The sequence below is a fragment of the Pinus tabuliformis genome, chromosome 1_1, assembly GCF_031772625.1.
Source record: "Pinus tabuliformis cultivar Carrire ecotype Pingquan chromosome 1_1, CPIR1, whole genome shotgun sequence".
Lineage (NCBI taxonomy): Eukaryota > Viridiplantae > Streptophyta > Pinopsida > Pinales > Pinaceae > Pinus > Pinus tabuliformis.
The window spans coordinates 973,280,971-973,353,059 of record NC_142297.1 but is presented as its reverse complement, the minus strand read 5'-3'; the positions used below and the strand labels follow the sequence as shown (position 1 = coordinate 973,353,059).

The window sequence follows — 72,089 nt, the reverse complement described above, 5'->3', positions numbered from 1 at the left end:
TTGGTTATGAAACATTCACTGGGTATGTTCATTGTTTGAACTGCAACATCTAAGTGTGTCGTTTCTTCAACTAACTTGTCTTCTTCTTGAGTTTTGATATTCACTGGATCGGTATCTGTTATTTTGTCATCAACTTGAATTCCTACATTTGATGCTTCCTTATCGATAAGTTGTTCTACCTTGTTTTCTAATGACTTCTTATCCTCCTTAAGTTTCTTAATTTGAGTGAGTAGACTTTGATTATGGTTTCTCAGACGTAAAATTTCTTTGGTTTCCGACTCATCAATCTTATTTTCAGTGTTTTGGATTTTAATCTTTTCATCTTTTAGATCTCTAATTTGTTCTAATAAATTTTTATTAAGATTATTTAAACGCGAAGTTTCCTCTTCTTGTTCTGATAAGTGCTTCTTGAGTTCTTTTTTTGTGACCTTAGTCTTCTTCACTTGCGCTAGTAATTTTTCGACGTGGTCCTTGAGACGAGAAATTTCTTCATCATTTTCCATTATTTTTTGGTAATGCGTATCCACAAGATCTTGATGTTTGTGTTCTAACACTTTCTTGTTTTGTTGACTTTTGGCTATTTTTCCATTCTCTTGATATTTTAGCTGCACTTTCTCGGTACAATGATTACATTATTCTGTGGGAGTGATGATGGATGTTCAACTTGGAATAGGGATTCCCTTCTCTTTTTCTCCTCAGCATATTGTCGCTCAAGTATTCTGATTAATTGTTCTACATCTCTTTGGAATTGTTTTTGTTCATTACTTAGAGATTCCATATTTTTTCACTTCTTTTACCTTGTATGGATTTTTTTTTCACCTTTTTAATAGTTTTTTTTCTTTATTTTATTTTATTTTTTAATTATATATATATATATATATATATATATATATATATATATATCTATATATATATATATATAGATATAGATATTCTTTAATTTGAGTACTTTTTGCTAATCCTCTTCCTTAATAAACTCTTTACTTCACGAATAACTCCTCCTCTTATAATTATATATTGAGATTTATATTTCAAAATTATTTTACCTCTTAAATAATTTGTAATAGAGCTTCTCCTCCTTATATAGTTTTAGCCTTTTTCAATACCTCGAACAAAACAACACTGAGTACCTGTGGTATTCTTGGACGAAATCAAATAGTCATTACTCTGTTCAATATTATGGGCTAATACCATGGTATTGACCCTTGGTATTCTTTAATATTGAATTTCCCTGATTTTCCAACCCGTATGCACTTTTCCTCTTGGGAAAGTGCGTGCATACATATACGCTCTTTTTTTACAATGAACCTGCTTGTGTATTCTCTTTTTGTACAGTGAACTCCCGTATACAACTTAACATACCTGAAAACCTCCTTTTTCTTCAACTTCTTGATTCTGATCTATAGTCCTTTCTTCCATCGTCCTATACTTTTGTACCATTACTTTGTCCCTCTGAATAGACCTATTATTATGTGATTTTCCATTGTACATTACTTCTAAACTGATTCCTTTGAACTTCCTTGCATTTTGTCACATCTGTAAACACAACTTCCATGCATTCTGTCACATCTGATATCTCTCCTGTAGATTCATCTAGTTACCATATACAAGTGAGTTGTTCTACTACAAGTGGGTTGCCATCAAGTACAACACATGCATCATAATGCCAACAATACCTCCCTTTGGACTTGATGGCAACCATATTGGTGTTGATTACTTCAAGTTGTAGAAACTGTTAGATGTATCAAGCAATACCAAGATACTCTCCCCCTTTGAAATCAAGGGCAAAGGGTAGACAAAGATATTCTCTCCTTTTAAGATCAAGGGCAAAGGGCTGACCAAAATGAAGACTTCCATATATGAATAGCTGAATATGAAAATTGATCATGCTCCACCTAGGCACATGCTAAATTATCTGATTAAACTCCCCCTTTGTACATGCTGAGATGCACTAAACCATCCATGCTCCCCCCGAGCACATGCAGAGTCTGCAAAAATATTTTCCAAAAGAATAACATGACTCTATAAATAAACTATGTGAGTATGACCTTCCTATCACCAATGACTCATACATACATCAATCTCCCAACCAAGTGGGGATATACCAAATTTGACTCATCTACCCAACCAAGTGGGGATATACCAATAGTTTATACATGAATGATATATAGCAATTATTAAATCATCCTTCCCATGCATAGTGGGGGTACAAATTACATCATATGACTAAAAATGACTCATTAAAAGACTATGATAGGCAGAGATATATTATTACATCATGGTCCTTTATATGACCTTTACATGAAATGATATACATGACATTTATACCAAAGACCAAAGATCTAAACAAGACCATGATAGTCATCAGTGTTGGCTAGTTGAATTGTTTATTGATTAAACATTCAAGTACCACATTAATTGTCAACCTGGGAAAGTATTTTTATTGCAAAGGCTACCACGTACTGTATGTACTTACTCCTAAAAGCATTAAAAAGTTGAAGTATATGTAATCCTTACGCTAAGTTATCACTGTACTGATAAAATGAGAGTAATTAATTAAGATTACAAATCTGAAAAGCGAAATGATGGATGCTCTGTTGGCAGAGGATCAGGACCCTATCCTCTAGGTGAGGACGTTCAGCACCTGCCTCTGTAATCAGATTGCTAACACACACTGCACTCAAATTCACCGGTGAAATATCCTTGCACAACTTCAAGCAATGAATTAAACAGAGTACTAGCAAAGCGGGAATACCAGAGGTAATGCTACAAAATCCAAACAGAGTACCAGCGGAAAGAAACTATCACACACTTACACACTTTAACAGAAAAGTAAATGGGTGAATCTTGTGAGGAAGGTGGGCCCAGTCCCTCTCACAAGATTCCCCAGAACACGAAGATGAGATTAAATGCTCAGAACGATTCTTTATTCATCTGCCAAAAGATTCAAGTACAATAAAGTTCAGACTTGCTGATGTCTCTCAAAATCTCCCTTACAGATTACACATTAACCCCTTTCTAATGTAGATGTCTCCTATTTATAGAGGAGACATCTATTACAATAGATCATTACAGTTCATTCAGTCAACTCATTTGATCAAAAATAAAAGTTACAGATCGTTGTTACAACAGTATAACAATATATTCTTTCTTAAGTTCTGGCTGTTACACAGCTGGTAACTGTCTTCGACCATCTTCTTGGGATCTTCACATTCCTTTGCCGTTTCCCCATGTTGTCCTGATTTAAGCAGTGGTAACTGTGTTCTACCCGCTTTAGATAGCTGTAGATTGTGTCGTGTCAGCGTTCTTCAGATAGTAGCCGGTTGTTATTTCCAGCTATTGCAAAATAGCCTACTTTAGATGGTTGTTGTTGCTGACTGTAGAAACTGCGTAGTTGCTACTTCTGATGTTGCAGCAACTGCGTAGTTGCTGTTCCTGGTGTTGCAGCAACTGCGTAGTTGCTGTTTCTGGTGTCATAGCAACTATAACTTATAATTCCTGCAAGCTTAAGACAATTACTTGACAATTTAATCAGCTTTTCCAAGATAAATGTAAAGATACTCACGAATATGCAATGAACAATTAAACATATAGACATGCAGAAAGTTACTTCATACCTTGGGTGATTAAGTCATCATGTACTCAAAGCTTACAACTTATGACTGAAAAGGGTAACATTAAGGCAAACATATGAGGTCAAAATAGGTCAATTCTGAGTCCTAACATCCCCCCCAACTGAAGATATTGCATGTCCCCATGCAATGCCTACTCTGAGTCTGAGTCGGAGTACTGGGATGAACAATGTAGATTACTGAGACGAATCCACAGGCAGTCTGTATCTGCCTCCATGCTGCTGCTTCTTCCCTGCTGGACAATCCAAATTGTCCTTTATATTGTTCACCAGACAGCCATAAAAGTGGAAATCTAAATCTGTAACCTATCCAATTCTTAGCACAGTGCTGCATGCAATTAAAATAATGAGATACCCTTGAGAGTGCCACCTGCAGATTGTGCAGATAGGTATCTTATCCAGTGGGCATTCTCTGAGTGGATGTTTTTCTCTGCATTTGGAACAGAAAATTGCCAGAGCAGCTTCTGCTTCCGCCTGTTTCTTCTTAACCTGCAGAGCATCGATTTGTGAAGCAAAAGAACTTAGCATCTCAGTTTTAAATTCTTCCAATAAGTTACCTATTTCAGCTCTTGTTGCTCCTCCACTGGCTGACTTCTGAACTCTTGAATACACATTATCTCTGCTTTTTGATCTGCCTGTTGCTCCCCTTGAACATCTCATGCAGAGATTAATAATTTCATCAAAGGGTTCTTTGGAAATGTCCCCTTTTCCAAGCATGTTCAACATGTCCAGGCAGTCATCTCTTACCCCTTTCAGCAATATGGTCTTCAAAATATCTTTACTCATATTAGTATGATCAGACCGTTGCAGATTATACTGTAGTCTTTCCACGAAATCTTCCAAATTCTCGTCCTCTTTCTGAACCATTTTAAACAATTCTTCCTTCCTTTCTCTTGTCCGGCAGTAGTCTTGATATTTGGCCAGAAATCCCTCTTTCATCTGGTCCCAGGTGGTGATTGCCTGAGCTCCTAAGCTCATAAACCACCTCAACGCATTTCCTTTTAGTGTTGCTGGAAATAGTTTTAGCTTCTGATTAGGACTTATATAATCATAACTTCTACATAGTATGTCGAATTCAAAGAGGAATTCGTCCGGGTCTTCAGAGGATAACCCATGAAAGTTGGGTAATGCCGAGAGTGGAATGTTTTTCATGGGGGTTGTTCCTCTCGGGAGCTCCCCAATAGGGAATTCCAGGGTAGAGAGCGAGTTTTCCCCTCTTCCTTCTGTTTTGTTCTCCTCCATTAGTCTTCTTCCTGAATTGCTTGCTTTATCTTTTGTGTCTTCTGTTTCTTCAGGTTCTTCTACCGGTTCCTCAGTGTATTCTGGTACTCCCAGCTTCCTTTCAGGTCCTATTACCTCCTCTGTCTGTCGATCTGTTTGTGAGGAGTATTGGATCTGAGGTCTCCGGGAACTCGTCCTCTGTGATGTTTCGGCCTTTGAGATGATTTCGTCGATATAAGTCTTTCTTCCTCCTTTGCCGCCTGTGAAATTAGGTTTCTTGCGTCCTCTCATGCATCTGTTATTCTCAGAAAGAAATCATTAATGCTTTTAGAAATCTCTAGTTGCCTTCCCCGGCAACGGCGCCAAAATGTTGGCTAGTTGAATTGTTTATTGATTAAACATTCAAGTACCACATTAATTGTCAACCTGGGAAAGTATTTTTATTGCAAAGGCTACCGTGTACTGTATGTACTTACTCCTAAAAGCATTAAAAAGCTGTAGTATATGTAATCCTTACGCCAAGTTATCACTGTACTGATAAAATGAGAGTAATTAATTAAGATTACAAATCTGAAAAGCGAAATGATGGATGCTCTGTTGGTAGAGGATCAGGACCCTATCCTCCAGGTGAGGACGTTCAGCACCTGCCTCTGTAATCAGATTGCTAACACACACTGCACTCAAATTCACCGGTGAAATATCCTTGCACAACTTCAAGCAATGAATGAAACAGAGTACTAGCAAAGCGGAAATACCAGAGGTAATGCTACAGAATCCAAATAGAATACCAGCGGAAAGAAACTATCACACACTTACACACTTTAACAGAAAAGTAAATGGGTGAATCTTGTGAGGAAGGTGGGCCCAGTCCCTCTCACAAGATTCCCCAGAACACGAAGATGAGATTAAATGCTCAGAACGATTCTTTATTCATCTGCCAAAAGATTCAAGTACAATAAAGTTCAGACTTGCTGATGTCTCTCAAAATCTCCCTTACAGATTACACATTAACCCCTTTCTAATGTAGATGTCTCCTCTTTATAGAGGAGACATCTATTACAATAGATCATTACAGTTCATTCAGTCAACTCATTTGATCAAAAATAAAAGTTACAGATCGCTGTTACAACAATATAACAATATATTCTTTCTTAAGTTCTGGTTCTTACACAACTGGTAACTATCTTCGACCATCTTCTTGGGATCTTCACATTCCTTTGCCGTTTCCCCATGCTGTCCTGATTTAAGCAGTGGTAACTGTGTTCTACCCGCTTTAGATAGCTGTAGATCGTGCCGCGTCAGCGTTCTTCAGATAGTAGCCGGTTGTTATTTCCAGCTGTTGCAAAATAGCCTGCTTTAGATGGTTGCTGTTGCTGACTGTAGCAACTGCGTAGTTGCTGCTTCTGGTGTTGCAGCAACTGCGTAGTTGTTGTTCCTGGTGTTGCAGCAACTGCGTAGTTGCTGTTTCTGGTGTCACAGCAACTATAACTTATAATTCCTGCAGGCTTAAGACAATTACTTGACAATTTAATCAGCTTTTCCAAGATAAATATAAAGATACTCACGAATATGCAATGAACAATTAAACATATAGACATGCAGAAAGTTACTTCATACCTTGGGTGATTAAGTCATCATGTACTCAAAGCTTACAACTTATGACTGAAAAGGGTAACATTAAGGCAAAAATATGAGGTCAAAATAGGTCAATTCTGAGTCCTAACAATCAGCAACTATCATACACCATATATGATCTGCCCCATAAGCATCTGTCAGCAACATCCAGACCAACAACCTGTATATTGATCCAGGTGGATATTGGTGGCCACCCACCTATCCCATTTGGACCCCCACAACTGTCTCTTTCAGCTTTTTCAGTTTCCTAAATTGTAGCATAGTTTACTATTTTTAGTAGTTTTTCAGGTCCTGAACTTCCGGAGCCGTTTTGAGGCCCTAAACGACCTTTTTTTGGGAATCTGGGGCAACATGGGTCCATGAACCGATTTTGCCTCCCAAAGTGGTAGTACTCGGATAGATCTTTCTAACGAGCTATCATACGCGTCAAACAGAGATCGTATGCCAAAGTTACGACCCCGGGAAATTGATGTACCAATTTACCCAAACGGGGCCCACAATTTGGCATTTTATCTTCTCGGGTTAGGTTTCTAGATGTGAAGGGTTTTCCATTGTTTATCAACAATAAATAGGCCTTCGAGCCTCATTGTAACACAGTTTTAGAACAGTTCAAAGGCATGTAGCCGCCACATCTCTTCTCAGAGATAAGCTACCATCTCCCTAGTTGGTTTCTTTCCATTTCTGTTTGTAAGCATATTTTAGTATTTCACAGTAATGAAATGAAGTATTATTTCCACTGCATCTCAGTATTTATGGTTATCTCATCTCTGTATTTATGGTTATCTCTGTAATTTGTTGCGTTCTTGTCTAAATCTGGATCATATATGTCCATCATCAATTCCCAAGATATGAAAATTTAGATATCATCAACCTATGAAAAAGTATGCCGCATATAGATATCAACTCATCCTCTTGATCTCATCAATATTAACTTGTTTTGTTTCCTTAGTAGAAAGAGCCTTATCATAATCTTCCATGAATCAACTAAGCATATGTCATATCTCCAAGCAGTAACACAAAATCATTCACATCATATCATATGTATGTGAAAACATTGTAGTCATCATCTATGATCATAACTTCATCATCAAGAACTGCATGATTTTTGCACAAGAGCCCTCAATATATCAACCATGTATCATCACTAGGAAACATCCCACATCTGATAAGCATCAACCATGATAATCAACATATGTGAGTATCAAACCTATCATCATAAAGTAAGAAGTCATCATCATTATGTGACTAAGTAAGCCATGTCTCCAAATAGATATGTCTTCATGAAACCTGCAATATCACCATTCTCTTGGCCAACCAACATTATTTGTCAATATGCAACTTAAGTAATCATCCATGTATCCAACATAATATGTATCCATCGTAGAGATAGCAATATGTATCTAACTTCTCATCAATGTGAAAGGAAAACTATGAGCTCACTGTCATTTGTCAAACATTCTTGATACTGTCAAGAGAAACAATCCTCAACCAATATATCATGCGAGAGCCAAGAACTATGGGAATCTTGTACTATAGGACCTTATGCATCTTTGAATGCATGATGATAGCAGCATAAAATAAATGAGTGACTCTTATCATCATGAAGTTGTGTACTCAAGCTTTGTTCGTATCCTCTTCCTTATGAAGATCACTTTGTAAGAAACATACAATATGTACTATATGCATCATCAAAATAGTCATCCATAAATATGATAAGAATAACAACTATGTAACCCCAAGCAATACGAGTATCATCTGAAATTTTATCATAGGCAACTTATGACAAGGGAAAATTTTAAGATCCACCCTAAATTTAGATGTATAATAAATGGGCGAATCCCCATGATACATAGGAAAAATGGGAGGCGATTTTATCACTAATATAATATATATATATATATATATATATATATATATATATATATATATTCCAAATCTCTCACCAGATTATATTATCTTGTAAAGTCATGGTGAATCTTTCACTGAATTATAAAATCTTGTAAGATCTTGGAAAATCTTTCACTGAATAATAAAACATTAGTCTTGGCGAATGTTTTGTTAAAGTATGAAACCATATATGATAAAAATAAAACATATTCATTAAACTGTAATATACTAACATACATGTTTGGAAAAAAAAAACATAATTTTCACTTCCTACAAACAATGTTGCAAGTTTTAGTGGCCATGTTTGTCATGGTAGGAGAGATTAATGTTTTCTCTACCACTTTTGTCAAGCTACCACTTTTGCCAAGCTATCAAATTTCTTTCTTATTCCATAGACTCCAACCGCAAGATAAAAAAAAAACACATCATGTTTGTTTACCCCAACACGCCAACAAGTAGCAAGCCCCAACTATATAATATAATGAAGTAGTAGGTATCCCAAAGGCCTGAAGGGGATCTGATGGAAAGAAGTGACCGTTGTCAAAAGCCTTCCAATCAATAGATAAATATATAAATGTAGATTTATTATTATTTTAATTGGAAATCTTCAATTAAATAATAAAATTTAATTACGTCTCTCCCAATCTAAATTTCTTATTAGCATAATTCACTACCTTCATATCATTTTTAACAGTGTTGTAACATGTGGATTAATTTCCTTTTTGGTGCACAATCTCCGCATTTTAGGACAATATGGTGCAGTGACCCAACCCCTACGGATCATTATTGCAAACTAAGAATAGCAGAGAAGATGAAAGGTTGTACAAACCAACATATTTTTCAAACAACTAACCCGAGATCAATACCTTAACTTTTTCATGAAGATATCATATTGAGAATGTCTGAAAAATGGTGGGAAATCTGGGCAACGACTATCTCTCTTCAAACCAATATCAATGGAGATATCGGTATTTTTTTACTAAATTTTGTGAAGTGACTAAATGTATCTTTAACTATTCACCTTAAGATTTTTTTTACAATATAATTTCCTAGGTCTGTTTAATATCTTCATTATCATAAAAACCAACCTGTATCCATATTAACTCCACATCTACCACTCTTAGAGGGATGAAATCTATTTATCCCTCCCAGCACTTGGTAGACCCAGAATTAAGATGGATCTAAGCTGATAGAATTTCCTCTTTAAATAGTCTATGCTCACATGAATACCATGGTATTACCATGGGTCAATACCATGGGTTATCATAAACATGGAGCTTAAAAACTACTATTAGTAATTTATAAAAATTAATAAAATTAATAATTGATTTTTATTTTATTTTATTTTTATTTTAACCAAGTTAAAATGTTTAAGTGACATTAAATTACAAGATCCATTTTTACTCTTGATCTACCAAGCCCCAAGAGGGATCAAATATTTTTTCACTCTATGTTAGTTTGCATATCACGATATTTGATCCAGAGTAAAGATGGATGTATGCTAGTTTAATTCCCCCTTTAAATAGGTTGCATTCCATGTGAATACCATCGGTCAATACCATGTGCCATCTTTATTTTTATTAATACTAATATTAGGGTTAATAATATTTTTTTCATGGTATTAATAATAATTTGGCCCATAGGCTTCACCTAAATATAACACATTTTTTGAGTGTTCGTAAATATAAGGTGGCTTATGGGGTAAATAAAAAAAATGTTTTATTTATTTACCGTACCTCTTGTTGATTTATATTTTTATTAATTTACCATACCTTTTTTATAAATATGGTATTTTGCCCATAGGATTCAATTAAATAAAACCTCTTTTTGAGCCTTCTTAAATAGAAAGAGGATTATGGACTAAATATAGAAAGAGGTTTTATTTATTTACCATACTTATAGTTTATTTATATTTATATTTATTTACCATAACTTTGAAGTATAAAAAGAGGTTTTATTTATTTACCATACCTCTTGTTTATTTATATTTTTATTATTTTACCATACCTCTTTTATAAATATGGTATTTGGCCCATAGGATTCACTTAAATGAAACCTCGTTTTTGAGGTTTCTTAAATAGAAAGAGGGTTATGCACTAAATATAAAAAGAGGTTTTATTTATTTACCATACCTCCAATGTATTTATATTTTTATTTATAACTATCATAAATACATTTTCTTGAAAATGAGGGCGAATGGAAGATTGTAACTCCTAATTTCAAGGGATAAATTTATGTTTTTTACCCTCTCCCTTAAAATAAGGTGGGCTAAACTCCATACCTAATTTTTTTATAAAATAAATTTGAGGCGATTTGTAACAATGTGCTATGATACAAAATATTCACCTAATAAAAATATAAAACCCCTTAATTTAGCCCAAGGGCGAAAATTCGGCCCTAAAATTTTCCATGCTTATGACTGCAGAATAGCATGATGTATCATTTAAACACTTCAACGACATAAGAATCCTCACCATTGATAAGAATCATTATGTATAAAAGACTTCTAAACATAATGCCAACAATGCATTATTAGAAGCATCAAATATTCTCCCTGTAAACTTGTGCCAATTGTTCACTATCAGATCTGATCATTGCATATATCAGTAGGAGTCATCAAGGCATCGTCATCAATCATATATACAACAAGTCATCAACAAAGCACTTCTAAATAACATCCACAGACTGTAGTCATCAATCATCAAGACAGAAAAGATAATTGACAATTGTCTGAACCATATGAGATCACTTTTCTGAGTCTGTCACACTGCTTCTTCATCAAACCAATATATACACAACTGTGTAGCTTTGAACTAGCGTATATACGCGACTTGTCTTCATACTATGAGCGTATGATAATTGGAACACTGAAATTTTGTACTTCCAGTTCCTTTTGAGTCTGTTCTGACTATACCTGGTCCTAGAACTTTTGTTGAAGCATCAGTTCCAAGAATATCATTACCATGATGGTTCTTCATTAGAGACTCCATGTTTCTCTTGTCTCCACTATCATCTTTGTCTTTGAATGAGCAGAGAGCAAGATCACACCTTATCTAATCTTCCTTTTCTTGATTCTCGATGGATTCATATTTTTCAGATTTTCTGATATAAAGCTGCTTATTTGATTGCTTTCCATATTGTCTATGACGATCCATAGACTTGTTCCTGCATTCTTTTGCTATATGCCCAAACTTGTTACAAGCATAACATATTATATGTTTCATATTCCTTCTAAAGAAATCAATCGCTTTGTGACCAAATTAATTTGCATGAAAAGAAATATCCCTTGAAGTACCTGGAAGCTATTGATCTTTCTGTTTGATGGTTATTAGCTTGGACCATTCTACTTTTGCATCTGTAGGAATTTACAGGGTAAGTTCCACAGAAAGAATACCAAAAGGACACCGCTCACAACCAGATCTCAAATCAATACACCAGTATTTTTGACGTGGTTAAAACCCTCAGAGTGCAAGGAGGGAAACAGTCCACGGCCTGTCCCAACGTGGGTACTACAGGCAATTTATTAATCAAAGAATGAAAATTTACATAAGCTTCTCTCATGCACGGATTACCCGAACAATGACCCTCCATGCGCTTTAAATAGAACTCATGGACCAATCGGGTGTCAAGCCACGGATCAAGTGTCGGTAATACCGAGGTGAGAGTGAACCGTCGGATCACTACATATCGTGACCGTCGGATTATAAGTTACAAAATGTACAACGGTAAAGAAACACACTTTACCTAACTCTAACCTAACTCTATGCTAGACCAAGTTGAACTTAACTATATCCTATGTGTCAGAATATCCTAACATCCCCCCTTAAGAACAACTTGGGATAGGATTGAAGGATTTACAAATATGACACAATAGGAGAAGGAAGGAGGCACTAGAGCCTATCCCCCCTTAGTGACAACTTCCTGAACTCCAAGCATATATCGAAGTTTAGTGAACTTCGCCTCTGTGAGAGCCTTTGTGAAGATGTCTGCAACCTGATCATCTGTTGGACAATATTGCACTTCAAGAACATGGTCATGAATGAGCTTTCTGATGAAGTGCATGTGTAGTTCAATGTGTTTGCTGCACTGATGCTGGACTGGATCTTTGCATAGCTGAATGGCACTTTGATTATCACACCAAAGTGTGGTTGGATGCTGCTGCTCAAAGCCAAACTCTGATAGGATCTGACGAAGCCACAAGGCTTCCTTACTAGCTTCCACGGCACCACGATACTCTGCTTCTGCTGACGAAAGAGAAATGGCAGCCTGTTTCTTACAAGCCCATGTAATAGGTCCTGAACCAAGAGTGAAGACATAACCGGCAGTAGACTTCCGATCATCAAGGTCACCAGCCCAATCAGAATCAATGAAACCAACTAACAGAGGAGCTGCTTTGGCACTGTAATGAATCCCAAACTGTACTGTACCTCGAACATAACGAAGTATTCTTTTAGCTGCTTTCCAATGACTTTCACGGGGGTTTTGCATAAAACGAGCAACAAGGCCAACATCAAAGGAAAGATCAGGACGAGTATGGGTTAAATACAAGAGTTTTCCGACAAGTTGACGGTATAAGGTAGCATCAACTTCAGGAGAAGTACAAGAGACTGAAAGTTTGACTCCAGACTGAAAGGGAGAAGGGGCTGGCTTACAGTCTTCCATGTGAAAATGACGAAGAATATCACAAGCATACTTGGACTGGGAAAGGAAAATACCCTCTTGGGATTGCAAGACTTGAAGACCGAGAAAATAGTGTAAGTGTCCTAAGTCTGTCATTTCAAATTTCTTTTTAAGGCTGGACTTCACATGGTTTATAAGGTTGGGATCACTACCAGTAAGAATAAGATCATCAACATAAAGAACAAGGATGATAAGAGAGTTGCCCACTTTCTTGGTGTAGACAGTATTGTCAGAATGACACCTAGAAAAGCCAGATTCTAAAAGAAAGCTATCCATTTTGGCATACCAAGCCCGAGGAGCTTGCTTGAGGCCATAAAGGGATTTCTTAAGTCGACAAACGAGGCTGGAGTCTGTTTGTATGAAGCCAATGGGTTGTTCCATATAGATTTCTTCCTGCAAGTCCCCATGCAAGAAGGCAGATTTAACATCCATTTGATGGACTTCCCATTTTAAAGAGGCAGCAAGGGAAAGAACAAGGCGGATAGAGTTCATTTTGGCAACTGGAGAGAAGGTTTTAGTGTAGTCAATGCCTTCAACCTGTGAAAAGCCCTTAGCAACTAGACGAGCTTTATGTTTATCAACTTTCCCATCTGGTCCATACTTGGTTCTGTAAACCCATTTGCATCTAACAAGTTTGCGTCCCTTTGGTAGAGGAACAAGATCCCATGTATCATTTGTCATCAATGAATGATATTCTTCATTCATAGCTGCTTCCCAATGTGGATGGCCTGAAGCTTCTGCAAAAGTGTCAGGATCATGATTTACTGGAGCTTGAGCCAGTAAAGAAGAGGCTCTTTCAAACTGAGAACGTGTACGTCGCTGATCTGTAGGATCACCGGCAAGATCACCTGCTGCATCCCGAGTAGCACGGACCCATCTTGGAAGTTGAGGATCCTGAGAAGGTGGGGGAGGATTATCATCCTCGCTTTCATCATCAGAAGAAGAAATGTTTTCAAAGATAGAAGAGATAGGAAGAGGTGGCACATCCGCCGGACTAGGCTCGCAGGCCGATTTATTTTCATCAAATTTTACATCTCTTCTAATGATAACATTTTTGGACTTAAATGGAATAAGTCTAACCTTTTACATCTTCAGAATATCCAACAAAAGTACATTTCTCACTCTTAGGTTCTAAAGCTTTATGCTTTTCATCTGGAATATGGGCCCATGCTTCACTTCCAAACACACGAAAGTGACTTACATCTGGTTTAATGGAACTCCAAGCTTCTTCTGGAGTGATATTCTCTAGAACCTTAGTAGGAGTGCGATTGATTATATAATTTGCACAATTAATTGCTTCGGCCCAAAAACTAAGACTGAGTCCTTTAGATTGCAGCATACAATTAGCCATTTCCTTTAAGGTGCGATTTTTCCTTTCAGCTACACCATTTTGTTGTGGAGTGTATGGAACAGTATGTTGCATTTGAATTCCATTTTCGGTGCAAAAGTTGATGAATGCGTTTTTAACATATTCTCCACCATTATCAGTTCTTAGCTTAAGAATTTGATGTCCAGATTGTTTTTCAACAAATGCTTTGAAGGCCAAAAAAGTGGTAAATACTTCGCTCTTGAGTTTTAAGAAGTATACCCAAGTGCGTCTGGAGAAATCATCAATGAAAGTTAAGAAGTACTTGCAGCCAGAGAATGAAGCAACAGGAAGAGGACCACATAAATCACTGTGCACAAGCTGTAAAGGGGCTGAGGCGTGCCAAGAGGCACGTTTGTCAAAACTGTCCCGATGATGTTTTCCGAGTACACATCCGGAACAAACACCATCTTTGCAAGATACCATAGGAAGACCTGTCACCATATTTTCTTTACATAGATGCTGAAGGGAGCGATAGTTTAAGTGACCAAACCGCTCATGCCAAAGTTTGCTCACTTCATCATTATGAGCAACAAATACTGAGGGAAGATGGGATGACCCAAAGTTGTGAAACTTATACAACCTTTTGGAATCATCAGCAAGACCAGTAGCTAGAATCTGTTTAGGATCTTTTAGATCCTTGATTACAACATCATGAGGTGAAAATTCAACAATTTTACCTTCACCTGAATGAGTTATCTGATAGACAGATAGAAGGTTGCAGGATAAGTTTGGAACACATAATACATCATTGAACTGACCATTGTCTAGATGAACAGTTCCAGTCCCTACAACATTAAGAGATCTATCATCACCAATATATATATTTTTGGTGTTACAATCATTTAAAGAAGAAAACATGGCTTGGTTTTTGGCCATGTGACAAGAGGCTCCAGAATCAATGAGCCACTCATGAGAATGAGAAGAAGAAGAAGATACATTTAATGCATAACCAGACTGAGATGATTGACGATGACATGCAGAAAGTGCCGTTCCGGAAGTTGAAGTTGAAGTAGGCTCCAGATGGATGTTATGTTTCTTCATTGCGGCTTCCAAGGCTTCCATCTTCTTAAAGCATTTAGATTCTAAGTGGCCATCTCGATTACAAAAGTTACAATGTCTATCAGTCTTCTTCCATTTGTTTTTATTGGTCTTATCATTTTGCTGAAATGATCTTTCATTTTGAGGCTGAGATGGTTTAGGACCATTCTTTTGAGGATATGACTTCTTAGGATTCTTTGAATTTGGGTGCTGCTGGGCGGCTAACGCTTTCGTGGAAGAGTTTCCAAGATTAAGAAGACCAAGGTGTAAGAGTTTTTCTTGTTCTCTTATTAAGGAATCACAAAAGGAGTCAAAGGAAGGGGCCTTGTAGTCTTGTCCTTGACAAATGAAAGCTTCCCTTGTAGAATGGAAAGTGGAAACAAATACAGAGTAGGCTGGTCCTAACTTAGTAAGGATGGAATAAATAAGGTTACCATCATCTTTCTTAACTTTAACACCTTCCAAGAGATATCTAAGGGTCTTGAATTTGGACAAGAAATCTTCAATGCAAGAAAAATTATTAGGATCCAAAGTAAGCAGCTCATTTTCAAGTTGATGGGATCTAATTTCATTTTTAATCCCAAAAACTTTAGCAAGTTTTTCTAATGCTTCATGAGGAGTCTCAAGTCCTGCAATGTGGAATCTAAGATCAGGAGAAATAGACATCCCTATCAAACCACGTGCTTGATCTTGTCTATTTTCCCATTTTGCTGCCTTGTCTTCATCTGTTGGTTTCTTCTCTTGGTTTGTGGCTATTCTGAAGAGACCTTTACTTCTAAGTAAATCTTCCATGTATTCTACCCATTGGAAGTAGTTAGTGCTGTCAAGAATGACTTGGCATGGACTTTCCATTTTTTTTAAAAACTGAAGCTGAAGATGCTAAAAGTAAGTGTACCAACGGATAGATCTCGAAAAAATAGGCGGTTTTAAAAAAAACGGCTCTGAAAAAGGCTTCCGGATGAAGAAGTTATGGCTTTTTGAAAAAAAACTTGTTGACGTTGCTGGCAAAGTGCGCGAATGTGCGGGAATGAAAAAATCCGCCCCCACAAAATGGAGACTTGAACCCAAGACCTCTACTCTCTAAAAATAGCTTTGAACCAATTGATCTATACAAAAAATTTGAGAGAGAGAGAGAGAGAGAGAGAGAGAGAGAGGGGGGGGGGGGTGCCTCGGTTTGCGTGCTTGCCTTGAGAAAGCTCTTTTTCCCTACAAAACACAAAACACAAAACCCAACACGAATATGCAAAGAAAAACGAACCTTGCGGCTCGAAGTTAGCTTTAGCCAAAAAACTAGAAATTTAAAAAAAAAATCTCAAGGTTAGCTTTAGCCGAAAAACTAAATATTTTTCTCAATGTTTCTGATTTTCCGAGATCACACTAAGGTGCAGGGAAAAGAGCATACGCATGAGAAAAATCCTTCCTTTCTGTTTCTGATTTGCCCAGATCGCACAGAGTCGCAGGGCAAAGAGCATACGCAGAAATGAAAGGTATAGATCCGGTTAAAAAAAAAGGCTAAATAAACTGAGACCAAAATAAGCAGAGAGAAATTAACAGTAAACTGCAAAAAAAAACACTATATACCTCCCGATCTGAAAAATGACGCAGCTAGAGCTACCGGAAACCTTTTCGCATGAAACGAAAGGGGTTCCTCACTGGAACAGATGCTCCGAACGCAACAGAGCAGTCCTCTTGGCCCGAAAGTAGTCAGAAACAACAGATCTAGGAAACGACAGCCGCATGCAGTTCTACCGGCTTCAGATTTGGATCACCAACGGACGCGGCCCTCAAATAGCTCTGATACCATGTAGGAATTTACAGGGTAAGTTCCACAGAAAGAATACCAAAAGGACACCGCTCACAACCAGATCTCAAATCAATACACCAGTATTTTTGACGTGGTTAAAACCCTCAGAGTGCAAGGAGGGAAACAGTCCACGGCCTGTCCCAACGTGGGTACTACAGGCAATTTATTAATCAAAGAATGAAAATTTACATAAGCTTCTCTCATGCACGGATTACCCGAACAATGACCCTCCATGCGCTTTAAATAGAACTCATGGACCAATCGGGTCTCAAGCCACGGATCAAGTGTCGGTAATACCGAGGTGAGAGTGAACCGTCGGATCACTACATATCGTGACCGTCGGATTATAAGTTACAAAATGTACAACGGTAAAGAAACACACTTTACCTAACTCTATGCTAGACCAAGTTGAACTTAACTATATCCTATGTGTCGGAATATCCTAACAGCATCTTGTTGCAACATGTCCAAAATTATGACATATAAAACATTCAACATTATCCATCAGAGGAAAGAATCAATTAACACTTCCATAGTTAGGAGTAAATGATTTTCTTTGAAGACTTTCTTTACTTGGTTGTTGATGGGGTTGACCTCTTATCTCCTTGTTGAGCATTTCAGATTTTTCACTAGAGTTCCTTCTTTCAGTTTGTGAGCTAGATTCACACTTAACAATTTCATGAAAATCAAGACCAGATTTGATGGCACGAGACCTTTGACTACTAAGAATATCATCTAAAATCTTAATACTATCTTGGAATTGTAAAAGTTTATCCTTTTCTTCTAATTTACTTTTTAGGATATTTACCTCAACCCGATATTTCTCTTCCTTTCCAAGATACTACTTCTTCACGATTTCTTCAAATTTTCTTCCTTCTTCCAATTGTTGCCTTAATTCGAGAACTTAATTTTCTTGTTCTTCAAATGGTTGAAGTAGTTCTTCATTCTTCTTATATGAATTTTTAAAATCTTCCTTTAGATAAATTCTTCAAGACCTTCACAGTAACTGGTTTTCTCTATAAGTTCCTTGGTTGTTGTGTCCTTTTCATTCAATTCATTTCTCAATGATGTCACTTCATCCTGCAATCTTTGACTTTGATCTTCCTTTTCTTTATATTGCTTCTTTATTTTTTTTCCTTCTTTCAACTGAGCTTTTAACCTGGTAACTTCTTCTTTGTAGGCGCATTCCCTTTTATCAATTACATATTTTTGATCTATAATTATGTTTGTGAGCTTTTTAAATTATGTGTCTATTATATTTCCTTCTCTTTCACCCATAAGATAAAATTCAATTGTTTCGTTGTCACATCCATTATCTTCAAATGAACAGAGAAATGTATCACCAGAGGAAAACAAATTCGTACCTGATAGTTTTTTTTCTTGTTCATCTTCATTCTGAGGTGATTCTAAATCTGAAGAGTTGCTTCCACATAATAGCCAAACGTCTCTCCCACTGTTACCGTTCCTTTGAGATGTCTTATTCTTTTGAGGTGCTTTCTTCTTTTGCTTCTTTCCCATTGATACTATGGATCTCCTTCAAGCGATTAAGCTTCTGCCAAAGGACCTGCTCTGATACCAATTGTTGGGAATAATACTGAGAGGGAGGGGTGAATCAGTATTTACAACTCAATAACTTTTTCCATTTCGTAAACAAACTTGTATATGCTACTTCAGTGAATGGAACTCACATGTGCACGCAATTGTTATTAAGGAAACCAACGTATATATGATTCAGTTAATTAATCATATGTTTATCTTTAATCAGTGCATCAGAACTTTATTAAACACTATACAGTAACTATGCGCAGTAATAACAGAATAAACCATCACACATAAGCAACACACATGAACAGTAAGATTTAAGGTGGAAACCCAATATGGGAGAAAAACTCCCTACTATTGTTGTCTCTATCTTCTTTTAATATAAATAATAATTTGTTTACAATCTTGTACTGATGCAAACTCATACCAGTACGCAGGCACCCACCTGCAGAAGCTGTTGATCTAAAGGTGATCTGAGGTTGTTATTGATGTCAACCAAAGCAGCACCAAGGATGACCCTGAACTTCCATGGCACATTGGGCATGATCATTCATGGTTTCTCATGCCATAACCATTATAGGAATACTATACTCAAAAATATATTTCTATCGATCTTGATTCGCTATATTTTTGGAGATATGATCCGTGGAAGTTAGGGTTTTTGCAGGCTCTCGAATTTCATCTCAAAGAGGTGACCTTGGAAAAATTGTCATAACTCTCTCTATGAGAAGCAGATTGGAATTCTAAAGTGGCGAAAGTGCATCGAGTGTAGTTTTCCATGTATCAATTTTAGAGCCAAAGGAGGAAACAGTGACACGTGGCACACCGTACAAGTTTGCTCTGTTGAACTAGTCCATAATTAGGTCATTGCGATATATTGGGCATAAATTTGTCTTGAAGAATCCAAATCGGGTCAAACCCATGGCCTTGGAAAGAAGACTCAAAGGGATACTATAGGACTAAAGATCACATATTGGGGATCTGAAATCACAGAGATACATCAGATTCAATATCATGCTCCTAGAAAGCAAGAAGAAATCTAGATCAAGTGTTGTCAAAGGGTGCAAAGGACCAGACTTTCTAGGGCAACAAAGAGCAAGGTGCAGCAAAATGATGCAGCACAGGTAATCTCCAAGAAAGTATCTTTTGTATATGCATGTTCATATCTTAATTACATTAGGTTCTTTGTATTCTAATTTTTTGTTTTTGTTTAGCACTGACATATGCTCTCCAAGATGAGGTAAGTTTTGCTATTATCATGTCATGGGTATTTCCTTGAATATTTTTTGCAGGTATTATATATTCATCAAGAGAAGACTCAATGCATAATCTAATGTTCTAAAGAGTGAGAAATGGTAGCATGACAAGAGCAGCAATCAAGGTGCAAAAGAAGAGCAAGAAGTTCACCACATGAACTCTTCAAGTGGATAGCACTGCATATAGTCATTGTAAAAGTATCATTGTACAAAGTCATTGTAAAAGCATCAGTGTAAGAGTTGTACACGTGTATATCTACCAAGAATTGAAGAGGAAGTGTCGGGAGGTCTAAGACCATCATTAGGTGGTTGTGTCATAGTTGGGGTTAGGGTCTAGTGTGTCTTCTTCTTATACATCATTCTATATCATTGTAAAGTGGAACATTTTCCCTAGTACTGGACTCCATTCTTCTTTTATTCTTCTATAGGGTGGTAGGCTGGTGCTAGATTGGTGCATGAATTTACTATCAGGTTCAAGCCTATGAAAACTTCAGTGTGGTATGGTGGTGCTAGGGTGAGTTGTAGCTCTTTAGGTGTTGGGGCATCTACTCAGTTGACTATTGAAGAATCTCAGGTGTTGGAGTGTCCATCCAGTGGGAGATGGAGAAGAATGCTTTTCTAGATTATAGGAAGTTGGAGCTTTATTTTCAATTGGAGATGAATATTAAAGAATTATCAGAAAAAAATTTAGGTGGCTTTTATCTCGGAGGGGGTTTCCACCTTAAAAACTATGTGCATTTGTATTCCTTTTGTTTACTGCTATCATTGTAAAAACACTGATAATAATTGAAGACTAACTAATGCTATGATAGATTAATAATAATACTAGTTGAAAGGAATACTGATTCACCCCCCCTCTCAGTTTTTAACAATTCGTACCAGAGCTTGATTCCTTCAATAGAAGCTTAACAACTGGAAGGAGATCATGGAGCATACCAAGAATGGTATACCTCTATTCAATGAAAATAATTATGCACTCTGGAAAGGAAGAATGGAGGTCTATATCTTGGTGCAAGCTTATGAAGTATGGGACACTATTCAAAATGGATTACACCAATCGCGAATGAACAAGGTAAGAAGAATTTTGTAAATGATGCAAAAGCGAAGAATATTATTATTAGTGGACTTATTGAATCCGCTTATCATAAGGTGTTGGGTTGCAAAACCGCCAAAAATGTATGGGACAAGCTTGAGAATATATATGCACGTGACTCAAATGTCAAAGATAGCTCATCATCCGATGAAGATAGTGACAGTGAAGAAGAAGCCAATGAGAGAGTATTTTTTATGTCCAAGCACAATAAACAAGAGGTATCAAACCACGAACAAAAAGGGTTGACCATAGAAGAATTTTCTAAGGAAGCAATCAAGCTTATAAAAGAGCTCAAGGATGAGAAGGTCTATTCCAATACTCTTGAACAACAAGTTCAAAGTCTCAAAATTGAAGTTCAAGAACACAAATGTATTGAAGAGTCACTTCAAAATAAGTTGGAAGAGAGCAACCAAGAAAGGAAGCATTTGAAGTCGAAGTAGTCTCACTGCATAAGGAAGTGAAGAAGGGAAAAATTGTCCAAAACTATGCCAAAATTTCAAGAGTGTTGGAATAATTCAATAATACAGTGGCACGCGACCTCAAGAGAGAATTCCAACAAAGGCAATAAGAACTTGACACAACATTTGCAAAGATTAGTAGGATCACACAATAGATGCAATAAGAAGAAATTGAAAGGAAGGAATCTCATCAAAGATACATATCCATTGTTGACCAAAAGCAAAAGGAATTAGAAAAATCTTCAATAGGAATAAGCAGGCTCATGATTGAAAATGAGAAGCAGAAGGAACAGATACAAGTTCTCAACAGAGAAGTAGAGAAGACCACTCTTCTCAAGCTATAAGTTGAGGAGGCAGAAAAAAGAAGGAAGATCTTGAAAAGACGGTTTCAAGAAGATCTTGCTCAAAATAAAGAAGAACATGATGCAACCCATCATGATATCAACAAACTCAAGGGATCACAAAAAGAACACTTACAAGATAAGACAAATGAAGAAGAAAAAATGAAGGCAATTAAAGATGGTAAAGCTCCAGTTGATGAAGGTACAAACTTCATAGCTTCGCAGGATGATTCTAAGAAGGAATTTGATCAAAGTGAAAAGCCAAAGAATAATGTTGCAACTCCAAATAACAAGACCAAAGAAATCAAGAACAAAGGACCACAACAAACTACAACACTGCCTCCAAAGAAGAATGAAAAATGTTCCAGGAATGTTCGTTTATTTAATGGTTATTGATTTTTATGTGCTAACTATGGACATATGGCTAGGGATTGTGAAGTTTTCGACAGGTACAATCATTTTCTGCAAAACGCTAGAAGCAAATTTGAAGGATCATGAGACAGGTTCCATGATGATTTTGTCAGAAGAGAATACGTGCTATATGGGCCAAATATTGAATGTTTCAAATGCCATAACTATGGCCATAGCACTCACGGTTGCAGATATCAGATGGAATCGCCTATGGAGAACATTGAATGCTTCAAGTGTAATAACTATGGACATATGGCTCGAGATTGCAGGAATAAGAAGGTCTAGAAAAGGAAACATGTATAGGAATCTAGATTTGTTAATCATCCTTTGCAGGATGCTTTTAAGGGATTTTTTCACGGATTCAACTTGCCCATTGTCCTGAGGATAATACTGAGATGAATGCTCCTGCCGGAAACCTAACTTGAGAGCCAATTCAGACATCAGTTTATTTTGGAAATGACTTCCATGATCAATGACAATCACTTTAGGGATACGAAACCGGGAAATAACTTGATTGAAGAGAATCAAGGCCACTATTTCACTGTCATTCTTAAAATTAGGCATGGCCTCAACCCACTTCGTAAAGTAATCTACGGCCACAATGATATACTTGTGATTTCCTGTCGAAGGTGGATTACAAGTAGTAAAATAAATTCCCCACTTCGTGAAAGGACCGACTGTGATAACAGGGAAAATGGAGCTGGATGTGCACACATTTTTTGAGTATAGACCTAACAAGGATGGCATATTTTGACCTCTTCAATATAATCTTTGAAGATCGAAGACCAAAAGTAGCTTGCTTGCAAAACATTTTGTGCTGTTGCAAGCCCATATAGCTGACTGCCATAAGCTCCACTGTGGAAATCATTAAGAACTCACTCCGCTTCTTCCAAGGTTAAACAATGCCTATGGATTAAATCAATCCCACGACGATATAATGTGTCACCTAATTATTAGCGAGGTGACACAACTTTATACTCTCATCTTTGGAAAACATGGGTGGAAACTTCGATGTATGGAGATATATAATGATATCCCCATACCAAGGATATTGTGAAGAAATAAGAAATAAATGTTCATCAGGAAATTTTTCTTCGTGAATAATTTCTTCCTCATAAGGCAGATCTGATATCAACTCTGCAAATACTAAATATTTCTTAGATTTGTTCAACATCAATTCGAGATCGAATTTTTGCAAAATGTCAACCCATCTATTATATTTTCCCCCAATCACTTGCCTATTGAGAACAAATTGAAATGGACTGACAACTGCTAAGACGAACGTTTTCGAAGCAGAATGTAATGTTGAAGCCATTGGAAAGCATGGATAGCTGCCAAGGCTAATTTCTCAATGGGAGAATAGTGTATTTCAGGGCCTACCAAGCCTCAACTTAGATAGTAGATTACATGCTCACATAAGGCATCATCTTCCTGAACCAAAACCATACCAATGGTTGATTCTGCTATAGCGAGATACAATAGGAAATCTCTGCTATAATCATGTGGAGTCAATAATGAAGCATAGGTTAATTCATTTTTCAAAGAATCAAAAGATCTTTGCGCAAAATAATCCAATACAAACGGGGCCCCTTTCTTAAGCAAATGCATAAATCCTTTTGTGATCTCGGCATAATTGGCTATAAATCTCCTCAAGAAATTTTCTTTTCCTTGGAGACTTTGAAGTTGACGTATGGAAGATGGGGGAGGCAACTAAAGTATTGCCTCAACCTTGAAGGGATCAACATGAATCCCCTCTGTTGACACGATGAATCCCAACAACCGACCATTTGTGACTGTGAAAACGTACTTATTCAGATTCAATCAGATTTTATAAAAATGACACCACTCAAAGATCAACCGAAGATGTTTAGGATGATCAATTCTCTTTCGAGAATGAGTAGCTAAATCATCCAAATATGTTTAAGAGAAGATCTTTGGCAAAAATCACAAGATAAATCATTTGTCGACGCGTTTCGAACCAACCAGTGTGGTTCAACTTGTCCTGACGATGAACCATACTGGTTGGTTCGAAACGCGTCGACAAATGATTTATCTTGTGATTTTCGCCGAAGATCTTCTCTTAAACTTGATATGGATCATAGAAGCCTCAATTCAACCATCCAAATATGCTTCGATAATGTGCTTGATGTCGTGACAAGCATAAGACATGGCCCACTGAAAAGTGGCTCCAACATTTTTGAGGCCAAAATGCATATTCTTGTATGCAAACGTACCCCAAGGACAAATAAAGGTTGCCTTGTGCTGATCTTCTGGACGGATAGTAATTTGATTGTAACCACGGAATCCATCCATGAACGCAAAAATTTAATTACCTGCACATTCATCAATAATTTTATCAATAAAGGGTGTGGGGTAATTATCTTTTGGACAAGCCTTATTTAGGTCCCTAAAGTCAATACATACTCAAACATTCCCTGCTTTTTGTCTACGGGTACTAGATTAAAGACCCACTCAGTTAAAGGAACGAGGTATATGAAACCTGCCTTTAGCATCTTTTCGACTTCAGCTTTGATAGTTGCTGCTTTTCTAGGATTAACCAGTGGAAGTTTTTGACGAATAGGTTTATCATTTTTTTATGCCTTGATCTCATGTTGTACTATAGATGGATCTATTCTAGGTATTTCCTCATAACACCAAGCGAACACATCATGAAACTCTTTGAAGAGATCAGTATAAGTTTGAATTTCTTCAGGGGAATAATCAACTCAAATGAATACATTTTTTATTATGTTAGGATTCTTAGAGATGTTCACCAGTACCGTTTATGAGATTTTTGGCAGAAAATTGTGCTGGGGCCAAAGGGTTTAAAAATGTATGAACATCACTAGTAGAAAGACTGGACAAACTTGACTCAATTTCTTGCAAATGAGGGAGGAAACATGAACGATGATGTAGATCATCCCATGGTCTATCAACACCCATCATTGCTTCTAGAATTGATTCTTCAGATGGTAAGACTGTATCTAAGAAATCCTGAGCTGAAGTTGAATCGAGGGTCAAGGCCAAAGCCACATCTCCATCTAACTCCTCTAGTGAGAAAGGAGTAGGATGGGAGTCTGCAGAGCCAAAAATAGACCGATAGGAAATTTTTGCTGTAGACATAGGACATGTCATTCCACTTACCCACCCTCCCTCTAATGTGGTGGTAGATGAGGGTAAAGGCCAAGGGTCGAAAAATAATGAGTTTGAAAGAACTCTCTTCGAGAAGGTCCCTTGGAGGATGAGATAGCATTGATTTTAGCTGAGGGAGCAGGAAGATCAAAAATACCCATTAAAGAAGAGTACATCCCAACTCCTAAATTCTCAATGGGTTGCCTAGGATTGTCCACTAATGGAACAGTAGACACAGAGGATGTGTGGGAGTCACCCGGAGAATAATCCATCTGATCAACTTTTACAATCCTCCCCTCATGAGGAAACAAATGATGTAAAATAATTATGAAACTATTGCATCCATCATAAATTGAATTCATGCCTAAGAGGAGGTTGTAATCCAGATTCACATCAACTATTTCTACCTCAATATTTACCACCTTTCCCCCAACACATATGGGGAAGGCTGGAATAATCGCGTGCGGCCTATGAGAATGTACATCAAATGTCATCAATAGAGTTGGTGAAGGAACAACTTGGGGCGATACAATGGCTTTCCAACATGACGTGGACATCACACATGAGGAAGTTCCCTCATTGATAATGGTTCGAAAGATATTGGTCTTTCGATATATAGACTTTATCTAGAAAGCCATATGATGGGGGAGTCTCTTTTTGACATTTGACATATCAAAAGTAAGCACAAGAGAATTTTTGGATCTACTGCTCCGATTGTCGAGAGTAATGCACTCCTCTAAGCGTGGCACAATTGGAGTACGTCTAATGTTGACATAGCACAAGAACTTTGAGCCAGATCTTCTACAATCGAGTACTTATGGGTTTCCCTAGCATTAGGGTTAATGGTCGAGCTCTTTGCGGAGTCTTTTGGCATCTGAGGTATAGACTCAACAGAAGGCCTCTCAATATGGAGTGGCTCTGAGGCATCAGAAGCAAACTTAGCCTTAGATGGTTCTGATTCACCGTAATCATGTGATCACGTAGTGACGTCGATATTCGAGCTCATCATGTCGACATTTGACGAATTATCCCCTTCCTGATTGCCCCTAGCAGTGGTACCAATACTAGAGTTTTCGCGAGCAAGTAATTGTTGCCCTTGGGGAAAAGGGTTAGTGAGGATGACTTGGGAGCTAGAGGATCCCTGTTGCACTAACAAGTGCTGAGTGTCTTGGATCTTATGGCAGAGATGAGTCAAATGATCCCCATTGCATAACTTGCATGGAAACTTTACTTTTTTCTTGGACTCCTTCATACCTCCTCCGCATCATTGTCGGGTTTGTTTGCATTGCCCTTCCCATCCTGGATGTTTTTCCTACCTCGTCCTTTCTTCTTCCCATTGGATTTTTGGTTTCCTTCTGGGTTAGAATCTTGGATGATGTTTATAGACATCGGTTGGGAAGGTGTAGATACAGACGACAATTCCTACATAGAAGAAGCAGTTTGTAAAGACAACTGCTGCAATTGATTAAGTAGGGTAGCCGTGTTGGCATCAATTGATTCGACTAGCCCGTCAGCATGGGGACCTGGCTTCGGTTTTGCTATATCCACCTTAGATCTAGGAGCGTCAGGTAGAATTTTTTAAAGAATCCCAGACTGAGAATATATAAGTTCCAACTATTGGGCTCTGAAAATAGCCTGCTCTTCGGTGAAAACATCGGAGAGAGACAAGTCCTTAGATATCTCAGGTTGTAACAATTTAAGAAACCATTCAAGAAGGAATTATTATAGAATATCGATTTTAATGAGCCTCTTCCTTCTCCTCCATTCCTGGATATGATCTGAAATGTGAGTTGCCTGATGCTGTTGGAAATCAGCCAGAAGCTCAATTCTAGTATCATATGAGATAGGCAATTAAAAATGGTTCAAAAGGATAGTAGCCAAATCGCCGAAATAAGTGAAGGTACCCTTGGCAGTTCTATGTACCACTTATCCGCATTTCCAATTAGGGTACATTGCAATAATCTCAACCTAATTGAATTTACTATTAGGGAGTTTGACAAACACCATAAGTGGAAAGTGGTTATGTGGTCACCCGGATCTTCACCAGTCTTCCCCTCAAATTTTGGTATATTTGAGGGAAGTTTGGTTGGGACAGGAGGCCAAAACAGGTTATACCTAATCGGATCATTAGTCAATTTAGAGAGATCTTACAAGTTTAACATTGCCAGAAAAGGGACTCATGGCGGACCTTGAGGATTCCACCCGGTGTGGGCGGAACTCCCAACATTCTGAAAAGAATGGCTTGGATTTGTGAAGGCACCAGGTTGCCTCAAGTAACTTGTAGACCCAATTGAACCATAAGGAGCCCCGTGTGGTCTAGAAAAAACTGGAGTTTGACCAACTCCTACCAAAAAACCTCTATAACTAGTAAAGTTGATCTAGGTCTGGGTGTGACAAAGTACCCTTCCAAGACCTTTTACTTTCGTGATGTGTTAAATTGAATTTTTAAAATAACATAAATGAATACATATGCATACTGTAAAGAAGAGGAACATGTCAATCATCAACACATGAAAACATAATTCGTTGATAACGAAGTTTGTTCAGGAGGGACTATGTCTCCGGGCCCCGGTGTCAAGATGGTGTAGGCCACTGCATTAAGTGTTGTCAATAGTGATGATGTACATAAGAGGTGATTTCACTATCATACAAGGAAAATGCCCTCACGCAGGAGTGGCTCCAAGAGATTTTCTACTACAAGAACTCTCAGTCAAAAAGAACTCCTATCAGTATGACACAAACTCATGCATGATGAGCATCCCGTCAACATGGCATAAAAGGGATCTCAATGCAAACATACATGGTGACAACATGAGTATCCCATCAACATAACGACAAAGGGATCTCAAATAAAACATGATGAATCATGACAACAAGTATATCACACAAATGATTCCGCATTACATCAAGCAGGAATCATGAGACAAGTAAGAAACAAGATCCCACATCAAACATCAAACATGGATCTGTGTAGCACAATGCATAGTAAAAGAAGTACGTGAACATACTGCATATAACTCATATCCAGGGGCCATCTGAAGAAAAGGATGTCAAGCTGTTGAAGTTGTTCGTACCATCGATCTCACGCATCGAATCGCATGGAAATGACTACTCGCTCATGAATGCTGACACCTGCACTCTACTTAGAAAAGTGTCCGAAAAATGAAATGAGCAAATGGAAAATCTGAATGCACCATCATATTTGTGGCATCAAATAGTGAAAAATCAACTGTCAAAATTTCTGAATTCTGAGAAAGTGGAAATCTGGGGCTCAAGGAATCTTTTAGATTCCATAAATATTCCCTCCTCCGAGTCCTCTGAAACTCTATTGCTCAGATAAGGAAATTGACTATGCCATCGGGTTCGTGTCACCAAGAGGTGTAAGATCGACATAAAATTTGTCCAATTTGGACACTCCAAAAATTTCACCCTCTTGGAATTTTTGCTCCTTCATGGTTCCACTTGCATTAAAAATTAATTAAAAATTATGCATCTCGGTTTCCGCACCCACTCTTGGTTCCTCCATGCTGCCTCCTCTGCACTGATGAAATGTTGGGTTTATATCATTTTTTGGGCAGAGGTATCAATGAAATTAGTTTGGTGGGATGTTTAGAATTCCGCATTAGGTGGAGGAGGTTAGGTGGTCAAACCCCACCTCCTCCTTGTTTAACCTTCTTTTGTTTTATGAAACCATATTAAGGTATTTTGGGGGTCGGGTACACATTGGGCAGCCCACCCCATACCCTCTGTAACCCCTTGCGTTGACGCGTTCACTATTTAAGGTTGGGGGCATTTATTTTGGGGGGTCGTTGGTTTTGGAGTTCACCGTGGGGCCGCCACGTGGGTGGGGTTGGTTGACCCACGGGCCGTGGGTTCAACTCCCACTAGCTCCGACCTTTTAACAATGGTAAGGTTTGGGTGTGGGCCGATTCCACCGGAGGTGGCCCACACCCCTCATATTAAATTTAATATGGCTATGTTTGTTGGGTTCAGGGGCCGACGGGGGCCATGGCCCATCGGCCAAATTTAAATACATTTTGGAATTTTGGTTTGGGGATGGTGGGGGTGATGGCTCACCACCTCATGATTATTAATTTTTTATTTTTACTTTTATTTAATATAAGGCCATCTTTAAATATTCGGATTTTAGGCCGAAGGAGACAAATTAATCTAGTCGCAAATTCGCCCAGAATCTAGCCTAGGTTGGCCGGAATTCGGTGGATGGATTTTGTCCAAATTATGGCCTCCTTAAGCCTCCCCAGTCACCAAAGTCAAACTGAACTTTGATTTCTCCTAACTTTCGCATACGGACTCAGTTTGATGAACCGTTCACACCACCGCGATTAGGACGACGAGTTTAAGCTCTGGTCATGGCTCGAAAGCATTATGATCACTTTGATGTTTGAGATTTCATAAGCCCTATTTGCCTTATGTGTGTCTCTGGAGCCACCTGGATCAATCCTCCCCACTAAGGAGCTTTTGGTCCTCCAAAATCATGAAAAACAATATGCAACTTTTATGTACCTTGTCTGCATCTCAAGTGTCCTGAAAAGGTCTCGCTTCCATCTCCTTCACCTTTGTTCTTCAGAGCCTTAAGTGATGAGCCAACACCTGCAACCTATAGTACATTGTTTTGCAAATTACATGATTGAATTTCATGACCAGCTAATGACCCAAGCATCCCACACTTGCCATGAGTTTATAACACGTACTTGGTGGTCAAGTTTACATCAAGATGGACACTATACCCCAGCTACAAAAACAAGGCCAACATATCATTGTTGCTTCAACAAGTGATGCAAAAAACTTCATCACTGCAACACATGATTTACAAATATAAGGCCAAACACTATTTTTTCTTTCGACAAGTGATGGAAACATGACATCACTTTCACAGTTTATCATGCTACTCAAAATAATACCAGACATCATTGTTGTTGAACAAGTGATGGAAAAAACATCATCACTTTTTAATTTTAAAATGCAATAACTGATTTACAAAAGCACGGCCATGACAAGTTAACATATCGAGAAACCATTTTTCACTCATCAATGTGAATGGGTCACCTCCCTATGGTGGTTTTTCTTGTCGAACAATTGTTTCACCTGGTTCAAGAACCGACGCTTTGTCTTAAAGGCGCCGCTCTGGATGGAGCCTCCAACATGTGGCTCTTTGATGGCCACTTCTGTCGCAATGACTGCAATACATCTTCTTCCTCCAAATGTACTTAACATGTTTCTTTACCTGTTGTTGAGAGGGTCTTTCACGATTCATCCTTTTGTGTGCTACCATTCTTTTCCAACATTTAGAAAATGTATGGTTATGTAATCCACAAAAGGTACATGTTTTTCGGTGCCATGTTTTATGTTCATCATTAACAACATGATTATAATCGAAATGAACATTCGAATGTCGAAAGTGGTTATACCTTTCCTTTTTGTCTCTGGTGTAAGTATGGCGATGAGAGCTTGTCTCACCTCTCTCCTTGTAATGGAAACTACCATGGGATGATGGGGATGTGTTCCCATCATTCTCTTTCGTCGACAATTTCAATGATGTCTCGGAAACATATGACATGTTCGAGCATTCTCGTTTGCTGTATCCCAAGTCTGCAAATTGAGGTCTTTGCACAACCTCCATTGGTTGAGTTATGCCTTGGTTATTAGCACTAAGTTATTCCTCCTCCTTGTACCTCATCCTGGTAAGGAGCCTCATGTTTGTCCTTGTAATTGGGATCTCCACATATCCAACAAAAATCATACTATGTGAAGACGAAACCGAAAGGAAATCAACATCTTTTACCTCCTTTGTTGATTTGGAAAGAACTAATGAGGGCTTCTCATCATTTATTGTTGGTGGTTCGCTAGCTGTCTCAGAACATTCCCCAACTCCCTTTCTGACATAACCAAGTCCTGTTCGATAGGGTAATTCCTCCACTTTGATGGGGTTGACAATGCCTTGGCCATTAACGCCAAAGCCTTTTCCTTCATATACCATTTTCTTCAACAGTTTGGAGCCAATTCCTATGGTATGATTTTCAAAAATAGCAAAATCATCATCAAGACACATACATGAATTCAGAGAACTACTTTTTACCTCACATGGGTCACGCTGGAGCTTTTCCAAGGCCTCGTCCTTTGCTTGCAGCTGTTGTAGGAAACTATGTTTTTCCTTTTTCTCTTCATGTAGACACATCTTCAATTGAGCATTCTCTATTTGAATATTATGTTTGTCGTGCTTCAATTCTTCTAGGGCCTCTTTCGTGGCTTCCAACTAAATCTGCAATCGCTCCTTTTACTCTGTCTCTTTTTGTAGAGTTTCATACATTATTTCCACCCTTTGGGAAATTTTTAGCATGGTCTCGTACATTGCTTTTTCATCCTCTGTCACTGCATGTTCCATTGTTCATGCTTGCAATTCACATCCACGCAAAGACCACTCTAATACCTCTTGATCCAGGTCCGGGTGTGACAAAGGACCCTTCCAAGACCTTTTAATTTCATGATGTGTTAAATTGCATTTTTAAAAGAACATAAATGAATGCATCCACAAACTGTAAAGAAGAGGAACATGTCAATCATCAACACATGAAAACATAAGTCGTTGATAATGGAGTTTGTCCAGGATGGACTACATCTCTGGGCCCCGGTGTCAATCTGGTGTAGGCCACTACATTAAGTGTTGTTAATAGTGATGATGTACATAAGAGGTAATGTCGTTATCATACAAGGAAAATTCCCTCACGCAGGAGTGGCTCCAAGAGATGTTCCACTACAAGAACTCTCAGTCAAAAAGGACTCCTATCAGTATGACACAAAATCATGCATGATGAGCATCCCGCCAACATGGCATAAAATGGATCTCAATGCAAACATACATGGCGACAACATGAGTATCCCATCAACATAACGACAAAGGGATCTCAAATAAAACATGACGAATCATGACAACAAGTACATCAAAAAAATGATTCTGCATTACATCAAGCAGGAATCATGAGACAAGTAAGAAACAAGATTCCACATCAAACATCAAACATGGATCTGTGCAGCACAATGCATATTAGAAGAAGTACATGAACATACTGCATATACCTCACATCCAAGGGCCATTTGAAGAAAAGGATGTCAAGCTGCCGAAGTTGCTCGTACCATCGATCTCACACATCAAATCACATGGAAATGACTACTCGCTCATGAATGTTGACACGTGCACTCCACTTAGAAAAGTGGCTGAAAAATGAAATGAGCAAATGGAAAATCTGAATACACCATTAGATTTTTTACGTCGAATACTGCAAAATTGACTGTCAAATTTCTGAATTCTGAGAAAGTGGAAATCTGGGGCTCAAGGAATCTTTTAGATTCCCCCTAGATTCCTTAAAGATTCCCTCATCTGATTCCTCTACAAATCTGCTGCTCAGATCAGGAAACTGACTGCACCATCGGGTTTGTGTTGCCAAGAGGTGTAATATTGACATAAAATTTGTCCAATTTGAACACTGCAAAAATTTCACCCTCCTGGAAAGTTTGCTCCTTCATGGTTCCACCTACATTAAAAATTAATTAAAAATTATACATCTCAGTTTCTGTGCCCGCTCCTGGTTCCTCCATGCTACCTCCTCTGCACTGATGAAATGTTGGGTTTATATAATTTTTCAGGTGGAGGTATCAATGAAATTAGTTTGGTGGGTTGTTTAGAATTCTACATTAGGTGGACGAGGTCGGGTGGTCAAACCCCACATCCTCCATGTTTAGCCTTTTTTTTTTTATGAAATTGCATTAAGGTATTTTGGGGGTCGGGTCCGCATTGGGCGGCCCACCCCATACCCTTCATAACCCCTTGAGCTGTCGTGTTAACTATTTAAGGTTGGGCGCATTTATTTGGGGGGGTCGTTGGTTTTGGTGTTCACCATGGGGCCACCATGTGGGTGGGGCAGGCTGACTCGCCGGCCGTGGGTTCAACTCCCACTAGCTTCGGCCTTTTAACAATGGTAAGGTTTGGGTGTGGGCCAGGTCCACCGAAGGTGGATCGCGCCATCCCATATTAAATTTAATATGATTATGTTTGTTGGGTTTGGGGGCTGACAGGGGTCATGGCCCGTCAGCAAAATTTAAATACATTTTGGCATTTTTGTTGGGGGGGTGGCGAGGGTGGTGGCCTGCCACCTCATAATTATTAATTTTTTTTTTTTAATATAAGGCCATCTTCAAATATTTGAATTTTAGGCCGAAGGAGACAAATTAATCAGGCTACAAATTCACCCGAAATCTGGCCCAGGTTGGTTGGAATCCGGTGGCTGGATTTTGTCCAAATTGTGGCCTCCTTAAGCCTGCCCAGTCACCAAAGTCAACCTCAACTTTGACTGCTCCTAACTTTCGCATATGGACTCGGTTTAACGAACCGCTCACACCACCATGACCAGGACGACGAGATCTATGCTTTGGCCCTAGTTCAATAGCATTCTGGTCATTTTGATTTTTGAGCTTTCATAATCCTTCTTTGTGCTATGTATGTCTCTAGAGCCACCTGGATCAAAAGTTTCCTCCTAGAGAAGTGTTAAAAGGAGTAGAGAGCACTTGGTAAGGATTCCATGCATTAGCATAGGGAGAAAAGTTCTGGAAAGAACTGACAGAAGAATACGGCATATTCCCTTGTTAGCCGAAATAAGATTGATTCCTGGCTCCTAACCCACTAACTACAGGGTTTGTCCAACTTTGAAACGGATTATAACTTTGACCTATAGAGGAAAAAGGCATTGATCCCAAAGTTGGTTTGGAATGTGGTATATGACCACCCCTAAACGGGAAACCATGAAAATAAGCTGATCCACTTGCCATGGATGTGGAGGCAGCTAATGGAATACTTAACAGAACTAAAGGAATCGCATTGGTTGACATTCCAAAAGGGAAAAAACCAATGCCAGAGGCAACATCTTGAGAACTTCCACTCGAAGATGGAATGGAAGTAGAACCAAATATAGCAGTGCTAGGAGTAATGGAAGGTATAGAAATGGTTCCTCCTCCTTGTACGGATACTGGAGTTTTCATACTCGTAGAACTTGTCGTGGATGCCATGCTTCCAGCAGTGGTCATCGAAGGAAAAGTTTAATATAAATTGGGCTCGAAGGCCTGTTGGTTGGAGTTCTGACATATAATACAATGTTTGGATGATCGGGAGGAAGAGGAGAATTAGGAGTCGTAGTAGACTTAGGAAGCTCTTCAACCTCAATATTGTCTTCCACCTGGAAGAGGACTCGAGAAAGAACTGGAGTGTTCCTCTCTAACTCTCTACTTGTGCCAAGTCTATCTTGTTAATCAATAGCTCCAACCAGAGGATCAATCTCCAACCTGCCTACTGCCAGTGGTTGAAAACTGATGGCAGGATTACTCCTACACCTTCGAGGAGAAGGCTCATGACTCATAGGTGATATCCCGCGAAGTCTCCTGGACCGACGAGTCATTCAATTAGCCACTTTGAATTATTTTAAAGAGATATACTTAAAGATTCAAAAAATTGTAAATCTAGGCCAACTAGGAGAGAATTTCACTCTCTAAAAGTCCCTAAAGATACAAGCAATCAAATAACTTTCAAGTATTTCTGCTCTAGGTGATTAGGACCGGACAACAAAATACAAGAAACTCAAAATCAAGGGCCTTCTGAAAATAGTCTGGGGTAATTACGCCCCAGGCCTAGTGGCGAACGTATCAGAAACAGTTACGCTGACCTCCTGACAACAACCTTTTCCAGTGCAAGCACCCAAGCTTTGCAAGGGTACCCTCCAGAAGTATTGTTGAACGTGATGCAACATATACTTAGGTGCCACAGGATTCCCCTCTACAGCCACCTATGTGATCCCTAGGATAGTCAACTATGGATACCAACTCGTAGCAAAGTCGGTTGAAACAATCGTGAGACAGGATCCAACAAGTAGGAGAAGGGGTCTCTCTTTTCCTTGTCTTCACTCTCACTCGTGCTTAACTCCCAGTCACGGATCTTTCTCGGTCTTTCTAACGATATTAGGTCTCACTCTTTATTCAACTTCTACGTTTTGTAATTTAAGCGGCCTTAGAGAGTTAACTCTCCACTCACCTATTCCAAGGCCCTAATGAACCTAAACTTGTGTTTTTTAATGACAACAATAAAAGTTCTAGTTCATTTTATTAAATCAATTGATTTTATATATTTGTTCTTTAAGTTAGGGGGAATTACGAGAGTGAAACTGATGATGTTTTATGATGCAAAAGAAACCAATAGAAAACTAACTATATGAACGCAGTTATTTTCTTCGATGAAGAGCGATTTCTACTTGGGTTCTACGAAACCCTATATATAAACAAAATATTTTTCTTTTCTTTTATGAAACAATCCACACACGCCCAAAATCTAAAAAGACTAAGAATGCTTAAGAGGCAAACTAACCTAATGCAAGTCAAAATGATGATGCAACACCCTAAACAACACTCATAAGCAAATGTGGTTCTTTATAGAGACAATAAGCCCACTTGAAAATGAAGAGGGCAAAAAATGAAAAACAAATCTCTCTCCAAAGCAAGCAGAACGAATTGCAAAAGATCACAATTCGCTTCTCAACAACAAAACAAAAGAAACTATAAACCAAAATCTTGGAAAAAGAAAAAGAAAAGCGATATTTTTGGGTTTTTTCTTTTAAGGAAATAAAAGCAACTTTTTGAGGTCACAAAAGTACTACTAAAATTCGAAAGATCAAGAAATAAGCACAAGGAGTCTTTAAATCTTGCAAGTTATAAAAATCATGAATAAATGAAACTTGAAATAAGAAAGACTACAAACTTGCACAAATAGATCCAAACAACAGTAAAAGATTTCGACAAACTGACAAAATTTCAAGAAAGAAATACTTTCAAACTTGCCAAAAAGACTCTCAAAAAAGCACAAAAAGCAACAAGGCCATAAAACAAGGAAAATCAAAGCAAGGGATCTTGAAATCTAGGCTGAAAATGAAATAAAAATAAATTTCTTGTTCTGGAAAACCAGAAAATCCATGAAATTCAAAACAAAGCCTTGAACCCAAGACATAAACTACAAACTTGCTTAAGAAGCAATCCTAGGCCAATCAAGACTTTTGAGCGAGAAGGAGATTTTGAAAAAGAAAGTTTGCAGGAAAACTTAGTTCTCGAGACAGCAAATGACCATACAACAACATAAATCACCATGCAATAACCCTAACTGGGCAAAAAGATTTCAAAAAAAATTCAAAAATTGTATACGCGATTGTGTAAAGACACATAAGCGTGCACACGCGTTTCTAATACAAGAAACTCGCATATACGCGAGTCTACTTGAAGAAACCTACATGTATACGTGACTGTAACCTAACAAAACAACATATACAAAGCTCAATTAGGAAAAAACAAAAATCAAATTCTTATCAAGAATATCATACTTGATGCTTGGGACACTAATGGATCAAACAACACTGTAAAAGCAAGAAATCAAGAAATTGTACTCTAATTGAGAACAAACAACCCAAACTAGGAATAAAAATAATGTTATCCCCAGTGGAGTCGCCCATTCTGTTGCGGGTGAGACCACCCTATGGTCTTGGGTTGAGAACCCCAACGGAGTGGAGGGAAAACCACAACAAGAAATATTTAGGCAATCAACCTAAATGCTTCTTCTACTAAATCGTGCAAGAGTGTCCTTACTCGGAAGTCCTACGTTTGAGTAGATCCCGCAGGGTGCAAACCCTCAGCTTCTCTTGATGTCTTCGAAACCTGAAAATTATTCAAATGAAACATATACAGTAGTAGAAATGTAAAGCATGTTCATGATATTAACTTTAAATCATATAAATGAATGAACAATTATGCATCAATGTAAGATTCATAAATGAATTACAATAGAAATCGATGCATAAACACATTTAATATCGGAAACAGAACAACATTCCTTTATTGAAGTTAGCTACAAGTAAAGTGGAGAAATACGACCAGAGTCCTTCTCCGGCTCTAAATGGAACCATCCTCTGAATCCGTCCTTTCCCGGCCTCAACAATCTTCCTCCATCACCAATACAAGGATATCTCAAGAAAGATGAAGGATATCTCCAACAAGGAAACAAGGGTTTCCTGAAGCTTTAGGGAGTGTAAGAGGCACAATGATTTCATCAGACTCGATCAAGGATAATCTCACTACAGTATCAATATCTCATGTCTTCTCCTTTAAGGCCTTCCCATGTAGGTTTATTTAGACTTCTCCAAATTAGTTTTTTTAGTTGGGAAACAGTTGGGCCACGGGCAATGGGAGGTGAGTAACAGGTAAAAACTGTGAACTCCGCCTGAAATTAAGGAATTTTTTTTTAAGTGTTTTAACATATGTACACGGGTTGGTTATATGATGACCCGCATGTACACACTTCTATTGCAGGGAAAGGTAGCGTATAGGGAATAAAACAATGTTTTTAAGATTTTGGACCAAGTCTGGAAGGAAGGGTTTCGTTAGGCCATAATCAGAGCATCAGATCTACCAAGAGTGGTAAATGGTGCTATAAAAATAACGACTAGTAGCTGAGGTAGACAGTGAACAGATGCAGGATCGGGAAATGGCTCAACAGATTGAGTGATTGATTAAGCAAATAGACATGGAGTTAGATTAGGAGCCAGAGAATGAAGACATTGACCTCATGGCGAGAGCACCCGAGATCACCTATCAGTCTCCGCCACCTCCAGTGTTAGAACCAACCATTAGTGCACAAGGATATGTTGTCCTCCTTGACGATGATCTGGTCATGGATGTGCACAATCCATCATTTGACGAGTTGCAGAAGAGGATTGTATAGATGCAAAGGAAGAATTTTCCAGATGATCACGAATCACTTGCATTCATGAAGGAAAGGGTGATAGTGTCAGACGCCAGGAAGCATCCAGTCACCCTTGCTGAAGCCACCTTGGCCTATGCCAGAGTAACAAGCTCCAATGTCAAGTACTTGTTGGCCGAGAAGGAACAACTAGAAAACACTTATAAGCGATCAGGAAAGAGGTAAAACAATCTCGAGAGCAGAGCACAGTTTCTGCAATGGTAGAGATGAGGAAAGTGATACTCGTTGTAGTATCAACACTTGAGAGCACCATGTGGAAACCTTGTGTTGAATTTGGCACCGTGTAGAAAGCAGTTGTCCATGTGCATGGCTTATAGCAGTGGAGCAAGGAGATTGTCCAAACTCTAAGGAACATACATGTTCTCATCACCCATGTGCAGGAATGGACAATGAGGTAATGGAGCCTTGCTTCACTTGCCAAAGATGATGAAGCCATAGGTAGAGATGGACAAAGAAAAGATCTGGATGCAGATCGAGAACTATGAGCATCTTTCCCTGATCATTAGCAGCATACAAGCTTCATATGCATGGTTGTATAAGAGTTTGGATGTCATGGTGAGGATGTAAAGGATCTCATCAATTGGTTCCCTCACCCAAGCCATTGAGAAGAACCAAGTCCGGCTGGAGGTCGACATGTACATGGAACAGTTCATGCGAGAGGCCACCGACGATGACTTGCAGCTAAGTGCAAAAAACATGCAAAGGTACATTGGTGGTCCCACTATACTCAAGGCAATGTTGTACATGCTTCACGATGAGTTCGTCAAAGATTCCAAGACCATATACCCACGTGCTATGGAGGAAAGAGTATGCTAGAAGAAGGACACTATCAAGCAGTATGGGGACACCATAGCGCAGTACCAAGCTTGGAATCAATATGCCACTAAGAGTCATCAAGTGGAGGTTGCCAAGTTGTTCTTTACCCAAACTCCGGAGTCATAGTGTTTTGTCATGTTAGGTTGTCTCTAGCCCATTTTGTCCCACATGGGTATATGTGGAAAATGTATATTATTATAAATATGTTGTAATTGAAATTCCAAGTGTCATTAGTGGAATGTGAACAGTCACTATGTAATGTAATGAGTTATTTGTAAAGGAATTTGAAGACTCATGAGGGTAGTCAAAGAGTCACAAAGGGGATTTTCAAGGGTCACCCCACCCTTTGCTATAAATAGAACCTCATAACTCATAGAAGGGGTTTTTAGGAACCAAGATTTTGGCTAGGTTTAGGCTTAGAGAAGGTTTGGGAGTCTTGTGATGAGCCTTGGCTTCTCCACATTGTAGAGAGTGTACACTTCTTTGGAGGAGCAGGCGGTGTTCACTGTAATGTTCCACTATTAGGACTAGTGGTTGTCAATGGTGTATGTATGGATGGAACTTTCACTTAATAATATAACAGATCCAACACATTTTCATGCATATGTTGTTATTATAGTTCAAATATTCTGGTTACTTTAGAAATGTATGTTGTTTAACTTATGCATTTGTATGCAATTGTTAAAATCATGTTGAAGGTATGTTGTTGGATTAACCCATATCTTTGCTTTGTGGGCTATTTCACTTCGATCATGTGATGTCATTCTGCTCATGTGATTCTTTTAGGCTGCGTATTATTACAGGTTTCTAAGGGACACACTTCATTTTCCCCTCCATGCGTTAGAACCCCCATGCATCTCACTTGAATCGTTGCAAGGTCACACACTTGCTTCCGACCAAAGTCATTATACTTACTCCAAACAGTCTGAGGTCTAGTTGGGATTTCTTACCGGGGAGATATCCCTCTCCAAAGCATTAGGAACACTTCCTCTAGTAGAAGATTTCAAATTCTTACTAGATTTGGAAGAGTTTCAGGAAGTACACTAACTAGTTCAGTGTTGGTGGTCATCCTTAGGCCACGCCTCTATACCAACATTTCAAAGAGCACATTCATCTGAGTGTTTCCATGCATTTTTGCACTTTTTTGTATTATAGCTCTCTTCTTGGACTCGCACATACCCCTTTAGATTAAGGGGGATAATGTTGGACACCTAATCCGCTAAGGGTTATGATGAGGAAGTTGAACAGTTAAATGGAGTCCAAGAGACCTTGGAAGATGAATCCAAGAGTCACTCCAATGTATTATAACTGTATATCATGTGAATAATATATGCATCTAATGCTTATCTTTCATATTGATCTTCGCCATGGTTGTGTTTAATAGAACCATAGACAAAGGACATAACATAATACCCTAAGGCCCCCCAAAATAAATACCAATACACATATGACTCAGCAAGGTGTCACCCTACATGAACTAGGAAGGTTCAGGTTGCCACAATGTTCAAGGCGCATAATATGGCCAAAATATAGAGATAAAATGTTGGAGAATTAAACCATTTTGACATAGAGAGAAACGAGGGGCTAAAAGGAAGAAGAGTAGTTTCACAAGCCACTAAAAAATAAAGGGCATTGAAGCACAAAAGACAAAAAAAAACACGCGTATAGTAAATGAGAGAACCTGAAAATAATTACCTCACAAACAAATACAAGAAAATACAAATTAGTGAATGTGAGGAAAGCTAGTACCCTAAGCCGTGACCCAAGGTAGGTAGAGACAACTGAGATTCAAGAATCGGGAGTTGAGAAATGTCCTCTTCAAATTCGTTTTTTAGATACCATTGTGTTCATGAAGTTCCTACATGCAAAATGTAATGGATTCCAATCCTTATATAGGGTCACCATCGAAAAGCTCAAATAGGTAAATTAAGCTCCTAGGTTCATGGGGAAACATAACTTGCATGCAATTGTGTGACTTTGTCATTGTTGCTCCAGACACATGCAACCCCACAGTGTAAAAAAAATACAATATCACTCCATATCTTTGCTAATTTACAATGGACAACAAACTCCATTGGTAAAAGAAGATGGAAAATTAATCCCACCCACGGGAGGGGTGAAAACTAGTCCAGGAATAAATGCCAAAGACCTCCAAAGAATAAAGTAAGACAAAAAGGTTTTGAAAAATAAACCATCACAATAAATAATATAAATCCTTACACGCTACGTGCATGGGAGGAGCTAGCCACATCACGCCCTTTTAATTGTAATGGGAGAAGGCGTCGTGACAGGTGCCCGTTCTAACTTCGGTTAACACCTACCTATCTTCTACGCCACTTGTGTGCTCGTTCATCACTTGGGGCCACCTACATGCTCTCGTTCATCAACCAGATAAAAAGGAATTTAGGAAAAAGTATAATAATATAATATTATTGATAATTTTAATAAGAAATAATATATAAAAAAAAATTTCCAAGGAAAAAGCGTAATTTTGATTAGTAAATTAACAAAATTACATGTTGTACTGGCTAAAAGCAGCAGCATCATGTCAGTGACCAGATGATAAGCAGAGACGAGCAGAAAAAACAAGATAATGTACATGGTGGGGGGAGCTATGCTTTCCGCCCCTTCTTTTTTTCAACCTTGTGCCATTCCCCTTGGGATGGCAACGAAGAGACCAGAGCTAGATGGAGTCCGCATCCATTTCGGTGTTGTCCTTGTCAGAGTCTGAGGTATTTGGTGTATGGAGACGCTTGATCCCACTGATGTCCCCCTCGTCTGGGAGAAAGTCGGCCTATACCCTGTGGTTCTTTACAACTGATCGGTCTTGTGGAGATCCCCCTTGTGAATCAGCTTCCATTGGAATCTAACTTTCCTCTTGTGGGGAAGTTTCCTCCAGGGTTTCATCATCCTCATCTTCAGGTTCAAGTGGGGGGTATTGCCATCCTTTGGGTTTTTTCCGTAGGCTCTTTTTCCTTCTTGTATCCTTTTTGGCTTATGGGCACAAGTTGTGTATATGCCTTGTTTGTCTACAACTCCTACATCTGAAGGTTTTGTTCTCGTAGTCCAAACTCTGTGTCCAAATTTGCTTGTTGTGGATTAAACAAATGTTGTCTGGAAGGCCTTTCCTGAGGTCAACCTCAACGCATATTCGTGCATAGGTGAAAATCCTTTCCTTTATTCTTTAGGAGTCCTTTTTTATGAACTATCCAAGGGTATTGCAAATACCAGCCAGAACTCTATCCTCCTAGAAATGAAGAGGGTGGTTGTGCATTCGGACCCAAACTGGCATCCTCGAGATGACCATGGTGTTTGCGTTGAACTCTAGCAACCAGGGAGTGGTGAACAGGTCGGTTGAACCCCCAAACCATGGTCCTTCCTGTAGAATTTTGTCTCTAGCTTCTGGGGATGGAAATTTAACAACAAAGAAACCTTTGGAGCAGAAGTGGATATCGCATTCTAATGACCAGTTTGTTAAAATCTAGTGGAAGAGCTCTACTGGTTTGGGTCAGAAGCAGTTAAATCGACAAATAATAGCTAGAGATTCAAAGGAGGCGCATTGCTCATCAGATTCTGGCATATCAATGTTTAATTCAGGGTTGTTGTTCAGTTGCTCCACTATATAGGGGTTGGGACCATTTCCTGTCTGTTTGGATGGTTCAAGGGCTGTCTTTTTCCCTTGTAGGATGTTCTTGAAAGATAGATTCTCATGTGCTTGCTTCTTTTTTGAACGTGAGCTTGTCTGTGTGCCCCCTCTCAGCCCTGTTCTACCCTTGGTTGTAGCCTCCCCACACAATCTCAGGTTAAGAATAACGGTGGAGTTAGCTCGTATTTGATACTCCTTCAGGGGATGGTGGTCCTGTAGAATTTTTCTTTCGAACATCAAGACCTATGAGTGGTGAGGGTATCTGTATTTCCCCATGATGCTTTGCTTCAGGTTAAGAACTTTGTCTGTGTTATAGACCCAGAGCAAACCAAAGGCCCCTGCACGAGTTTTTTTTAAAATTTGAAAGCAGTTTGGGCTTACCTGGTTCCCATAAGCCATTTGTGTCTTCTGGAGCAAGGAGAGAGCTTCCCCTTTGAAGGCTACGGGTGTCTGCGATGCAGGGGGAGAGTTGTTCGTCTCCAAAGCTCGGTCTGAACAGAGCGTGATGGGCTTAACAGCTCGCGAGTAAACCGAAACCCCGGGGTTGCTCGTGGAGTGGCCGCCTGCCGATACTGTGTTCATAGGTGCGATGTTCGCTTGGAGGGTGTAGGAGCCGGCTTCCCAGCCTCCGGTCCCTGAGGACTGGGGGAGTGACCTACCGGAGTCGATATTCTGCACCCAGAATCCTCTATGGGCTTTCCAAAACTCTCCTTGCAGCCTGTCGTGGGTAGGTGAACCCCAAGCCCGACAGACAATAGAGTCGCTGAGCAAAACCCCAGCGGAGTATACTTCCTATGTTCGAAACCTGCCGAAAAAAGTTTGCTGCCTCTGTCGCCTGGGAGCCGTGGTCTGCTGGGTCGGCATGCAGATATACCAGGAAAAGCTTGAGGGGCGTTCTATGAGGTGGCCATAGGGAGAGTCTGCCACATAGTCCCATCCTTGCCTTTGCCGCCATGAGTGGGGGTCTTCAAGCCTTCCCTTCAAGCCCTCCAAGGAGTCGAGGTGGGTGGCGGAAACTAGGAAACTCTTTAAGCTGAGAAACCCTAGCTCCAATTTTTTCCTGTCATTAAAATTTTGTTGTTGACACTTTGTTAAAGCTATCTTTGGAGGGTAGAATGAGATTGGAATCAATCTTCAAATAATATAAAAATATTAGAGCCATAATATCTACTTATTTTCCAAAATAGTAATATTTTCTTTTGTAAATTTTTATATAATTTTATAAGATTCATTGAAAATATAATAAAACCTATTTTCATTTTTTTAATTTAATTGGAAAAAAAATATATTTTGAGTTATTATTAAATCTTAATAGATAATAATAATATAATAAATTTGTTATATTACGGTGGTAAAATTGCTTTATAGCTTTTAGTGGGTTTTGACTTATAAAATAAACTATTTTTGATAGTGGTTGATTCCAAATGTATTAGTTAAAAATTTCCTTTATATGACTTTTACGGAAAAACTTAATTTTACTTTTAATAACAATTTTTTCTTTTTTTTAAAGGAAAGATTTGCTTAACTTTGCTATTCATAACATTTTTTCCTTTTATTTTTCACGTGACAAAATTATAAGCGGTGAAAATAATATATTACCATTAAACTAAAAAGGCAACCTTTCTAAAAAAACCGCCTTTTTTCATTAATTTTAGGATGGAGGACATAATTAAACCCAAAAAGTCTGCGGGAGAGCGACTCATAAAGTCCATAAAAAAAATTGAGACCTTCCTTATAAAGACGCGTTTTGTACAACTTTTTCGCCAAAGTGGCTCCACATTGGCCTACGAGTTCAACAACTACATGTTTTTCGTTCAAACCAATCAGTCTCCTAATATCCTTGCTGCACCAGCTGTTTGCATGGACAATGACATTTCAGCTCATTTTTTCGCGTCTTTTGCACTCTACCTTCCTCATCGATATCGCAAAATTTTCCCAAGCGTTCGAGAGGCTTTTGGCCGCAGTGGATGCTGAAAATGTAGTCACATGGCCTTTCACATTCATGTTGCAATTAACTGCCTCGAGATTAGCAATAATTGATTCTGGGCAGCAATCAACTTTCGAAACTGGCGTTTTTGAAAGTTCTGTTGTTCCATGTGGCTCCCACCGGTGTGAACACCAGCTGGAACGATATTCATTCCTTCGATTTTTTTGTGACAGTTTGTGATATAATCATAGAGACATTCATTAACTTCTGCCCCATTCCCACCCACACAACGCATTTCCAATCATTAATCAGCTGAAACAACGACTGTAAATGAAGTAGATATCTAAATGTAATGTAGACATGGCCATTCCTCCTTTTTTGATTTAGAGGAAAATCACGATTACCATCGATCACAGAGTCTCCGCAATCGTTTCCAACTTGGATTGCCATTGGGTTCGGCCTCTACCCCTTGGAATTGAGATTGGAATCGTCGACCGACTGGACATACAACTAACTGAGGAATAGTGGTGTTCCTCTCCAGATTCATCATTTTGGCTATGAATATCGAAGAAAGGTTGCACTTGTACTTTAGCTTTACCAAACCCACATGACAATCTTCTGCTTTGTCTCATCTTCTTCTGTGCTGATAGCGTAATGCTAATTTTGGAAAGAAGAGAAGCCATGTCTGACTCCGTCAGCGCAAACTGTAACTTCCGCTGAGGAAGAAGAAAATACAGCTGACCAATCTGCAATCGATCATTATCGCTGAGAACCTGGGAGATGTTCTGACCGACAAATAAACCGTCTGAGTTACAGATGAAGTGGTCCTCATATTCTTGCAGAATCTCTTGGCTTTTCGGTTCTTGAGAAAACTCCTGGATGCTCCCATCCATCAGTATGAGCTTTGCAGTAGACGCTGGCACGAATGAACTGGTGGCATTTGAAGAAATGCAAATCCCCATCTTTGGAATTCAGATTAATTGATTCTCATCAATTAGATTACTTTGTTACCGAGTACTAGAAAATACCGTTGTCTATATATAGAGAAGGGTATTCACCTAACTCAGATAAACCACAGGCAGGTTTTATGTGCGGTCGTCAAACCAGAGACGGTTTAAGAAGTTCATATGAGATCGAGAAGCGGTAACGAAAACTGTGGGTTACCCGATCATTTGGTGACCATTGAGCGTCGGCAATACCGCCTGATTTCCAAAAAAAGGGGATTTTGTTTTTTGAAGTTATTAATATAAGTCTGGAGTTATGCTGGCCAGCACTTGATAAATTGTGATAATTGATTTTTGAAGTTATTAATATCAGTAAGTCTGGAGTTATGCTGGCAAGCACTTATAAATTGTGATAAACGCACCTACTTCATTTTCCGTTTCTATTATGCGGGCAAGTTGTCTATCGACAAGATAAATTGTGATAAAGGCACCTACTTCCTTTTCCGTTCTTATTGTGCAAGCAAGTTGTCTATTGGCAAGAATTTTGCGTGGGATCTCCACCAAGAGTTTTGTTCAGAGGTTTGATTCGAATAATTGAGAAAAAGGGATGATCATGTAAAAAAATATTACACAAGAATTTAAGAATTTTGGGGACCAGAAATAAAAGAATTTTGGTGAAAGGGCATTCATATTCATTTGTATCTACAATGTTCATTTAAATGGTACAATTCTATAATATAGAAATGAAATTGTTTCATTTATTTTATATTTAAGTTTTATTAAAATACAAAGTGGGAATAAAATAAAACCCAATATGTAGTAATTGTATTAAGACAGAAAGGTTTAGTATCACTTCATTATTATATAAAGTGTTAAAAACATATATATCACCCCCTCAATCGTAAGTATGAACTATTAATTATAGCAATAAGGTAGGATGGAACTGGTATCATTTCCAACTCTCAATTTTGAAAATACTTGAATTTTTTTGTGGTTTGGCCAAACATTTGGTGATCATTATGCAATGACAATATTCCCTGATTTTAATAAAAGGGTTTTTGTTTTATAAACTTAATAATAGCAATAGCTCTTCAATTATGTTTGCTAATAGTTTAATGATTGTAATTGAGGTAGTTATGTGGTAGCTTGCATGCGGTTACTTTTTTTTTTATATATATATATATATATATATATATATATTTTTATTATGTGCGAGTAGCTTATTGAAAAGATAATTAGATGAGATTCACTCAAAGCTTTACTTAGAAATTATTTGAATAATTAAAAATAAAGATGATATTCTTAAAAAATAGAATATAAGACTAGACAAAAAGATATATAAAAATTTAATAGAAAAAAATAATAAATCATATTCTTTTAGATTCTTAATGCTTATTTAAATACTAATTTTATAATGATAACACTTCATTAAAAATTTTATAATAAATTTTATAATGATAACACTTCATTAAAAAAATAGAGTGATAGAATATAATACATTATTAGGACAATCTCCTCACCAAATTGATTAAATGGGCATGGTGAAGGTGACTTGAGAAATCTTCATGAGAAAGCAAATCATCATGCTTCAAATTTTCAATGCATGGATCGTTATTTGTATAACTAGATGAAATGTAGTTATAACCCATACATGGCACTGAAATGTAAAGCCTAGGAATTGGTGCAAAATGTTTGAATTTTTTTCAAAGATATGCTCGTAGCCTGAAACATTTGGCAGCTTCACCGGCCTAAATCCTCGAGTTATGGATTTTGGTGATACGATCTGTTACGTGTTTACATGCGCATCATATACTGGTGTTGATAAGATAAACTGTACTGATCACAATAGGAGTTAGTAGCTTGGTTAGATTAAACATTTTACTCAGAAGAGTCTTCACATAGGTGATTTTTATGTGAAGTCTTTCGTTATCAAGTTCATTTCATAATTAGTTTTAATATTGAAGTAGTTCTTATAAGGTTAATTTTGTTAATTTATATTATTAAAGATTAATAAATTATATTGGTTAGTCAAAAAAAAGTTTATTCAAAATTCAAGTTCATTTTATAATTAATTTTAATATTGATGTTTTTTTATAAAGTTAGTTTTATTAATTTCAATTTCAATTAAATATATTATTTAAATTCATGTTATTAAATATTAATAAACCATATTGGTAACTCAAAAAAGTTTACTTAAAATTGTTCATTGTGATGAATTTAAAAGAACACTATCAGAGAATTAATCATGTTCACCTATATTATTATAGATTAGATGGTGAGAGAGTTTATTGGGTGCACTCTTAAAACATTCTATATATTAAAGTATTAAAGTTTCGAGTTAGAAATCTGGTAAAGATAAATCCAACTATGTGATAAAATTTAAGATTTAAAATTTAAAGTTTATAATATTTGGTTTATGACATTAGGGTTTATCACTTTGAATTAATTATATTTCATAAATAATCAATTACATAGATATAAAATTTGATATTTGGAAGTTATCATATCTTATTTCAAGAAATGTAATATTCAATCATTGCAATGATTAAATGAGTAAGAGATTGTCATTTATAAAATTGAATAAGTGGAATATATTAAATGCTTTTAAAATTTGATATGGAAAATAGATATTTTAAAATAACTGAAATGGGTTAAATGCATCATTTGATTTTATAATCCATTTAATTATCAATTATTTATAATTCATTTAATTACCAATTCTTTATAATCTATTTAATTACCAATTACCAAGTGGAATAACATTTAGTTTATAACATTGGGGTTTGTAACATTGAATAATGGTAGTTCCTAAAAATCAATTAAATGGATATTGAATTTGATAGTGGGAAGTTATGGAATCTTGTTTCAATCATTTTAATATTTGATTATTGAAATGATTAAATGAGTATGAGATTTTATTTTATAAAGTTAAATAAGTGGAATACATCAAATGTTTCTGAAAAATAGATATTTTAAAATTTTTAAAATACTTAAATGTATGATGTCTTTGTACAATTTATTTAGTTACCAAATATTTGTAAAATCTATTTATTTATCAATGATTTTAAAATTTATATCCCATTGTTAATTTAGGTTTTAAAATTTATAGATAATTATAATTATAAAATTTATGAAATGATTTTATTAGGTTTATACAATTTAAAGTTTGGTCTATAACATTGGGGTTTATGGTTTATATCTTGAATTAATCCTAGTTTATAAATATATAATTAAATAAATATAAAATTTGATATTTTGAAGTTATAGAATTATATTGGATTACTAAAACGATTAAATGAATATCAAACTTTATTTTATAAAGTCAAATAAATAAAAATACATTCACTATTTCTTATATGGAAATTTCATATTTTAAGATTATTAAAATAGCTTAAATGCATGATAGGGTTGTATAATCCATTTAATTGCCATACATAATAAGAGAAATGGTTGTGAGCATTGAAATCTATTAAATATGAAATAGTACATTGAAATATCTCATGTGACACTTTCTCTGAAAAGGTTACTAGATTTTAACAGCAAAGCAAATCTCCTAGACCAAACTTCTTCTCCAACTATCTTCAAAAGGACAAGCACAATAGATCGCGAAGCTAAAACACCAATGTCCCAAGAAATAGAAGAGATGAAGGAGATGAAAGATAAAGGAAGTTGGAAGACCCTACAGAAAAAAAGAAAGCTACAGCACCAATCTCGCCAAGAAAGACGAGGAGCCAGACAATTAAAAACTAAGAAAATTATAGGTCCGATAGACCAATTTGGTCTCAGTGGACGTTAACCACTATCATCATCATCATCATCATTGAAATATATTCAATGACAATTTCTTTGAAGAAGTTACTAGATTGTATGCCCATGCTCTTCAAATATATATATATATATATATATATATATATAATGGTTTATTATATAATTATTAATAATGAAGCATAGTCCATTAGTTAAGTATAGACAAACATAGCCAAAGTACCTAGAAGTTGATGATCTTTCTATGTGATGGTTATTAGCTTGAACCATTCTGCTTCTGCATCTTGCTATAACATCTCCAAAATTATGACATATAAAACATTCAACATTATTCATCAGAGGGAAGAATGGATTAACATTTCCATAGTTAGGAGTAAATGATTTTCTTTGAAGGTTTCTTTCCTTGGTTGTTGATGGGTTGACATATTATCTCCTTGTTGAGCATTTCAAAATTTGCACTATAGTTCCTTGCTTCAGTTTGTGAGCTAGATTCACCTTTAATAGTTTTATGAAAACCAAGACCAATGGCAGGAGACTTTTGACTACTAAGAATATCATCCAAAATCTTAGTACTATCTTGAAATCGTAAAATTTTATCCTTTTATTCTAATTTACCTTTTAGGATATTTACCTCAACCTGATATTTCTCTTCCTTTTCAAGATACTCCCTCTTCACGATTTCTTCAACTATTCTTCCTTCTTCCGCTTGTTGCCTTAAGTCGAGAACTTCATTTTATTTTTCTTCAAATGCTTGAAGTAGTTCTTCATTCTGCTTATGTAAATTTTTAAGATTTTCCTTTAGGGAAATTACCACAGCTTCAAGACCTTCACAGTAACTGGTTCTCTCTATAAGTTCCTTGGTTGTTGTGTCCTTTTCATTCAGTTCATTTCTCAATGATGTCACTTCATCCTGCAGCCTTTGACTTTGATCTTCCTTTTATCTATACTGCTTCTTTATTTTGTTTCCTTCTGTTGAGGGCCCTGAAATCGGGTCAACAATAAGGGGGATACCCACCCGGTCGGGAACTTGGTTGGCGGCTCCATGCCCGTTTGGTGTAGTGGGTCCGACTGGGGATAACGGGACCAGCTTCCCGATCTAAGGGGTGTGTGTGTGTGTAGGGTTTGATTATGCTGTTTCTTGAGAACTTTTGAGAGCTAATTTAAATCTAACTCATGATTTGACTATAAGCTACTGAAATCTAATGAAAACAACATGTACAATCTACGCTAACCTGGGGTATATCTTTTCCATCATGCGATCTAAAAAGATTTCATATAATAACTGGTAATAAAGATTATTCAGCTACTATAAGAATATAAACCATTTAAGATAAACCATTCTGCATAAGAAGTTAAACAGGACAGTTGTGGACTGCATATCGCATGATAAATCATTCATATGTCAAGCATGAACAAATGACTCCATCATACAAAAGTGCCAAATGGTAACCACACATTTATACATTAACATATAAATAACATCAGCTGTATATCACTCTAAGAAAATAAGTAGAAATTCATCAAGAGATAAAAGTACCATTTATGACTGATTTTTACTCACAAACTTCAAGCAATAATGATTTACTTCTACTTACTTCTAACACCTACTAAGAGTACAGAAATGCAACATCAGTAGCAGACATTAAGATGCAAATATCAATAAATCCGATCCTTCCATTCATCAAAACCTCCTCTGAGGTGCAGAAATGCATGTTCTGAGGACAAGTTTTTGACAAATTTCTGGACCCTTCTCTAATGCAATGAGAAGGGTTAAAATACTATGTCCTAATTCTAATAATAGTATTATTACAAAGTTAAGGATTCGGTTTTCAAACGACCGTCCTTTTTCTAATATAACTACAAACAAAAAGAAATAACATTCTAAATAAAACTACTTGTGGACTTGGTCTTTGAAGTTGCATGTTTCTAACATAGGCTTGAGAAGAGTCGGCTGGCTAATTTCCATTCTGAGCTGGGCTGTGAAAACGACATCTATAAGAGCTGGCACTACCTTCTCGGCTGCGTTCATGATACACTTTACCGTCATCCATTGGCTATGTGGTTTAACCAGGTACATCTAGTAACTTTCCCAATTCAGTCTAGCCAGTGCTTGGATAGCTTTCCCTTTTGCTTGTGCCTTTTGCCTCCATTCTGTCTCCAGTTGCAACTTGTTTGGTAGGTATCCCGGGGTGGTCTCTGAAATCAAATTGGCCCTGTGTAAATTTTCATTTACACAGTCGATAAGAATACTTGCCTGTGTCGCCGCTGTCTCTGCTGCTTGCTCTGCCTACGTGATCTGCTCGTCCCATTTATTAAAGAGCATTTCCTTATGATTTTCATTAATTCTAGGTGCTCCTGCTTTTCTAATAGCTTGTACATGCCTTCCCATGTGGAGATTCCTGCATCTCGGTTGCAGGTTGTATCTGTGTATAGGGGCGCCATCTCCTTGGTCTTCTCTCTTGCTTCAGAGCTCTGAGCTTTGTTCTTCTTTCCCATTTTTACTTTGTGTTTCTTTCTGAGTCGTCTTTGCACTTTGTTCCTGCAGATTACAAGTGAAATGGAATGTCCGATCAGAAAGGTGATGGGAGAGTTTTAAATGCAAGAGATAAATCAATCACGCCACCTTACGTGAAGCAAATATCCAACAAGGCACGCGTCTTTAATCCTCTTAATGACTGACAACCAATTCATTTACTAACATTAAAAGCGCATGATTTCAGGTCATGTTATGGTAAGTGGCTTTTCCTTTGAAAGGCGCGCCCGAAGGATTCGTACTAAGGTGATTTTATGATTTGCTGACGTACCCTCGCATGTCGCACGATCGCGATATCGCAGATCGCAAAACTGAGTGCTTGCCAAACCTCGTCTGGCTTGTTTCTGCGATATGCGATCTAGCGATCGCAATATCGCAGATCGGCGAATTTCTTGGCTTTTCGTTATGGACATTAGTATGGTGCGATGCGATGTCGTTATTAATCATGAGGGTGGCGCGTATTTTGATTTTAGAAGAGTAACAGAGATGTTTCCTATCTCTTTTTTTTTTTACATACGCGACTTTAAAAGACCTATCGTCTACCATAGAAAAATATCTAAGATGCCTTTTCTAAATTATGATTTGTAACTTCAAAAAGAAAGTCTAGCTTTTCTTAAAATTTTTATCTAAGGGTCCCCATTCATTCGGTATCATGATTTGATACTAAATGAAAAAGGGGGGGGGGGGGGGGGGGGGGTGGGGTGGGTTGTTGCTGGCCACAAAAATTGGCGATTCACTTGGGAGAACCAGTTATCTCTGTTATTTCTATTGACGCTTTTAAAAAGTTCTGAAAAATTTAAAAATTTTGAACTTTGTTAGATAATCTTCGTCAAAATCACATAACAAATCTTTTGTCGACGCGTTTCGAACCAACCAGTGTGGTTCATCGTCAGGACAAGTTGAAGAACCAATCCGGCTTAGCGTGATTAAATAGAGTGTGCAGAGACTCCAACAGCTAAAATGCTAACGGCTAATTTTGACCGAATGATCTTGGTCAAACCACTAAATTAGTTAATTAATAATTCTCGAAAAAGCTAAAAAAGGTTCAATAAAGGAATTCATATGGTAATTTAAATTAAATAGGTATATTATTGTTATTATCCAATTATTAAGAGAATACCTATTTTAATTATGATGGTCATTATATCTCATAATATATATTAATTAATCTATATTTAATTATTATAAAATACAAGTATTAATCTATATTTAATTATGATGGTCATTCTATCTCATAATATATATTAATTAATCTATATTTAATTATTATAAAATATAAGTAAAGGTAATCACTCATTATTATTTTTAGAATTTAGTTATACTAGGTAATTGTGTAATAATTAATCTATATTTAATTAATATAAAATACAAGTATTAATCTATATTTAATTCTTATGGTCATTATACCTCATAATAAATATTAATTAATCTATATTTAATTATTATAAAATACAAGTAAAGGTAATCAATCATTATTATTTTTAGAATCTAGTTATACTAGGTAATAGTGTAATAATTATTTAATGGTCTTTGGTAAGTTAGATCTTCACTATTTTGTTCTTATAATATATCATATTTAATATTTAAATATATTGGTCCAATAAAATATTAAGTTATATAAAATAATATATGTTTATTAAATAATCTATTTCTTCTTAATAATTAATAAATCCAAATAAATTGTTAAACCATTAATATTCCTAGAATTTAGTTATATCAGGTAAAACCATAATTTAGAGTTGTTAAAACCAAGTCTGTAAATTATTGGTATATCATCATTAATGGTTAGATCATTATATAATATATTATTACTTATAAGAAATTACCATAATTTAGGGTTGATATGTTTACTACTATAACTAATAATATTGGTATATCATAATATATCCTAAAGGTCAAATTTCTAATAATAATCAATATTTATTATATAATTATTTATTCCCAAATTTACTAAAGTTAATTATTAATATTTATAAGTTGACAAAGGGTTTTTTAGATATTTGAACTTTATTATAAAAAGATAAGACAAATGAGACTTCAAACTGCCTATGATGTTTCGTTTCAAACTCTTTCCGTTTTAATTATTTGTACACCCAGTTCATCTTTGCATCTAAATCAACTGTTACTTGGTCTTTGTAAAACATAAAATAAAGTCTTCTCTGTTTATCAGTCCTTTAGTATGCTCCTTAGTCGCAGGTAGAACCTCTGCTGCCAGCAGGCGTCCATAGCCTCGACAGGGTTACCTTTTAACCAGCAATGATCCTTTATCCTGCTTGAGGTTACTCGCAACATTCCAGAGAAAAATCCTTTTTACACACTTTTCCTTTTTTAATTCTCTAAAGAACAATGTCTTGGTTTGGTGGCCAAATTATGACATAGTCATTCACTTGATTTACACTTTTGCTGAACAAGCCAGCTCGTGATGAGACCTCTTGTCTTTTGATTGCAACAATCTTAAGTCGTTGCCCTGTTTTGATAGACAGTATTGGCAAAGTCAGCAAGTTATAATATCTGTGATCATGATAAGCTGGCTCATGATGAGACCTCTTATTCTTTGAGATATAGTGTTTTCCTTGGGTTGTTTCTCTGAATGCTGTAATTTCCTTTTAGCAGGGAGGAAGTCATTGTTTTTCCTTAAGAAAGTTCTGGATGACAATGATAGAGCAATAAAGGCTGTTTTGACAGAGAATACTTATCTTAGAATTGATACCTTTCATTGTGCTGACTTAAAACAAATCCTATACTGAGATAGCTTTCTTTAAAATTTTGGAGTTTGAAATTATCATCATATATGGGTTGAAGTTCTAATGATAATAAAGATCAAATTTTTAAAAGATTCGATGTTGATAGTAGCAGAAGTTCCAAATTTTAAACAGAGACAAGGTATCTTCAGTAAATGTCAAATGTCATTGACCCAGAACAACATTATTATGGAGGAAATTAAAAAGGAATGATAGGCAAATATTTTCTGAGGTTATGAAGAGAATATGTATAGCTTTGCCTATCAGTTATTAAAAACAAAAACCTAACTAAACTACTCCTACTCCTACTCCTATTCTAACCATATACAGGAAATAACTATGTGAAATGATATTTCCAATGGAACCATCTATTCATTTTTATCCCTAGCCGAATGAATCTTCCAAGCATTAATAAAAAGAAACGAATTTTTCTTGGATCGTAATTGTTGGCTGAGAAATAAAAACACAGAACCTCAATTGGAATTCTGGCTGATTTTCTTTTCTTATGCAAAGTTGTTTCCAACTGGGTACCTATTGGATCATAAAAATCAGAATGAATTTCAGTTGTGAATTGATGATGTCGCAATAGGAAAGACAACAAGTCAAATTGTGGACAAGATTTTTTGATTTCAATGACTTGTAACCTTTTATCTGTTAATTTCGAGTTTTTTGTGATTTTGTTTGAGAAGAAAATTCTCATATGTAAGTCGCTAAAACATAATCTATCAAAAGTTTGAAGATTTGAAAAGAAATCTGATTTTGTACATAATGAGTTTAAGTGAGAAAGGAATGATTGGGAATTTATACAAATAGTGTTACAGCATGACTGGGTTTTACTTGTAACATCTTGTTTTTCACAAAAACTGGCCAGGTTTTGTGAATAGGGAACTAGGTCATGATTACAAACAGGGATGGAGCTTTCCTCATGATACGAATCATAGATCGGGGTATTACCTGGGATAGTAAAATCATTTAAGTGATCTTCTACTTCGAGATGAGGGTGGACTGACATGATTTCTGATTTAAGATGTCCTTTATCCTCTGACCCTAGTTGAGTTATCTGAGAAGACTCAACAACATCATCATTGTCAAAGTAACTATCACAAAAGACTCTACAAATTTCCCTAGGTTCCTCCTTTTCATTGTATGTTTTCTGACAAGGGAGGTCAGGCAATTCCTTTTTGTCCTTGATCGAAAGCTGTGTTAATGCAATCTCTTTAACTTGAAAACCTAATGACGAGTCATTTAAATAACCCTCTGTAGTTTTTGGGATATCTTGAATATTAAGAGGGGAAAGGTTGTCATCACTAAAAACATCAGGATAAAGAGAAAAATGTAAATCTGGAACAATGCATTTAAAAACATCATAAAAGAAACTTTGTTCATCAGATCCATCACAAATATCGGGCTTTAGATCATACCTTTTTGCGCTGATATTTTTTGAAAGAGAAACATTTGATTGATCTAACCTTGGCATCTGCATTCGCTGACTTGAAATGATATTGTCAGAGTCATCTTCTGTTTCCAAGGTAATTTTCTTTTTAGCATCTTCATCTCTCTTTTCTGGTAGTAGAGCATGCATGACTTCCAGGCTTTGTAGATTTTCTTCATTATGGATGCTTTGTGTATTTGACTCGGAATGATCATTCATATTAGAAGAAAAGCTAGCAAAGGTAGAATTAATTTCTGATTGGTCAGACACAGGAGGTAGGAAATACTCATCGTAATCTGAAGATTCTTTGTCTGTAAGCTCATTTTCGAGATCATACTGTAGGCATTTAAGATGAAATCGCATATTGAAATCCCTTACGGGTTCATCTTGTTCTCTAAGATAATCAATTTCATCATATACCTGGTCGTAATCATAACAATCAAATTCCAAGATGAAAATCTTAACGAACTGGTCCCAGCTGTGAATTGATGCAACTGGGAGGGTTCTGCACCATTTTGTAGCTTCTGCTGTGAAGGTAAGAGTAAAAATCCTGCACAAAACGCCTTCATCAATCTTCTGAGTATCAGAAGTTGTAACTTTTTGTATGAACTAAAGGGCGTGATTGAATGCGGAAGAGCTTTTCTTACCATTGAACTTTACCTGAGACAATAGCCTTACCACGTCCGATGGAATGTTGGAAGAAGTATGAACATAGATGCAACTCCAAATAGGAATTTCATGAGTAGTCATCCTGTTTCAAGATTTATAATTCGAAAAACATTCCAACAGGTATTATGCTCAGGCCCTCCTTCTAGCGCCAAATATGTTGAGGGCCCTGAAATCGGGTCAACAACAAGGGGGATACCCACCCGGTCGGGAACCTGGTTGGCGGCTCCGTGCCCGTTTGGTGTAGCGGGTCCGACTGGGGATAACGGGACCAGCTTCCCGATCTAAGGGGTGTGTGTGTCTGTAGGGTTTGATTATGCTGTTTCTTGAGAACTTTTGAGAGCTAATTTAAATCTAACTCATGATTTGACTATAAGCTACTGAAATCTAATGAAAACAACATGTACAATCTACGCTAACCCGGGGTATATATTTTCCATCATGCGATCTAAAAAGATTTCATATAATAACTGGTAATGAAGATTATTCATCTACTATAAGAATATAAACCATTTAAGATAAACCATTCTGCATAAGAAGTTAAACAGGACAGTTGTGGACTTCATATCGCATGATAAATCATTCATATGTCAAGCATGAACAAATGACTCCATCGTACAAAAGTGCCAAATGGTAACCACACATTTATACATTAACATATAAATAACATCAGCTGTATATCACTCTAAGCAAATAAGTAGAAATTCATCAAGAGATAAAAGTACCATTTATGACTGATTTTTACTCACAAACTTCAAGCAATAATGATTTACTTCTACTTACTTCTAACACCTACTAAGAGTACAGAAATGCAACATCAGTAGCAGACATTAATATGCAAATATCAATAAATCCGATCCTTCCATTCATCAAAACCTCCTCTGAGGTGCAGAAATGCATGTTCTGAGGACAAGTTTTTGACAAATTTCTGGACCCTTCTCTAATGCAATGAGAAGGGTTAAAATACTATGTCCTAATTCTAATAATAGTATTATTACAAAATTAAGGATTCGGTTTTCAAACGACCGTCCTTTTTCTAATATAACTACAAACAAAAAGAAACAAAATTCTAAATAAAACTACTTGTGGACTTGGTCTTTGAAGTTGCATGTTTCTAGCATAGGCTTGAGAAGAGTCGGCTGGCTAATTTCCATTCTGAGCTGGGCTGCGAAAACGGCATCTATAAGAGCTGGCGCTACCTTCTCGGCTGCATTCATGATACACTTTACCGTCATCCATTGGCTATGTGGTTTAACCAGGTACATCCAATAACTTTCCCAATTCAGTCTAGCCAGTGCTTGGATAGCTTTCCCTTTTGCCTGTGCCTTTTGCCTCCATTCTGTCTCCAGTTGCAACTTGTTTGGTAGGTATCCCGGGGTGGTCTCTGAAATCAAATTGGCCCTGTGTAAATTTTCATTTACACAGTCGATAAGAATACTTGCCTGTGTCGCCGCTGTCTCTGCTACTTGCTCTGCCTGCATGATCTACTCGTCCCATTTATTAAAGAGCATTTCCTTATGATTTTCATTAATTCTAGGTGCTCCTGCTTTTCTAATAGCGTGTACATGCCTTCCCATGTGGAGATTCCTGCATGTCGATTGCAGGCTGTATTTGTGTATAGGGGCGCCATCTCCTTGGTCTTCTCTCTTGCTTCAGAGCTCTGAGCTTTGTTCTTCTTTCCCATTTTTACTTTGTGTTTCTTTCTGAGTCATCTTTGCACTTTGTTCCTGCAGATTACAAGTGAAATGGAATGTCTGATCAGAAAGGTGATGGGAGAGTTTTAAATGCAAGAGATAAATCAATCACGCCACCTTACGTGAAGCAAATATCCAACAAGGCACGCGTCTTTAATCCTCTTAATGACTGACAACCAATTCATTTACTAACATTAAAAGCGCATGATTTCAGGTCATGTTATGGTAAGTGGCTTTTCCTTTGAAAGGCGCGCCCGAAGGATTCGTACTAAGGTGATTTTATGATTTGCTGACGTACCCTCGCATGTCGCACGATCGTGATATCGCAGATCACAAAACTGAGTGCTTGCCAAACCTCGTCTGGCTTGTTTCTGCGATATGCAGATCGACGAATTTCTTGGCTTTTCGTTATGGACATTAGTATGGTGCGATGCGATGTCGTTATTAATCATGAGGGTGGCACGTATTTTGATTTTAGAAGAGTAACGGAGATGTTTCCTATCTCTTTTTTTTTTTTACATACGCGACATTAAAAGACCTATCGTCTACCATAGAAAAATATCTAAGATGCCTTTTCTAAATTATGATTTGTAACTTCAAAAAGAAAGTCTAGCTTTTCTTAAAAATTTTATCTAAGGGTCCCCATTCATTCGGTATCATGATTTGATACTAAATGAAAAAGGGGGGGGTTGTTGCTGGCCACAACACCTTCCTCGAACTAAGATTTTAACATAGTAACTTCTTCTTTGTAGGCACATTCCCTTTTATCAATTAGATATTTTTGATCTCTAATTATGTCTGTGAGCTTTTTAAATTCTACCGCTATTTGATTTATTTCTCTTTCAACCATAAGAGAAAATTTAGTTGTTTCACTATCACATTCATTATCTTCAAATGAACAGAGAAATGTATCACCAGAGGACAACAAATTTGTACCTGATAGTTTTTTTGCTTGTTCATCTTCATTATGAGGTGATTCTGAATCTGAAGAGTTGCTTCCACATAATAGCCAATCGTCTCTCCCACTATCACCATTCCTTTGAGATATCTTCTTCTTTTGAGGTGATTTCTTCTTTTGCCTCTTTCCCATTGATACTACAAATCACCTTCAAGCGATCAAACTTCTGCCAAAGGACTTGCTTTGATACCAATTATTGGGAATAATACTAAGCGGGGGGGGTGTGAATCATGATTTACAAGTCAATAACTTTTTCCATTTCATAAACAGATTTGTATATGCTACTTCAGTGAATGGAACTCATGTGTGCACACAACTATTATTAACGAAACTAGAGTATATCCAGTGAACTTATGATGTTGTTAATTCATCATATGTTGATCTTTAATCAGTGCATCAGTAATTTATTAAACATTAAAAAGTAACCATGTGCAGTAATAACATAATAAACCATCACACATAAGAAACACACATGAACACCAAGATTTAAGGTGGAAACCCAATGCGAGAGAAAAACCACCTGATGTTGTTGTCTCTATCTTCTTTTAATATAATGAATAATATGTTTACAATATTGTACTGGTGTAGACTCATACCAATACGTAGGCACCCACTTGTAGAAGGCTACAACCTTCTTTCATTCTCTAGCTTCTACTGGAAGGGAGCTACAACCCCCTAGCTCTTGTACTAGCCGATATGTTTAAATGGATATTTAATTTGATAGTGGGAAGTTATGGAATCTTGGTTCAATCATTTTAATATTTGATTATTGAAATGATTAAATGAGTATGAGATTTTATTTTATAAAATTAAATAACTGGAATACATTAAATGAAATTAATATGAAACTTAGATATTTTAAAATTTCTAAAATACTTAAATGTATGATGTCCTTGTACAATTTATTTAATTACCAAATATTTGTAAAATCTATTTAATTGTCAATGACTTTAAAATCTATATCCAATTGTTAATTTAGGTTTCAAAATTTATATATAATTATAATTATAAAATTTATGAAATGACTTTATGAGGTTTCCCTGGTACTAGAGTCCATTCTTCTTTTATTCTTCTATAGGGTGGTAGGCTGGTGTTAGGCTAGTGCATAAATTCATCAACTGGTTGAAGCCTGTGAAAACTTCAGGGTGGTAGGGTGGTGCTAGGGTGAGTTGTAGCTCATTGGGTGTTGGGGCATCCGCTCAGTTGACTATTGAAGAATCTCGGGTGTTGGAGCGTCCATCCAGTGGGAGCTGAAGAAAAATGATTTTCTAGATTATATGAAGTTGGAGCTTTATTTTCAATTGGAGTTGAAGATTAAATAATTATTAGAAAAATGTTCTGGTGGTTTTTGTCCTGGAGGGTATTTCCACCTTAAAAATTGTGTGCATTTGTGTTCCTTTTGTTTACTGCTATCATTGTACAAACACTAATAATAATTGAAGATTAAATAATGCTATGATAGATTAATAATAATATTAATTGGAGGGAATACTGATTGCGCCCCCCTCCCCCCCTCTTAGTATTTCCAACAATTGGTATCAGAGCTTGGTTCCTTCAATAATAGTTTAACAACTAGAAGGAGATCATGGATCATACCAAGAAGGGTGTACCTCTATTCAATGAAAATAATTATGCACTCTGGAAAGGAAGACTGGAGGCCTATCTCTTGGTGCAAGGTTACGAAGTATGGGACACTGTTCAAAATGGCTCTACATCAAACGCGGATGAACAAGGTAAGAAGAATTTTGTAAATGATGCAAAAGCAAAGAATATTATTATCAGTGGACTTATTGAATCTGCTTATCATAAGGTGTTGGGTTATAAAACCGCCAAAAATGTATGGGACAAGATTGAGAATATATATGCATGTGACTCAAATGTCAAAGATAGCTCATCATCCAACAGAAGCAACAAGAACTCGACACAACATTTGCAGAGATTAGCAGGATCACACAAAAACTGCAGTAAGAATAACTTGAAAGGAATGGATCTGATCAAAGATACATATCTACTGTTGACCAAAAGAAAAAAGAATTAGAAACATTTTCAATAGAAATAAGCAGGTTCATGATGAAAATGAGAAGCAGAAAGAACAAATATAGGTTCTCAACAGAGAAGTAGAGAAGACAACTCTTCTCAAGCGACAGGTTGAGGAGGCAGAAAAAAGAAGGAAGATTTTGAAAAGATGGTTTCAAGAAGATCTTGCTCAAAAGAAAGAAGAACTTGATGCAACCCGTGATGAGATCAACAAACTCAAGGGATCTCAAAACGAACACTTACAAGATAAGACAGATGAAGAAGCAAAAATGAAGGCAATTAAAGATGGTAAAACTCCAGTTGATGAAGGTACAAGCTCCCTAGCTTCGCAGGATGATTCTAAGAAGGAAGTTGATCAAAGTGAAAAGAGAAAGAATAATGTTGCAACTCCAAATAACAAGACCAAAGAAATCAAGAACAAATGACCACAACAAACTACAACACCGCCTCCAAAGAAAAATGAAAAAATTCCAGTTATGTTTGTTTATTTAATGGTTATTAATTTTTATGTGCTAACTATGGGCATATGGCTAGGGATTGTGAAGTTTTTGACATGTACAATCATTATCTAGAAAACCCTAGAAGCAAGTTTGAAGGATCAGAAGATAGGTTCCATGATGATTTTGTCAAAAGAGAATACGTGCTAGCTAGGCCAAATTTGAATGTTTCAAATGCCATAACTATGGCCATAGCACTCGTGGTTGCAGATATCAGATGGAATCACCTATGGAAAACATTAAATGCTTCAAGTGTCATAACTATGGGCACATGGCTCGAGATTGCAGGAATAAGAAGGTTTAGAAAAGGAAACATGTATAGGAAGACAAAGCAGATAACAAGGTTTTAGGAGTTATGCTTTTAGGATTTGTAAAAGCAAAAGGTCATGAGGAATTACCAGTTGCTTCAGATAATGACTCAAGTCAAGATGGCTCGTTAGGTGACTCACTATTTTGAACAATATGGCTTGTTGACTCCTTAATGTTTGTACAGGAGGATTCTATGCAACAGTATATGGCACAAGTCTACGATTGATAGGAAGGTAGTTTGAACATGATGGTAGTTTAATTAAAGGTTTAGGGCGAGAAAAACAGTTGAAGGATTACAGGTTACCAGAAACAAAGCAAGATTGGTTTGCAAAGGCTATGCACAAATGGAAGGAATTTATTTCGATGAAACATTTGCACCAGTTGCCAGAATGGAAGCCATCGGGATGTTTCTCGCCTATGCATGTTCAAGAAAAATAAAAGTCTACCAAATGGATGTTAAGTCAACATTTTTGAATGGCGAATTAGAAGAAGAAGTTTACATTGAATAACCTAAAGGTTTTCTACTATCAGAAAAAGAAGGCTATGTTTGCAGGTTAAAGAAGGCTTTGTATGGTCTCAAGCAGGCTCCCAGAGCATAGTATGCTCGTCTTGATGGATATCTACATCAACAAGGGTTCAAGAAAGGTACTATTGATAGCAATATTTACAGACAAATAGATAAAGATAATTTAACAATCGTTGAGGTGTATCTGGATGATATAATCTTTAGTAGCAATGATGATCGACTAAGTAAGAACTTTGCTACAAAGATGCAAAGTGAGTTCGAGATGTCTTTACTTGATGAGTTGACATACTTCTTAGGGCTTCAAATATCTCAGCAAAAGAAAGGAATATTTATATGTGAAGCCAAGTACATCAAGGAAATACTCAAGAAATTCAAAATGGAAGATTGCAAACTCGTCCTCACTCCGATGGTAACAGGTTGCAAATTGAGCATAAACGACTCATCTAAGGATGTGGATAAGAGGTCGTATAGATCTATGATTGGTAGTCTTCTATATGTAATAGCCTCCCGACTAGATGTTATGCAAGCAATTGGATAAGTAGCAAGATTCCAAGCAGCACCAAAAGAATCACAAATTATTGTCGTCAAAAGAATTCTTCGATATCTAAAGGGCACAACAAAATATGGCTTGTGGTATCCCAAGGAAAAAAATCTCATTATTCAAGCCTTTACAGATAAAGATTGGGCAAGAAGCATTGATGATTGTAAGAGTACTAGTGGAGCAGCATTCTATCTAGGTGGTTGTCTCGTATCATGGTTGAGGAAAAAGAAAACCTCAATCTTGTTATCTACAGAGGAAGCATAATACATTGTAGCATCAGCTTGTTCTACTTAAATCCTTTGGATGAGACAAAATTTGAAAGATCTTCAAGTACAATTCAGTGATACTATCCCCATATTCTGTGATAACACCAGTGCCATCAACATCTCCAAGAATCCTGTCATGCATTAAAAAACAAAACACATTCTGCTCAAATATCATTTTGTTAGAGAACAGGTCAGTGAAAAGAATATCAAACTTCAATATGTTCGTACAAAAGAATCGTTGATATCTTCACTAAACCTTTACCTCTTGAAGCATTTGAATATCTTTGCTAGAATCTTGGGATTCTCCCAAGTTCTCATTAGATTTTCCTTATTCAAAAAATAAAGGGGGAGTGGAAGTGTGTATAGGTCCGCAGGATGGTTGTGTGTCAGCAGGAGTTAACCTTTGCCATTGATGTCAAAGGGGGAGAGAAGGCAGTAGGAAAAGGCACCCTGATCGCAGGGAGAGTACTTGTGTTGCCATCAATGCCAAAGGGGGAGATTGTGATATAAAGATGATCTGAGGTTGTCATAGATGTCAACCCAAGCAGCACCAAGGATTACCCTGAACTTCCATGGCACATTGGGCATCATAATTCATGGTTTCTCATCTCATGACCATTATAGGAACACTTTACTCAAAAATATATTTCTTTCGATCTTGGTTCGCTATATTTTCAGAGATATGATCTGTGGAAGTTAGGGTTTTTGCAGGCTCTCGAATTTCATCTCAAAGAGGTGACATTGGGAAAATCGTCATAACTCTCTCTCTCCGAGAGTCAGATTGGAATTCTATAAACGTTGGCAGATAGTGCATGGATTGCAGTTTTATGTGTATAAATTTTAGAGCCGAAGGAGGAAACAGTGACACATGGCACACCGTACAATTTCGCTCTACTGACCTAGTCCATAATTAGGTCATTGAGAGAGATTGGTCATAACTTTGTCTTGAAGAATCCAAATCGAGTCATACCTATGGCATTAGAAACAAGACTAAGAGGGATACTACAAGACTAAAGATCACATATTGGGGATTTGAAATCACAAAGATACATCAGATTCAATATTGTGCTCCTAGAAGGCAAGAAAAAATGTATATCAAGTGTTGTCAAGGGGTGCAAAGGACCAAACTTTCTAAGGCAACAAAGAGCAAGGTGCAACAAAATGATGTGGCACAGGTAGGCTCCAAGTAAGTATATTATGTATATGCATGTTCATCTCTTAATTTCATTAGGTTCTTTGTATTCTAATTTGTTGTTTTTGTTTAACACTGACATATGCTCTTTAGGATGAGGTAAGTTTTGCTATTATCATGCCATGGGTATTTCCTTGAAGACTTTTTGTAGGTATTATATATTCATCAAGATAAGACTCAATGCATAATATAATGTTCTGAAGAGTGAGAAAGGGTAGCATGATAAGAGCAACAATCAAGGTGCATAACAACAGCAAGAGGTTCACCACATGAAGTCTTCAAGTGGGTAGCACTACATACAATCATTGTAAAAGTATCACTGTACAAAGTCATTATGAAAGCATTATTCTTAAAGTTGTACAAGTGTCTATCATCCAAGAGTTGAAGAGGCAGTGTTAGGAGGTATAAGATCATCATTAGGAGGTTGTGTCATAGTTGGGGTTATGGTCTAGTGTGTCATCTTCTTCTACATCATTCTATATCATTGTAAAGTAGATAATTTTCCCTGGTACGAGAGTCCATTCTTCTTTTATTCTTCTATAGGGTGGTAGGGTGGTGCTAGGATGGTGCATAAAGTCACCAACAGGTTCAATCCTGTGAAACCTTCAGGGTGGTAGGGTGGTGCTAGGGTGAGTTGTAGCTCATTAGGTGTTGGGGCATCCATTCAGTTGACTACTGAAGAATCTCAGGCATTAGAGCGTCCATCCAGTGGGAGCTAGATAAGAATGCTTTTCTAGATTATAGGAAGTTGGAGCTTTATTTTCAATTGGAGTTGAATATTAAAGAATTATTTGAAAAGTGTTCAGGTGGTTTTTATCCCAGAGGGGGTTTCCACCTTAAAAATTGTGTGCATTTGTGTTCCTTTTGTTTACTGCTATCATTGTACAAACACTGATAATAATTGAAGATTAAATAATGCTATGAAATATTAATAATAATACTAACTGAAAGGAATATTGATTCACCCCCCCTCTCAGTATTTCCAACAGAAGGCTACAACCTTCTTTCATTCTCAAACGTCTACTGGAAGAGAGCTACAACCCCCTAGATCTTGTACTCGCCGATATGTTTACTAGTACGTAGGAGTCGGCCTACAGAAAGCTACAACCTTCACTTGCTCTCCAAATTCTACTGGAAGGGAGATCCAACCCCCTAATCAAATTTCCAGCCACTACTGGCAGGAAGCTTTGACTTCCTTACTGAAGGCTCCAACCCTCAGTATCCTCTAGGGGCCACGTTTCATAAATTTTAAGACTGGATACTCTTGGTACACAACAACACACTATGAAGGCCACGTTTCATCAAATTTTCATACTGGACGCATCAATAACATTAAAGCTCAAAATCAATCACAACTACAATACATACATCAAATACATCTGCATCAACCAATCACTGAAACCCAATCATCAATCTATGATATAACTGAAACCCAATCATCATTTTCTGAATCATCCAATCCTTGGAACAACCATTGAACCTATGACACAACTGAATCAAACAATCACTAAAATTTTGACACAACTGAATTAGTTATTTACTCAAAACCCAATAAACCGATACATAATCAAAATTCAACCAATCAACTAGAACAGTTAGATCACTATAACCAGAACACAGATCTGAACCCAGAACACTGCATCAACAACCAAAACCAACTATAACCTCAAAAATCATGTGTCATAATGTATACGCTACTTCAATGAAGCCAACCTGTGTGTATACACAACTTCCTTTAACGAAGCCTGCGTATACCTCCAAAATTACTAAATCATAAAAACCTCTCAATCAAAACTATACCAACCAGTGACAATCTGAATATCTACTATCAAATTACATATTTATAAACAGACAGCAACAAAGATCACCCTTCTCACTTAATCAATCAATCAATTAGACTCAATCTCCTTACACATTTAGTTCTACTTTTCGATCTAAGAAGACATCATTAACAGACAATAGTAAAACAACAACACTTATCAGATAGATCAGTCATCTCTGAAAAATAGGCTTTTCTTTTGCATACGTTACATGGAAGTGTCGAACCAAAGTGTATATGTGCCTTCACCAAGGCGAACCAATGCACATATCTGCAAATAAAAACTTATAACTTCGCAGCTATTCCAGTCTTCAGATATACCCATATCATAGCATTTAAAGCACCAAACATTTGTTAGCACTCAAATCTAGCCTATCCATTATCAGATCGCATAATGATAAGTCATTATGATCTTGATCCATCATTAGATCTCATCCATCATCAAACACTCAAGTGCATACTTAGCCTAGACCAAGAAAAGCATCAAAAACCCATAACAAACATAATTTATTTTGATCTAACACTTCATAAGATATTCATTACTTGTGCACTTAGCCCTTTGATCTTCTTTGCCTTATATAGTTTTAACCTTTTTCAATACCTCAGACCAAAACAATACTGAGAACCTGTGGTATTCTTGGACGGGATGAAATAGTCATTACTTCGCTCAATATTGTGGGCTAATACCATGGTATTGACCCTTGGTATTCTTTAATCTTGATTTTCCTTGATTTTCCAACCCGTACGTGCTTTTCCTCTTGTGAAATTGCATGCATACATATATGCTCTTTTTGTACAATGAACCCGCGTGTCATAGCATATATATATATATATATATATATATAGCTTCTCATCAATGTGAAAATAAAACCATGAGATCACAGTCATTTGTCAAACATTCTTGATACCATCAAGAGAAACAATACTCAACCAATATATCATGTGAGAGCCAAGAACTATGGGAATCCTGCACCATAACTCCACCATAGGACCTTATGCGTCTTTGAAGGCATGATGATAGCAGCTGTTAGCACTGCTATGCAGCGCTAGTTTTCTAATGTCGGGAAGAGATCTGGTCTGTTTGGATGTGCTCAAAAAGGTTTCACATTTGGTCACTCTTCCCTTCTTTCTTTCTACCCTGCTTACTCTCCTCCATCTCTGCTTCCATATTGGCCTCCTAAACCCGACAAAATAGCCCCTTTTGACTTTAGCCCCGAGCACAAAACCCTGAACCTACCATATGTCTTTGCACATTCATAACTCATCACGCCTCATCCCCACTGTTGATCACTCCACCAATCCAATGGCTCCCATCGCACCCAATAAAGGTGACTGGTATACCGATCCCCGCCGTCAAATCATATCTGCTAAGATCTGATGGTCTTCAATTTCATCTCACCCCCAACTTGATCGAACGTTAGGAGGTGATGAGAGCAGTTTTTCTTTCTCATCTCCTGCTACGTGTCGATCACTAAGTGGAATCGCGTGACCCCAGGCATTTACTGCTTAATCCTAGAAAGCGGTGCGATGAATAGCATTACCGCCCGACTAATCTGCCCCGCCAGTTAAACGTCCGTGTAACTCCATTTCCCGATGATCGTCCGATCTATCCGCTGAAGATCTAATGGTCCCGATTAACCCTGCTCTCATCTAGGCTGATAGCCTCCATTGAGTCATCTCCACCATCTGTTTCCTCGATCTGACGGTCATCCTTCTCTCTCATCCTGACGATCTGTTTGCCCATGCATCCCATGTCCTTGACCATTCTATTTGCCTAAAGAAGGAGATGACCAACTGTGCCAATATCAGTCACTGTCAGACCCCCAACAACCATATTTAACAGAAAGCATGGCTAAGGGAGAAAAGGACAAGCACGACTCTGTAACTTAATTTATCAGTAATGGAACTCCTCAGGTATGAGCACTCCAACAGCCTAAAAGGACAGCACAACACCTGAACAAATCAGATTCACCCACTGAAGCAAGCAAACACGTCCAGAGACTCCATTAGGTAGTTAAATGCGGTTGGTGGTCAATTATGACCCCTCCATACCTAAGCAGCTGAGTGCCCTTGTAATCTAAATCTATAAATACTCAGAAACAAGATATAATCAAGGTTGGCATTTGATGTAAGGTTCAACTTCTGGAGACTATAGATATTTTGTCACTTGCAGCGTCTCAGCTTCATTTTCAGCTAATACAAGCTTCTTTTGTTGTTAACTGCTCACTTTCCATTTTCCTCTGTTCTAAGCTTGTACCTGATATGTTGTGTTCTTGATCTCTTGATGTTTAACACTAGATAACTGTCATCTTATCTCTGTGTTAGAACCTTCGATGCATCATTGAATAGGTTGCCCCGGTTTCTTTCTATCTAATGCAGGAGAGTTGTCATCCTGTCTTTGCATTAGTAGACTAGATTTACAGGTTTCTTTACTAGTTGCAGCCAGCCATCACATGGTCTTGTGCATCTGTTGGTGTGGTTAGTATTCTCCATATTCACCTAATATCTAAACTGTGAGCATTGGTGGTCTAAAGCCTTGTAGTCTGAGGGTGTTCACACATGTCTAGAGTGAAACAAAGTATAAGGGTTTATCTGGCTTGAACCAAACAATCATTCCTTCCATTAAACCTGCAACAATAGTTGAATTTATATGTTACCAGGCATCTCCGAGCTACAACCTAGGAGAGTTTCTTGGAATCCTAACATAATTGGCGTCGTTGCCAAGGAGAGGAGATTGAAGCTCAGCTTCCCTGGGAGAACGAAACAGATCCAGCTTTCATAATAGACAAAGTTTGGACATATTTTTGGTTGTAATCATCTATCTAGCGACTCTACTGGAGGACCAACCTTTTAGCGACTCCACATCACAGTTCTAGCTCAGTTTGTGAGGCATACTCAGAGAAATCCTCAGAAATCACCAGCTAACCCAATGCTTGACCCTGAGAAGATTGTCAAGCAAAGCAAGATATCACAAAAAGGAGCATCAAGATCAGGTAAGCCTAAACAATCTTATGTATCTCTGCAAGAAAGGCTTGTATCTAAGCATGTAATAAGTTCCCCTTTGGATCTCAGTCCAAAGAAAACCTCCCCTATAGTCCATCAGTTTCCTTCAGCCCTGCCATTTTTTCCTTAGATCCGTGCCTTCCAAACTGCCAGTACCCTTCCATCTACCCCAGTCATGGCAGTCCCACAAGCACCTACCAAAATGGAAAGAATAATAATTGCTAGGTATGGACCCCTGGTCCTACCTGTTCCTTTGAATGCCATGCCCGCAGGAGAGTATTAGAAATACATGCCTAAATTCACTGGTACAAAAGGAGTAACAGTTGAAGAACACCTTGATTCTTTTTATAGTTATGCTAATAACCTAGATATTAGTGAAGATGATGTGTGGATGAGATTCTTTGTCCAAAGCCTTGATGGAGAGGTTAGAAAGTGGTTTAGAGAGCTAACCCCTAGGTCTATAACAGAAATTGAAGCATTAGATGATATTTTTCTAAAGCATTGGGGAGATAAAAAAGATCTGCTATACTACCATACTGAGTTTGGCAACCTCAAGAGGGAAAATGGGGAGTCATTTTCTGATTTTAATAAAAGATTCAATCGTATGTATAACAAGATACCAGCTGAAGTAAAGCCTACCCCCACCTCTGCCAAACTCACCTATGTCAATGCCTTTGATTTTGATTTCTGCCTGCTGTTAAGAGAAAGAAGATGTGCTACTCTAGTTGAAATGCAAGATGCAGCCTTGGAGGTGGAATCCAATATCATGGCTGTAGAGAAACTCAAAGGACATGTTGATAGAAGGAGGCAAAGAGGTGAGGCTTCCTCCTCTTCTTCATCTGCAAAGCCTAAAATATAAAAAATGACTAAAATGATAGAGTCATTGGCTGCTGAAATATCCAAACTGAAGGTTGAGCAGAGTTCTGGGAAATCAAGGCTCCCTAATACATTTGCTCCTAGAAATCCAAATCCATTCAGAAGAGAAAATGAAAAATTGCAGATCATTCATAGGGGCAAAGAGGCCAGTGAACAACAAAGGTTTAAGACTCCTTTCCAGAACATATTAATGGAGGAGGAACAGTTTGATGAAGAGGATGAGATTCACTACATGGAAGACAAGGGAAGTGCTACCTTTTTGACATTGGCTGCCTACGAAAAATCATTACTCAGGGACCAGACCAGTCAAGAGTGGGATAGAGAAGCTATTATGTAGGTTGAAGACTAGAAAAGATATAATTTGAGGTCAAGAACGAGTAATGTCAAATAGAATCCTGCTCAAAGAGCTGCTATCCCCATAGAGTAGCAGGTTAGCAAATAGAAAAAACCTGCAGTTGATCCTACCATCCCCAAAACACTAGCTCAAGAGGTAAGAGGTCCTGACAAGTTCCCTTCCCCTTTCAGTTTTGAATCAGAAGTCTAGAAGCTAAAAATATCTATACCTCTAATAGAGCTTGTAAAGAGTGAGGTCTTTAGGAAGCCTATCCTTGATGCCCTTGAGTTGAAAGCCACACAAGCATTCAATGACTATGTGAATTTACAAGATGATAAGCATGCAGTTGTGCTTAGCCCAATGACTGAACCTGCTGATAATTATTCCCCATCCTTTTATGTCTCCTTGACCATTCATGACAAAATCCTCCATAAATGTCAGTTGGACACATGTGCCAGTCATAATCTGATGCCTAAAGCTGTCATGGAAGAGTTATGCCTTGACATTACCAGACCTTATCATGAATTGTTCTCCTTTGATTCAAGGAAGGTGAAGTGTCTGGGGTTAATTAAAGACTTGGCTATCACCCTAACTCAGCTGCCCATGAAGAGCATGGTGATGGATATTGTGGTAGCAGATGTTCCCCCTAAGTTTGGTATGATGTTGTCCAGAGGATGGATTAAGAGGTTGGGTGGGACATTACAAAATGACTTATCTTATGTCACTGTCCCAGTTTTTGTAGGAGAGAGCAAAAGACTGTATAGGGAAGCCCAGCTGGCCTATATCATCAGTGTTGAGAAGAATCTCACTAATCATCCCATTTACGCTGTGGACACTAATTTTGGAGCATGTATTCTCCAAATTGAAGAATCACAGAAGGCCTCGGTGCAGCTCAAGGAGCCAATATGCCAGGCCATGAAAGATGAAGGGACGCAAGTTTGGGATATGTTCTTTGATGGAGCATGTTCAAGGGAAACTGCAGGAGCAGGAGTGGTACTGGTGTCTCCAAAACAAGAAATCACACACCTGTCTTTTAAGCTAACTTTGCATGTCACCAACAACATAGAAAAGTATGAAGCTCTGATATTGGACTTAAACGCTGCCAAAGACAGAGGGATCAGAGACATAAAGGTGTTTGGAGATGCTGATCTCATCATTCAGCAAGTGAACAAAACATTCCAAGCAAGGCACCTAAGGCTGAAAGCATATA

General features: G+C 37.4%; 1 protein-coding gene across 1 annotated transcript; it reads right to left on the bottom strand.

The window, feature by feature from the left end:
* Positions 1-45,156: 45,156 nt before the first annotated feature.
* Positions 45,157-45,732, bottom strand: LOC149217755 (uncharacterized). Its single transcript, XM_089391409.1, has one exon. It carries the CDS (start codon positions 45,706-45,708, stop codon positions 45,157-45,159), a length of 552 nt encoding a protein of 183 aa, XP_089247535.1. The 5' UTR covers positions 45,709-45,732.
* Between the last annotated feature and the right edge of the window lie 26,357 nt (positions 45,733-72,089).

Excerpts from the sequence above, each read along its gene's own strand:
- LOC149217755 (XM_089391409.1), bottom strand. The coding sequence starts at position 45,708 with ATGGGGATTTGCATTTCTTCAAATGCCACCAGTTCATTCGTGCCAGCG.